Here is a 62,580-nt window from a genome sequence, read left to right as displayed (position 1 = left end):
CCTTATTGCATTTATAATCCAGGTCAAACGGTGGATTTGGAAAAAAAAAAAGCAGAAATACTTTTTAGTTTATTTTTTATTAAATATCCTTACACAAACAAACTGACCAAAAAAGTAGTTACATTTGTGATCGACACACTAAGGTAAACTGAGTACTTTCATTTCATTGCAGTATCCAAAGTAAGTAAATATTTATTTTTGATGTGTTGAATTGTGCATTAACATTGAAAAGATCCCCCAGGAGGTGGTGTTGAAATGGTACTGAAGTAGTTTCCCCCCCCCCCCTCTCTCAGTGCAAGGCGCTGTTGTTTCAGCAGAATGCAGGGATGGGAGGAAAACTTTTTTCAAGGTCTGTGTTGGAGAGAGGTGGATACAGGCCCTTATTAATGGACGGCCTACCGGGCCCAGGCCCGCAGGGACCCCAGAAAACTAGGGTCCCCATAATTGTGACCTTACATATTTCATCTTCCATTTGTTTTATTTACAGGGCCTTAGAATGTATATGTATAATGTGTGCATCACTATAAGACCAGTAAATACTGTTCACAATTTTCATTTTTATTTAATAACACTTGACACCCCCCTCGCTTGAAAATGGTTTGAGTGTTTTTGACACGAGACCTGCCTGTTTTTAGTGGAACGCCAATGAGCTTGAACGGCAATATATATATGAATGTACTACCACTGTGTGCTAGTGTACACTAGGGGTAAAGACGTATTTTAACTGCTGCTGGTATGCTAATATCTAAACCATGAATTTGTATACCAACCGTCACTACTCAAGTGGTGTTGCTAAACAGAAACCAAAAAATGAAAAATATTTAAAGAAGCAACTTTAGTACAAAAAATCCCAACGCTGTGCCCAGGGCCCCATGAGTTGTTAATCCGGCCCAGGGTGGATAATGTGTTTTTGTGTTTTTCTGTATCATTTACAAACTACTTAAAATAAGTTATTTAAAATGACAAAGTCACAGTGAGTTTAGATAGCAGTTTATGTAGTTTGGAATTTTATATTCTTCTCCTCTGGCATTTCTTACATTTCCATAGACAGCCGTTTGTGTTTTATTAAGATTTTCTTAAGGTGTGCATTTTTCACGCTTGAGACATATTTTTTTTGTTTGTTTTAGCTAGTCAAAGACGACGATTTTTTTTCCATTTTGCTATCTTCCAGTTCATTGAATTGTTCTTCATACAAATAGGCTTGTCTGCTTACTATTTTGGGGATTTTTTTTTTTTTTTTTTCTGTGGTTCAGTATTTTCAGAGACATCCATATTTTCTGGTATTTGGTCACTCAGTTTTAGAGCTACTGTAACTCTGTAACTACTGTAAACAAGATGGCTATACTTCCAACATACGGACAGCTGGAACCTTGCTCGACCAATCACGTTGCTTGTTTCACGTTCCATTGCCAACCCTGGATTATAAATCTAAATATTCCAGTCATCTACTTTGTGGCAGAAACTGCAATGGAGCTTTGTGATTGGAGGATGGCTGTTATGTGGTTTATGTTAACTATCGTTATAGTCTGCATTTATTTCGTTTTAGATCAGGGTTTTGGATTATTCCGCTTTTTGGGGGATGCGTTTTCCAGCAACCTACGTATCAATTCACTTACCCATTTATCGTAACGTTCTTGTAACACGGAGCGGGGAGACAGAGCCTCGGAAACAAAGCACAGATTGACACTGCTGACAAGTGCTGCTTTGTGAAACACCTTGTGAAGAGCGCACGTGATGTATACCGGTTTTGCTCGCTCAGCATCGAAAATTAGGATAATAAAGCCGAAATCTCTTAAAATCAATTCAAAGCAAAACGATTTCAAACCCGTATCCGATAGATTACACTTCCAATTGCCAGGCCTTTTATCCTGCTAGATTCTTGACAGCTTTTGGCAGTACTGCACCATGGTAACCAGGCTACGTGATGAAAGCCCCTTTGCTATAATTGAAAAGCCACTGATACAAACGCCACAAGAGCTTGTTGTAGTTTGTTAATAAAATATCTCTATCCCCAAATGAACCCCTTTTTTTTTCTTTTGTTGTTCTGGTTAAAGTGCATGTAAATTCCTAGCAAAACTAGTGGTACCTTTGACATAAAATATTGTAAAATATTGTACCAAAAATGAAATCCTGAAATGTTTCTGAAGATGACTGTACATTATTCAATGCTACCACAGCATTAATACTAGACCTGAGTGAATAAAGTTATGGATGAAACAAATCTGTTTGTAATGACAGCTCAATGTTTTAAAAGGCCGTTATTGAAAAGGTTAGCCTTACATCCATTGGTCTTTAAAAAAAAAAGTGATCTTTATATCCATCCTTTATGAAAATGTGGCCTTTATTTACAGTACTCTTCTTTATATAAAGGTGGTTCTAATGGTATTTCCAATGGATTTAATGCTCCTATAGAAAGGTGCTCTCCATATATCTTATTATATATGATCTTTAAAACAGATTCCAGTGAATCTAAAATGGCTAATTCTAAGGCGTATGCTGAAGCCAATCTACCTTAAACGTATTTATAAATATCTAAATAACTTTGTCTCAGCTATCGTGTTTGCTCACACAAACCCTCATACAAGTTTAACACAGTAAATGCTCATACCATAGTTTAGCATACCTCTCTAGGCTGCCCCATGCTTTCACTGTGCTGAATTACACTTCGCTATGCTTTTGCTGTGATAACCCTTCATAACAGCTCCAATGCATGCTACTCAATTCTCCTAGAAAGGGACAGATTTTTCTGTTTGTTTGACCTTGCTTGTGTTCCCCTCCTGTCCATTGTCATGGTAATGCTGTGCAAACTCAAACTCGTTTTACTGTAGAAATACATCTTTCAACTCTGCCAGCGCCACCTACTCTCTGTCTATAGGAATATAGAGGCCGGTATAGGACTAGCAGAGTTGAAAGGGTACACTGTCTCTCAATATGAGAGCCACAGAACTTTCACACATCCAAGAAAAAATTTAAACCACAGAACACAGAATCTGTTTCATCCTATAAAGTCACAGAACATCTCACAAAATAAGCGTGTTGATAACAGAACTTTATTTAAAAGTAACATGTATTTTTCTCTTTGACAATTATCAAATATGTCGTAGAAAGAAAAAAACAATAAAAATCACATTAAGAACATGAGTAACATGATCATGATTTGTTCTACCAAAAGTTTAATTACAGTATTAAAACCTTACAGCTTTGTGTAGAAAATCTGGAGTGGATTCCATTGTAAAAGTTTTTTTTTGTTTGTTTTTTTTTTTTTTTTTTACAATCCTGTGCAGAAAAAAAGGCATTCAATTACTGTATGTATTGATCTCCATATTGATCTCCTTATGCAATACTGCCACCTATTGGCAGCTTCAAATAGAGCACTGTTACAAGCAGAGAGAAAAAAGTGAACCAACTACAAAGGAAGGGCATTAAACACACAGAAAATACAGAGGTACGGAAATGCACCCTGTTGTAATGTTAGGATTTTCTTTTTTACATCAAGACCACTTCATACTGTAGTCAGTGCACAATTACAACTCATGCCCGGTTTTATAGTTATCTATTATGTTGAATCCCTCTGTAGAAACTCCACAGTGAAGTTCTTTCATTTTTATAATTGCTATTCATAACAGCAAATTTCAAGGCTTTACAACCAGTGTAGCACAAGCAATATTATCACAGCTCCCCTTCTCCTGGTACAGAATACATCTTGCTTGTTTATTCTAATTTGATATTGTTTCTTAAATACAAAATAGGATAGAGTACATGTTCCATTGCTTCCTGGTACCTTTATCCCTTCCTGTGCTGACTGCAACTGCATAGGAAGTGATAAGGTACAAGGAAGTAAAAAAAAAAATCTCACAGCACAACAAAATGGCATGTGATAATGTTAGGAAGAAAATGAATTGTAAAATCATTAAAAATTAAGCATACCTATTCCTAGATCACCTGTACTGTAATAATACTTTCTGATTGAAATGTATATTGTGAAATTTGCTTGAGATCCCCAAAGCTTTTGAAATCAGACCATGGGCATATTGAGCACCTCTGTTGATTATTGAGTCAAAGCTTGTAATTACTGATTGGATGATTCATCACTAATTCACTGCAAAGTATCAGGCAAGAATCCTGCAAACATTATCATCTGATTGACAGGGAAATCTTTGTACATCACCAAAAGTAAAGCAAACACTGGACTTGGGAGGCGACTCCCCTCGTTTATATCAACCTTCAGTCAGTGGCAGCTTATATACTGAAGCCAGGTCACTTGAAACCCGCCCTGAAAGGCAAATCTGAGCGCTAAAACCAAGCAAGTCTACATGCTGTGATAGTGTTATTCTCCAATAAAAAAGCTGTTTGTTTTAATAGCATGAGATGTCTTGATTTAAAGAATGCATTGTCTGTCCTCTCCCTTCTAAATGAGGACCTGTTGGTCGTGCCTGGGTCACTCCAGCTCAGGTAGACCACATACTCAAAACGTTTCGAGATCAATCAGCTGCTGGGAAACGGATGCACTGAGATGGACCGAATGCGACCTCTCGATAGCAATGCTCTGTTCTTACATCTCATTCATGCAGAAGACAAGCTGTGTAACTCCCCATGTCAATGTAAGCTACAACGATCCACGTGGTTAAACGAACAATCTGAAAAACACATTTTATTACTTTCTATGATCAGTTCAGTAGGTGAAATTGTGCCACACTGTGGTCATTTTAATATTACAGGGTGTCACATTATGAAAACGGGTCATTTACCCAAGTCTAGAGTGGTTCTTATTAGGTCTGCCTGACATACCCTTTTCTCCCAGCAAGTGGTGCTGTTGCACTGTAGCATAGTGCATGCACTGTGGAAAGGTGACAGGCTTATCGAGATGAAGATAAATGTGTCAGTGGTTTATTAACAGTTTTAAGCTTTATTTCAGACGAACTGTCAAGATTCCTTTAAAATATGGTTATTGCCTGCACATGTTCTCTTGTTCGCCACTTCATAAATTATTTTGTCGAATGGAATTATGTGCTTTTCAGACTCGTAGCTTCAGAGTTTAATGGATTACCGGCATGTTTATTGGTTCATATTCCACTGGAAAATGTTCCCACTCTACCAATGCTTGCCCCCATAATTTTAAGATTATATACATATACAAACCTGCTCACACAATACTCAGGTCACCACGGACTCACATGGTCTTCTGGTCTTTCCGTATGCGAGTGTCAAACAGAATGAGTTAGTGCTGGGACAAAAATATTTTTTGGACGGATACAAAAATCAGATGTTCATATTCGCTAGAAATGATAAAAATAGCTTGCACTTATTTATCGCCTCACCAGAAGCTGGCAAATAAAAAAGAGCTCCGTGATTTTTTCTCGAGGCAATGCACACTCTATATTATATATATATATATATATATATATATATATATATATATATATGTCGGGGGTAACTCGGAGATAAAATTTCTAAATTTGTCGTATTTCATTTGTTGGTCTAATATGCACGCATACGTATTCGGTAGTCTGTTTTTGCGCATAACGACGAAATCTCGCTCAGTAATAGGGTATTTGGTTAGACTACGGAAAAGTAAAAACGCATCAGTGCGATGAACGAGCCATCATAAGCCATCAGACAAAAACGCGTTGTGCTGCTTTAGAGCGAGTCAGAATCCCATTCCATTCTGGAATGCCTCGCTTAAATAGTCTCTACTTGCTGTTAATGTTGTTTTGTGATTTTTATATAGATTGTATATATTATATATTTTTTGTAGTGACTTTGTTACGTGGAATGTAATAACCGAGAAACAAAACAAAGTATTTTTCCCCTTCGTTTTACAATACTATTTCCACGTTTGTTTTATTTCAAGTGTTTAAAGCTAAATTTCAGTTTTCGTTTACTTGCTGAGCTACAAAAAGACACAAGTAAACCATGTTATTACTTTATGAAAACGTGCCTGTGGCCACTGTTTACTGTGAAGAAGCAGCAATGGCAAGGAATGAAAAAAGTTAATAAAATGCGTTGTCAAATTTATGTACTGCTTATTTGGGGAATAAACAAAACAAGATTTACCTTGTTATTTGGTATCCTTTGTTTTGTAGTTAATTTACTGGGGTAAAGTAAGTCCTACACAACTTATTCTTTACTCCTAGGGTATTTTTTACTTTAACGTGTTGCAGAGTGTAACGTCTTGCTGTAAAATAAAGGCACACACACAGGGGCCACTCCACCCCTGCTACTGCTGCTATGCTGTTTCTACCTGTGTTCAGAGCAATATAATGGCTTTTATTATTTTTTGAAAACGAACGAATATTTAATTAAAATTATGAACATGAAAATATCCGAACATGAAAATCCTGTGTTCGCCCCAGCACCAGAATGAATAGACAAGCATTTATTATTGCTACTGTAAATTAACTACATGATTTAACCCTGTATTGCCCAGGCATTTATGAAACGAGAAAAGCTATTTTATTTATGTAATTAGATTCCATTTCTTGTATAACACCCCCCCCCCCCCCATAATGTACGGCATATGAACAATTCTGGCAATGTGAGGCTGGATTTAAAAAAGAATAATATATGAGGATGGCTAAGTATCGTATCAGAGACTGTACTGTGACATTCATCCCAGTTATTCAAACTGAAGATTCCCAGACACAATGCCATTGTTACCTTACCTTATGTAATATAGGGCACTTAGTGAAGAGTCCTTAGGCAAGTGCAGCCCTTTACACTACTCTTGGTGTTCGTAACTGACCTACAATCTGAACAGTTCTACAGTGAATTTCCCCTGTGGCGGGCCACTGAGATTTGGTGATGGAACTCTAGCTATCAATGCCCTCTACCACCAGAGCTTTTTAAGCAACTTCTTGGAAATAACGAGACCCCTGCAATGAATTGGCATCTCTGCCCATTGAATTGAATGGGAAGGCAAGGGCAGAACAGGAACCATACAGTTCAAAGAGGTACATCTTACCTTTAAAAGAGTCAGTATTGTTAACTCATCAGCTGCTAGGAGGAGATTCATTAAACCACTATTGGCAGATCTCCAAGTACGGGCTGGTTTGCAAGGAAAAAGTAACTCAAATAGACAAGGCCAGTACCATAGCTAGTCTGGTACAGGAGGAGTTGGAAAATCAATTCAATGCTTCTGGTAGCCAATGTAGTGGCCTTAAAAACTGTGAAAAATGACAGGCAGGCAAGTATTGCGTGCATCATATTCAATGAGTCTCCTAGGAGACCTACAAGCAATGAGTTACAGTAATCAACAGCTCAGCAAGGATGCAACATCAGCTCGGGACAGCAATAGCTCCAGTATATTTCTCAGTTAAAACACAGTCAAGACTTTGTCAGAGCCTTTCAGTTGGGGGATGATCTACACTTATGTCTTTAATGTGACCTGCTCTCTTATAAGAACATTTACTCTTCCCTACATTTTAATCTCCCTGTTTGTCAATCTTAAGCTCTCATACAGGTTTAGGCTAGGCATGAAAAAGTGGAAACAAAACAATGTTTTAAAAAAAAAAAAAAAAAAACGAGATGTTTTGACAGGCAAATCTGGCAAGAAACGACTTGGCCTCCATTGCTGATTGTCACACAGGTAGTCTGCTCTGCTTCTCCCTGCGTTCCTACACCAAGCTCTGTCTGCTGGTGTCCCTGCTGTACCCAGGAGAGTTGGAGCATCGGTGGCTGAAATCAATAAAAATGCCCTCCAAGTCGGAGTCTATGGAGTCCAGGGTCTGGTCCACTGTGGTCTCGGGGCTGGAGGAATGCGAGGGATGCAAGGAGGCAGGGTGCTGGTCCCCCCTGGGCTCCTGCTCACAAAAGAGTCCTGGATTGGAGGTCGGAGAAGCTCCTTCCCCTCCCGACAGGTCTTGCTCACCTGATTGGCAGGTTTTGGCCATGGAGGTTTTGGAGCCGGTGTCCATGATGGTGGTGAGGTTGGAGTAGCCCTGCAGCCCAAGGCAGGAGGTCATTTCGGAGACGGAGTGCCTCCTGATGCCCGTGCTGCCGGCGGAGCCGACTTCGCACTCGTACTCCACCACAGGGGTCAGCATGGGGTTGTTGTAGCTCTTGGAGCGCACCACTGGATTCTTCCCGATCACCTCGCCTACCTTAGCACAGCGCCGGAGGTAACGCTTCTCTGTGGATGAAAAGAAAGCTCCTGGTCAGGACTACTAAAGAGAAAACTGGACGAAGCTGTGAAGAGTTGGCAAGAGTTTGGAGAATGATGAGGCTGGCAGGAAGGCACATGGTGGATGTAGTCTGTGTAGTGAATCTCCTCCTAGGGGCTGTTAATAATCCCAACATCAGCATACAACACATACTTGCCTCTCAACTATGGAGCTCTTCAGCTGAATGGCAAGTTGTTCTATGGTTTGCAGTTCGCGTCCAACCATTGCCTTTCCATTGAATTCAATGAGGTGAGATGCCAATCCATGACAAGTGGAAAGTGTTGATAATGACTGGCCTTACAGAACATGACTTACCCAGAACGCAGGTGCAGTGAGTGGCTTGGCCGTCGTCAGAGAAGAGCCCGTGGGTTCCCAGGTACGGAGACACCACCTTCTGGATCAGGGCCTCAAGTTTCAAGTAGTCCTCCGTCCCTCCCTTGGACTCGTGCACCCCCTGCAAGGCAAGAGAACGGCATGACTCTCACAGGGGCTGAATGAAATCCAGGCCGGGGTGTCTAGATGTATCGAGTCACTGTAGGCCCCATGGAACCTATACTTCATAATGTATTTTACAAAGAATACTGTATTTTTTAACAGAATAAATTATATACAATACTGACGCTCATGTGATGCAGCCATCTGAAATGTCTTTATAATATATAGCAAAGAAATTACAGGACATTTAGAAACCAAACATCAATTTAAAATGTATTGGAAGCTACTGTAAAAACTACAGAACTTCGCTCCTTACAGAATACAGAGGTCCTTGAGATTCATTTCAGTTTACTGCCCATTCATCACCCTCTCCTGAGGCAGACATAAGTCTCCCGTGTTTCATGGCTCGTTGACCTGGCCAGCAAATCAATTTGCACAGCACTAGTCCCTGATCATCCCCACTGTTAACTGAAAGCACATCCAGTTCAGAATGGAGACCTTTGCCAAGGTTTTTCCTGTCTTCTTCCCTTGTAAACCAGCCCTCTCTTAACCCTTTCATTGTATCTGTTCTGTGTCATTTCCTTTGTGATTTAGGGTTTCAGATCCCATAAAGACATATGTATGTTTCCAGTTGGCAGATCCTTCACTGCGATGTTTGCAACGGCATATTTCATGAATTACAGGTGTAAAACTGAGCATTCAGCACACGGTAACTGGAGGTAGTTTCACTTTTATCAAACATTCTGCAAATGCAGAGGCCAATTACATAAAACAAATTAAGAATATACAATTATTTTATTTCGGTAACAAAGCTGCTTTAGATTTAGAAAAATGGGCTTACTTTTTTAAACAATATTAGCAAACCACAATGACAGCAGATTTAATTTTATTCACTTAAATTCATTTAAAAAATAATTATTACAAGGTCTTATGTTTGACATTTTGTAAAGCACAACAAGCTGGTTTACCTTCCTTGAATTACTAATTACTTTTTAATATATTTCATTTTGGCATAAAATGAATGTGCATTAATACACAAACTTTTTTTGTAAAAAATGTTGACAAGCCAAAAATAGGGGGATGCGACTGATCCAGAGCTGTGATTTTGAAGGCCATTCTTCTGGGGTGTTCCAATTTAGAGTCAAAGTAATCCCAGACATCTCTGCAGACTTTAACCACCTGCTATATCCTTCCTGCCTCTTCACCACTTCTTTCTTAGATTCTATTGATGTGGTTGTGTAACCTAAGCGAGCAAGGCAGTGTTTATGGTGTGTTTGTTCAGCATAGCTACACCTTACGTTCACTTTTGTTACATAATTGACTACAATTCATTACGGAATCATTACTACAAAAAGATATGATCCAGAATATAATTTTGTTACATGCATGTTGTTTATAAAAGGTAATGAGTTGGATCCTTCAGAATTGTGTATGATATGTGTGCAGTAAATATTAGTACATTATAACTGAACTAAACGTACTTAAAATGTCTTTGTGTATCTAGCGATCTAAGTAAAACAAAAGATCACTGTTTGACCTCTTTTGACTTGACAGGCATACTGTAACAAAACGTTTTGTGACTAACTAAATGATTATTTAGCAAAAAATAAAATAAAAAATACTTTTTTAAACAAATATACTGTTAGCTTTGTAGCAAGTTAATTACTGTTAGTAAAATAGTATGGGAACCATCTCCAAAGAGAGGCTGGTCTTTAGAGTTCAATACCTCTTTTCCATGCGCCACTCAACCCGGGTTCAAAACCCTACTGCCCTCGATCCTACGTTTCCATGGTAATTCAGCCGACCCACATCGGCTGTCAATCCGAGCTGCCACTAATTTTTTTTCTAACCCTTTTCCAAAGCGGGATGGGTGGAAGTACGTCACAACACTGACCAATCAAGTGACAAAAAGATCAAAAAGTTTGGATTACCGGAAGCAAAGCAACAGCTAACATTCGTTGAAAACTCGCATTGCATTTCACTCAGCTCGGGTCGATTAGCAGATTAGGAATGTGGGACAGCCCTGATTAGCTTGGATTGGCGGTCAATCCCTGTTACTGAAGGCTGTTATAAGACTAGCAGGGACAGTGTATCTAATACCCTGACTGTGTTATGCAGTGCATACAGTGGGGCTTCTGTCTTTATTCTTTAATAAAATGAATGATGTGTACTTGATAAGTGGAACCACTTCTTCATTTCTTACTTCAGTCAGTACTGCCATGCTGAGGTTTTACAGTCACAGAGACAAGCAAAGGAAGCTGTGCACAGCGGCTCTAATCTAGTTACCAACAAACGTTTTCATTACACGGCGCCACCAGCGGTCGATGAGAGCTACTGCAGCTGGAACATCAAGGCACTGTGGTTTGACAATACATGCGCTAGCACTGTGGCTGGAATCTATGAGAAAACAGAAGAGCTAGTTTTTGTTATACTATGTTTATACACCAGGGGGCAGTGTATCCCATACAAGAGAGTGTCTCTTTAGTTCTGGTATCTCCTCAATTATAAATGACATCTCTATCACTGCATGGGCATGCCTGCAGTAATCATGCTTGGCCTTTGTGCCCCTGATTTCTGGAGGAGAGGAAGCTCTTGTTGTCAGAAACCTGTACGGAAACGAGGATGTGGCAATGTGGTCAGAGAGAGATAAGTACCATGAGCTGAAACCTGTTACTTTAATGCACAAAGGATAGGTGTGGCTTCCTGAAATTAGACTCTATAGGGTATATAACTGAATATCTGATAATCTAACAAACAGACACATGTATTATGGACCCAGAGGGTGTGAGAACAGGCCAGTGAACCCAGCGTTAGGTCAGCTTCTGTTTCTTTCTCCAGGGTGTTGAAATTCTACACTGTGCCTCTCCTATGCTGCAATAACAGGTTTTTCAAAGCTGGCAGTATGTAGGTCTGAAAGGCTGAGAAGAGGTGTTCAGAGGTTTCAGTGTTTAGAGGTGTTCATTGAAAAGAGTGGCTGATTGTGATGTCACCATTTTGAATTGCAGTTAAAGGGAATTCCGAGAGGTGTAACCATACAGATACTGAGAATAAAGCATGGCACAAACTCAACATGGAACAGCTGATGTCAGTTGATGGCGTACAGCAGGCGTAAATGACACTCTGACTGTATGAAACATCCTCCACCGTCTATAATTAGGAGTAGCTTAATTACTCAGGGAAAACCACCACTGAGATGTCTATCGATGAAGTGTATCACACTACCTAGATGCTGTTTTTTATAACAGTGGCATTCTTCAGACAGTGAAGCAGAAGCAGTTACAGGCAACAAATACTACATCTGAAGTGTCAGCTTCCTCCGATATTTTGCAGGGCTCAGAGAGGAAACGAACGCTAAGGGGAAGGCTAAGACCGCTGGGGATACTCAGCACAGTTTTTAGTTTTCAACTGTTGAATGAACATGCCTGGGATTTTATATAGATGTGTATATATATATATATATATATATATATATATATATATATATATATATATATATATATATATATATATATAAAATCATCACAGGAAAGTTAATTGTGCTACAGTCGAGGCCTGCGTGCTGCAAATAGCAAAGAGGCCATGCAGCTCCATTCCCACGGCTGCAAACACGCCACGTGCAGCAACCTGCTTAGTGTTTGTTTTCTCTAGGTTTTACTTGTAATGCAGGACAAACACGACCGCCAGCAGTGTGTTATGGGACTGAACTAATAGCTTTTTTGCAGCATACAAGAGCATTAGAGAGTAATGCATATCTGGTACTGCCCTTGGTTGGTTTAACTCGTATCTCGTGGAGATAAAGCATTTTGTCTCTTTGGGTGGTTTTAGATCTACTAATGGGTTGGTTTCTTCCGGTGTTCCTCAGGGCTCCATACTGGGACCAATTTTATTTCGCATATATTTGCTTCCAATCGGCCAAATTTTTAGAAATCAAAGTGTAAATTTCCATATTTATGCTGATGATACTCAGATTTACCTGCGAACCACACCTGATATTGACTTGGCTGTTTCTGTGCTCATCAACTGTTTTGCTGACATTAAGCTCTGGATGAAACAGAATTTTCTGCAGCTCAACAGCGACAAGACTGGAGTGATGCTATTAGGTCTCGCTCTAGTGGTCACATAACCCCCATACTGAAATCATTACACTGGTTACTGGTCAAATACCGCATTGACTACAAAGGACTACTGCTGACTTTTAAAGCCAATAGAGGTACCTCTCTCTCTTACATTTCTGAGTTAGTTACCACCTACACTCCAAGTCGTGCTTTGCGGTCCTCCGATGCCGGCTTTATGGTTGTTCCCCTGACTAAACTGTGTACAGTGGGTGACAGGGCTTTTTCCTCCTATGCTCCTAAGCTGTGGAAGACACTTCCTTCTGAGATCTGTGATTCTGAGTGTCTGTCTATTTTTAAATCCTGCCTCAAAACTCATTTATTTAAATTGGCATTCTTATGACTTTTACTGTCATTGCATTTTTAATTCCAACTGTTTTAATATATTTTGTATGTTTTCTTTATTTTTATCATTATTAATTTTTTCTGTTTTCACTTTTGTTAAGTGCTTTGCGATATTTATTTATGAAAGGCGCTATATAAAATAAAGATTCTTCTTCTTCTTCTTCTTCTTCTTCTTCTTCTTCTTCTTCTTCTTCTTCTTCTTCTTCTTCTTCTTATTATTATTATTATTATTATTATTATTATTATTATTATTATTATTATTATTACTGATCACCCCTCACACAGAACGGTTATTCTATTCATTTACCATAGTACCATGGTTTACCACGTTTTTAATATGCTTCCCTTCATACTTCATTGTGCTTTTCAATGCATACCTATGCCTTGCTATGCTTTATTACTCTTTGCTGTGCTTTTACGAGGAGAAAATGTTGTTTTTTCCATCTAATTCCAGTTTTCTTTGTTTTGCCATTGTACATTATATTTTTTTCTCTAATTTTACTTGGCTTTAACTGCCTTAACTTGAACTTGTCTGAAGTTGAGCTCGACATCCTAAGTGCTGTCACCTAACAGGCCTCTTCAATCCGCTCAGTCCTGACCACTCTCTTGTAGCTGTTTCTACTGCTGAGATCTGCAGATCCCCGACATACCCCCAAGCCAGCAGGGGGCCCCACCACCTACAAGGCTGACCTTGTGTCACCAAAATCTCCCAAGATTGGAACCTCAACTGCATACAAAAATACACTCTGGTGTACAGCATGGTGTGGTTTTATGCACTGTACACTGTGATGCTATATAGAGATTTTTCATTTCCATTTAAACAGTCGCCACAAATTACAGCTGCATGCTCCGAGTGGTCATTTCTTAAAACACCTCAGCCACTCCGCATTTCACAGCCCTGGTGATCCTGTTAAATGATGACATAAGCAGATACGGAGTAATATAAAAAGCTTGTAATATTAAAGCAATGAAATATTCAGAAATGTATCCCTCTAAAAATTCCAATATCTATTTAGATGCACACAGCAGGGGGACCGACTAAATTAGGCAGCAGCGAGATTATTTATAGAACGAAAGATGATATTGATAGCAAGTTCTACAGTGAGGTTTTTGTTTTTAACTAGCAGATGTGGTGTGTATGGTGTATTTGTATTTGGACTAGTTTAAGTTGCAATCATATAATACCTGAATTCAAAATCATGTAGCACCCACCAGTATTGAAACAATCAGACTGGACACCGGGTCTAGTGAACAAAGCAACTGTTTTACTAGAAATAAGACTAAATAGAGGAAAAATTGAAAGTGCAACAATTAAACTAAAGTAATACATAAAGGAAGAATGAACTAAACTAAACAGCACAGAAAAGAAAAATATAAACAACGACACCCCACTCCCGCTGGTTGATCAGCGATCCAGAGCAATCTATGGGAGATTCCCTCAAAGGTTACAACTGCATTCCTGACGGTTACTTCAGACAAAGGTTAGTCTTTACAGGAGTATCGTTAGTAACACAAATATTTACTTTCATTAATATTTGATAATCAAAGCATCGTTAAATCAGTCTCATATAGATGTTTTGGTTCGGAAGTCAATTCTCACTCTTGCAAGATAAAGATGCTCATTGCGTCCAGACAACCTCACGAGAATTACCTCATATTATGACAGCTAATTTGGATTTTAGCTTTAAACACAGAATGATAATTGCCTTGTAAAACCCACATCAATTTGTACGAATCACACACAACAAAACAATTACTACATTTGAGTTCACTGACTCAAAGCATGAATTGAAAGCAATAATACTTTTCTTACACTATACCTAAAACAAAAAGGTAATCTTACTTTAAGGTTGGCTTATTCTCGAGTTCATAAGAGGATAAAATATTACATGTTGAATAGTTTTAATTAATTAATTAATTTTTTATTAGCAGTCACCAATTTGTTTTTTGTTATTTTCTCCCCAATTTAGTAGTGTCCAATTATTTTGTTTAGCTCAGCTCACCGCTACCCCCTCCTGCACTCGGGAGGGGCGAAGACGAACACACGCTGTCCTCCGAAGCGTGTGCCATTAGCCGCCTGCTTTTTTACACACTGCAGACTCACCATGCAGCCATCTCAGAGCTACAGCGCCGGAGGACAACGCAGCCCTGGGCAGCTTACAGGCAAGCCCGCAGGCACCCAGCCAGACCACAGGGGTCGCTGGTGCACGATGAGCCGAGGACACCCTGGCAGGGCTAACCCTCCCTCCCCGTGGGCAGTACTCGACCAATTGTGTGCCGCCCCCTGGGAGCTCCCGTCCTCAGACGGCAAAGGAATAGTCTGGACTCAAACCTGCAATATCCAGACTATACAGCACACCCAGCACTCCACGCGGAGCGCCGCTACTGGATGCACCACTCGGGAGCCCCCTACATATTTAATACTTAACAGACTTTCGCTCTTTTTCAGCTGGTCCGTATGTCATCCAAAACAGGCGCTCAAAGACTCTCCACTCATGTTCAGGTTCCGGGGTCTGTCTTCCTCGTGTTGTGTCTCCACACCAGGGGACGAAAGAAATGTTTTTGCAAAAACAAGAGTCATTAACTATTTAGGTATTCCACTGAAACAGAAATTCCTCCACCAATATGTGCACTCTTCATTCGGTTATGTCTGGGATATTCCATCGTAAACTCTGGCACTGCTAGCTTAATAGAAGACTGAATATATTTCAATCTCTGTTGATTTCAAATGTTCATCCAACTCTTTCTCCGGTGATCAATCGCGGTTAAGTTAGAGATTTGATTACAAGTACTTTCAGGATTCTAGACATCTTATGCGGTGGACTGCCACACCAAGGCAAACACCGGGGTCGTTATTCTGTATCAGAGTTTCTGAAAACGGTGTCTCTGTTCCAGCCGATCAACTTCAGATTGTCAAAGTTCAGAGCCTTGTGTGTCAGGAGCCCCTAGTCCTCTCTTCACCCAGGTGATTGGATAGTTTGTTTATTTAGGGTGGTGCCCAAGTCCATGTGAAGTGTTTTCCCATTGGCTGTTCTTGTTCCGAGATGGCCCAGCGTTCTCAATTGTGTTTTTCCCGTTGGCTTATGAGGTTGATTTGTTTTCTGTCCGAGGTGTCAAAACATTCAAAACCATTTGGTTTGTACCCTGTTGGAATACACCCCTGGAATTATTCAGCGATGGTGGCAGTATTTGTCCAGTATTTAGTTTACGACTCTTTTTAAAAGCATTCTTTGTCAGTGGAGGAGTTTGTGACAAGAAACCAAGCAGGCACAGAGAATGGTTTAGGTCCCCCCTTCCCTGTACATTCCACTTCTATTAATTTCATAAACAGAATGATATTATGACCCAACCTGACACTACACGGAATTAGAATGCTCTCGGTGACAGTGAGCATGCTCAGCAGCAGACTGCATGACCTGAATCCTCCCTTATACAATATTCCAGGACTCCCTTCATCCAAACAGGCATTCTCGACTGGACTAAGCTATACTTATAATTGTAATGACCCAGCCGAGAAAAAAAAAAAGCACTGTCAGCATATTATTTTTTGAATTACCACAACACTAAAAGTTGACTTCCTGGGCTCCAGGTAACACCACGGCAAACTTAAGGCCGGTATACATTGGCTTTCCACCTTACCAATCAGAGAGTCTTTGAAAGTCACATAACTGGTAACACCAGGTTACTTCACATGAGGGTGAAATGAGAGCTAAAATGTTCATTAAAATATCTATATACAATTACTTTCACAGATAAATGACTTATTTCATGACAATCATGTTTTTACTGGCCTATAAAGACCCATTAATGCCAATTAAAAAGTGATATCTAATGGTTATTTTATTATATTAGTAAAATGAGATGCACCATACTAACTTTTGAAATGAGATCTGTTTATATAAAATAGCATTATTGTGTTGACGCATGGCCACGTACATCACTCAGTAAGCATGAAGTCACCAAAACCTGTATCTTAACCTCCTATAGACATTTTGTACTGCATTTGGCTATAGTCCAATAAACTTTTGATTGTATTCAAATATTATTACACGATTAGGAGGACCCCCTGTATGTGCATGAACTCTTTTTTAACTTCCAGTAATACTAAAAATAAATAGCAAAAAAACCCAAAAAAACGTTTCCATTGTGTTTGCAGAGCTGGACAAGAGGCAGTAACCCCTAATGAAGAAGCAGATGTTTTACGCACTCATATTTCAACATGGTCATACTGCTCGTTAATTAAAAGGAGATGACAAAACAGATACTGTTTGAAAAATAAAGGTGTGTTTTATCACAAGATCAGATAGAGGCGAGATAGCCTGTGTCCAGCCTTGCTGTGTGTCTCAGCAGCAGGTATTGCTGAAGCACTGTAGCAAACTCTGTTCCGTACATGTGCCCCTTTAAGTGACTGGTGGCCCTGTAGGAGCAGATAATGGACATGCACCTGGAGAGCAAGCAACTGGAGAGCAAGCACGTGGAGAGCAAGCACCTGGAGAGCATGCACCTGGACAGCATGCACCTAAAGAGCATGCACCTGGAGAGCATGCACCTGGAGAGCAAGCACCTGGAGAGCATGCACCTGGAGAGCAGGCACCTGGAGATCATGCATGTGGAGAGCATGCATCTGGAGAGCATGCACGTGGAGAGCAAGCACCTGGAGAGCAAGCACCTGGAGAGCAAGGCTTCTGATGCATCGTATTTATTTAGTCCCATTTCTGCATTTTTTTTATTTATTTATTTTAGAAATTATGGAGCTAAAAAATGTTCAGAGTTTTAATTCTTTTTTACACCATCTGAAAAGTGAGCTGACCTGTTTATTCCGGTATTGCCATAGGCACTGTTCTGGAGTGGAGGTGTCTTCAGAACTGCTCAAATCAAATAATGGCACTGATGGTAACCGCGGTGAGCGCTGTACTACTAAATGGCGAGTGCCCCTCTAAAGCCCACCCAGGTAACACAGGCCTACCTGTAATATCAGCAGCATCTGGATGATGGAGGGAGGGACTCTGGCCCGCGGGCGGGAAATGGCATCCTCCAGTTTAATGTTGAGCGTGATGATATTCCTGAAGTGCAGGAGAGCCAGCTGTCTGACTGAGGGCTCCTTCCCCTGCGGAGAAAAGGGGTGACGGATCAAGGGCTGCTTCACAAAGGGTTAACACACTGGGCTACACTCCCAAAACTACTGCATTTACTCCAATCCATCATGAGCACACTTTATTCAGAATGGAGAAACACACACAATCACATTACCAAACTACCTACTCTATAAACAACTAAGACTTCATTCAGGGGTATTACGTTGTTTCTTAGTCGTTTTAAACGTTTAATTGGTGTTTTTCTCCCATTCAGAAATAGCGCTAATGACAATGATTTGGAGTAAATACCTTTGAGAATGTAGCCCACTCTCTTTTGTCAGTGTAAAAAGTAGGTTAACACGCCCAGTTCCTGTGAAACTGTGTAATATCGACACATCCTGGTGCATAATGGACAGCAATACTGTGCGCTAGCATATTACTGATACTACCAGCTACTGTTTAATACAAATTACTTTTATTTTACCCTGATCTCTTTTTCTAGAGAGGAATACATTTTATACAAGGCAAGTTTATACCATTACAATTATTGTAATCCCCTCTGAATACTGGCTTTAAAATAAAGGCCCTTCATATTGTCTGGGTTTATGTTAAAATATAAAAAAGCCGAACCTGTACAGGATAGAAGATGGCCTGAAGCATCGGCAGGACATCACTGAAAAAGAAGTCCCATGTGTCGGCCAAGGAGTCCAGCAACTTCTGACCTACAGCACAGGAGTTAGAGAGGATCACATGCAGACAGACTCTGACACTCGCAATAACCACACATTCAGATTTCAAATCCACGTTTGGACAAGCAGTTCTCTAGATAAAGTAGGACAGCAACTGCGAAAAGTATATAGCGATGGAAATAAGACTGACTGTATAGCAGCTAGACCCATTCCTGGTTTTACTATGAGTTTAATAAGACACATTGCTTTTTTTTTTAAGATCAGCAGAGAGCTTAAAAAAATACAATTGTATATGTGAACTTGGGTGAAAAGCGTGGTAAAATTAATTGGCGACTACTGAATTTATATTAAAAAAAAATCTATCAATAAAATGTGAGCACTACTGTGCTAATACTGTGTATTTAAAACTGTAGCATGTATTTCAAGCTTTTACACACACTAGCAATGACTCCAAACATCACTACAGCATCGTAATATGTATTAAATAATTATTCAACAGCAAACACTTTCTATATTTATATAAGAAATAAACTTTTAAACTTGAAGAAAATGTGAGTAATTGAACTATTTCACAATCTGAACCCAGCTTGGAGCAGTAAGGGACTATCTAACGATTACATAACACACAGAGCGTTCAGTAAAACTATACCATATTGTACATTCTGTGTGTGTTACGAGTCTGTTTTTACAATCACTGTACAGAGTAAATGGAAGGCACTTCACAGCTGTCTTATCCCAAAGGGGTTTAAAAGGATGTAAGTCATGTTTGCTTCCACCTACCTTCATAGAATCGGATTTTGTCCCTTAATATGACCATTCCTTTTGTAAGTAACTGGTTCTGCAAAAATAACACAAACGGTTAAAGGAACTTTTACTCCAGTTAAAATCATATTCTTATACAGTACAAAGCAATACATGCTAACCTCACAGAGGGGAAAAGAATATTTTAAATATATAAATATAGCAAGGATTTAACTGCTCTTTCCACAATTTTCTGCCATACACTTTCATGTGTATGCTCTTATCACAACGTCACAAGTTTTAGATACTTGTAAATCGTCAGTTAGTTTTGCTGGAAGAACCTACCAAAACCCTGCCTACTGTGAACATATACACACACACACACACACACACACACACACACACACACACACACACACACACACACACACACACACACACACACACACACACACACACACACACACACACACACACACACACACACACACACACACACACACACACACACACACACACACAGTGGCTTGCAAAAGTATTCAGACCCCTGACCAATTCTCTCATATTACCGAATTACAAATGGTACATTGAAATTTCGTTCTGTTCGATATTTTATTTTAAAACACTTTAAACTCAAAATCAATTATTTTAAGGTGACATTTGTTTTATGTTGGAAAATATTTTTAAGAAAAATAAAAAACTGAAATATCTTGCTTGCATAAGTATTCAACCCCCACACATTAATATTTGGTAGAGCCACCTTTCGCTGCAATAACAGCTTTAAGTCTTTTGGGGTAAGTATGTACCAGCTTTGCACACAGTGTCGGAGTGATTTTGGCCCATTCTTCTTGGCAGATTTGCTCCAGGTTGTTCAGGTTGGTTGGACGACGCTTGTGGACCGCAATTTTCAAATAGTGCCACAGATTCTCAATGGGATTGAGATCAAGACTTTGACTGGGCCACTGTAGGACATTCACCTTTTTGTTCTTGAGCCACTCCAATGTTGCTTTGGCCTTGTGCTTGGGATCATTGTCCTGCTGAAAGGTGAATTTCCTCCCAAGCTTCAGTTTTTTAGCAGACTGAAGCAGATTCTCTTGCAGTATTTTCTTGTATTTTGCTCCATCCATTCTTCCTTCAATTGTAACAAGATGCCCAGTCCCTGCTGATGAGAAGCATCCCCACAGCATGATGCTGCCACCACCATACTTCACTGTAGGGATGGTGTGCCTTGAGGCATGGGCAGTGTTAGGTTTGCGCCACACATAGCGCTTTGAGTTTTGGCCAAAAAGCTCTATCTTGGTCTCATCTGACCACAAAACCTTTTCCCACATCGCAGCTGGGTCACTCTCATGCTTTCTGGCAAACTCTAGATGTGCTTTCAGATGGTACTTTTTGAGTAACGGCTTCTTTCTTGCTACCCTCCCATACAGGCCAGTGTTATGCAGAGCTCTTGATATGGTTGACTGGTGCACCATTACTCCACTCCCAGCCACTGAACTCTGTAGCTCCTTCAAAGTGATTGTTGGCCTCTCTGTGGCTTCTCTCACAAGTCTCCTTCTTGTTTGAGTGCTGAGTTTTGAGGGACGGCCTTTTCTTGGCAGTGCCTGGGTGGTGTGATGCAGCTTCCACTTCCTAATTATTGATCCAACTGTGCTCAATGGGACATCCAAACACTTGGATATTATTTTGTACCCTTTCCCTAATCTATGCATTTGTATTGCTTTATCTCTAACTTCTGTAGAATGCTCTTTTGGTCTTCATTTTCCTTCAGATTCACAGCCTTACCAATGATCCTTCAACAGTGGGGTTTTTATCCAGAAAATGTGACAGCAACTTTAATGGTTCACAGGTGGAGGCCAATGGTAAGGTAATTGTGTCCTCGTTAGGGCAATTTCTTTCATCGGTGCAAACTGGGAGCTTCCACAGCACAGGGGTTGAATACTTATGCAAGCAAGATATTTCAGATTTTTATCTGTCTTAAAAATATTTCCCAACATAAAACCAATGTCACCTTACAATAATTGATTCCGAGTTTCAGTGTTTAAAATTAAAATACCAAACAGAACGAAATTTCAATGTACCATTTGCAATTCAGTAATATGAGAGAATTGGTCAGGGGTCTGAATACTTTTGCAAGCCACTAATATATATATATATATATATATATATATATATATATATATATATATATATATATATATATATATATATATATATTTCCCCATCCTCTTTGTAAGAGACATTCATCAGCTGAACCACTCTCATAATGAAACAGCTAGTTGCGAGATCACTAGCTGCAGCGTCATAGGCAAAGTTTGGAACAATGAAAAAATGATTCTGAAAAACAGACCTTGTGTGGGAGATGGCGTCATCATTAACACTGTCTGTGTGTGCTGCTGATTAAGAGTTAACCACACATGTTTTATTGTGTTGGTAGTACATTGTAATTGTTTTTTATACATTGCAATTGTCTTTTTTATTGTTTTCCGGGACCCCCTTGTAAATGAGGCCTCTGTCTCAATGGGTAAATCTCTTGGTTAAATAAATAATTTTTTTTTTGTTTGTTTGTTTGTTTTAATTAATTGTTAAACTTGTTTGTATCCAATTGCCCAATTCACAAAGCTCTTCTAACTATCTCTCCTAAACAAAGCATGTCTCCTTGTTTTTATACATGTGGCCACTCCCATCAATTAGCATGAATTACCTATTTGGGGAATGGCCACACCTGTGATTGCTAGAAGAGACAGATTTAACCCCACCCCTGCCAATCTTACATTCATTCATTCACACACACACACACACACACACACACACACTATTTATAGCAGCAGAGCATGTGCCCTATCACATGATGTATCACCAGATCCCTCTGTTAATACGAGGTTAGAGCTGTCACTAGCATGTCTAAGTGTGAAATACAAACAGAAGGACAAGACTGGATGGTTTCTCAATATATCTGCTAATTCTGATTCTCACAGTAACTTCTGGTAGAGCAGGGCTTCCCAAGTCTGGTCCTGGGGACCCCCTGTGTCTTCTGGTTTTCATTCCAACTGAGCACTCAGTTACTTAAATAAACCCTTTAATTGAACTAATAATTTGCTTAATTGAATTGTTTTCAGCTCTTAAACAGTTGCAGAGTTCAAGTTACTTATAAAATATTATAGCTAACTTGAAATACCAGGTTTGAGAAGCCCTGTGATAGAGAATTTCCTACAGATATAAATAGCAATGTAAGTGTGAAATGTCTAAGCCTAGACACACACACACACTCACAGCCAGCCCTTTATATTGCTGCTCTCTCAATAACTAAAAAATGCTGTAACTAAGTTTCCTCACAACTGGATACATGTAAAACTGTAGTGTGACAGGCAGCTGGTATAGCCCCTTCAGTCTCTGCATGTAGAAGTGTACCATGTTAAGTTTCCTAGCTATGTAGCTATTTTATAATGCATATTGTGTTTTTTTCAACGTTTTGGCCTGGCAACCTCTCGAATTCCATAGAGTTCACACACTGTTTTAAAATGTCTTATAATTTAAAAAAAAATGGTAAGCGAAGGTGAGCGAAGGTACCTCTCCACTACATCGCATCCCGGGCTGTTAGGGGTTAATAACGCATAGAAAAAACAGAAATGTGATTTAGATTGCTTTTGAAAAATAAAAACAGCATTCCTTAAAATATGACTTTTTCAGAGTATATTTTTCAGGGGCTCCAAAATACTGTAACAAGTCAGTCACTTTTAACGGAAGTATTTTTGAGTCAACATAGGTCCTTTACAAAACCCCATGTAACCTGTGCATTGTTACGACCACAGCACATGATTAGAGACTCACTCTTATAGCTTAGCCTTGTAACCTGACTTACAAATATAATCGTTTTTATTGATTGTAGTGGCTTATTTTTATCATTCTTATTAATTTCCTGTTTTCTTCAATAGTTTTATTTAGATTTTGCTATTGCTATTATTATTATTATTATTATTATTATTATTATTATTATATTATATTATTATTATTATTACTTCGCCATTTTTACTACATCTTGATACTGCAGACCTCTTTCTGTTTTAATCAACATGTATTTTGAGATACTGTGGTGTGAAAGGCGCTATATAAATAAAATAAATTAAAATTGAAAGCTAAAATCATGCCTGACCCATTGTAATTATGAACTCTGCACATCAATAGCTCAGCTATTGTGATCAGATCACCATAGCGCTGTGTTTGGTGCAGGCAGCATTATGACACAGGGGCTGGGTGCATGTCACGCACACGCTTTTATACCTTGTGTGTTGCTAAAGACCAACTTACTTGGAGGTATTCCGAGAAAAATGATCCCAATTCCGTTTTCAACAGCCGCCTGTAAAACAAAAAGGAAATGCACCCATAAATACATTAAATACGATAACAAAAAAACAGACTAGGGGCCGCAATGTCTGAACCCGTCTCTTGCTTCATGTAGTGCCTGTTACAGTGGAGCAATGTAAAAGTAACTCCATCCCTGGCATTAAATTGGCAGCTCCAAAAAAACTTCTGAATGAGACAAGCTTAACATTGAAACAGGAGTATGAGGGAATCTCTATTCGGTGAGGACTATAGTAGAAGTGTCAAACACAAGGCATGGAGGAGAGTCAGGACCTGCTGTCAGTGTTTCAGTTTAAGGTGGTGTGGCTTGAGGTTTTCAGCTCTATCTGTGTGATCTGGTTTCAGTGAACATAGTGTGGGCGTAGTTTGCATTGCTGAGCTGTCTCACTCAGTTGAACAGTCTAACACACAAGTTCCATCAATTGCCTGCATACAGTTGGACAAGTATTCTAAATTTCTAACAAACATGATCATATTTGTTCGTTTATAGAGTGTTGTGATTTTTTTTACTCATGAAGACATCTGTAATAAAATACAGTCAATCCCTTAAAATAATCCCATACATCTTAACCATTAAAAACATGCATTAGACACATAATGTACATCTAAAATGTGCAGTTTCAAGAGAAACACATGTTTTGGCACACATGCTTTTCACCTTAAAACATAACAATTACTTTAATATTTGAACATTTCGACAATAATATTTAAAAAACATTTACTGTATTTAAAATTTGTATTAAATAAACCTTATGGTTAATTCAACAGAAAACTGCCCCATTAACATGTGCCCTGTGCTTTTCTATTTAAAGTGCTGCACCCAGTCAGCGATGCTTATCCTCAAGCAAGATAAATACAAAAAATATTAAGACAATAAACTTGCCACAGTTTGGCACAACTGTCAGTCATTGCTTGACAGAGGCCCTGGATGGAATTGCAGGCAGTGTTAAGGTTTCTCTCTCTCTCTCTCTCTCTCTCTCTCTCTCTCTCTCTCTCTCTCTCTCTCTCTCTCTCTCTCTCTCTCTCTCTCTCTCTCTCTCTCTCTCTCTCTCTCTCTCTCTCTCTCCCCTCAATAGTTGTCACTTCCCTCTAGGAACTCATCACATCTTTTTAAATTTCCTTTAAAAGGAGGGTTTGGAAACGTTAAGCCAGCGCTATTAAATGAGGTCATCATTTGATTTTGGTTGACGGATTTTGTATGACTGTTAATAAGAGGTTGTGCTGTTTAATCCAGTTTTAAGAGATCACAGGGCCACCAGTAGACCATTAGAATGAAATCCACCTACATCACATCAAAGAACAGGATCAAAGGGGGTGTTGATACCAGTATAAAGAACAGGATCAAAGGGGTGAGGATACCAGTATAAAGAACAGGATCAAAGGGGGTGTTGATACCAGAATAAAGAACAGGATCAAAGGGGTGAGGATACCAGTATAAAGAACAGGATCAAAGGGGGTGTTGATACCAGTATAAAGAACAGGATCAAAGGGGTGAGGATACCAGCATAAAGAACAGGATTGAAGGGGTGTTGATACCAGTATAAAGAACAGGATTGAAGGGGTGAGGATACCAGTATAAAGAACAGGATCGAAGGGGTGTTGATACCAGTATAAAGAACAGGATTGAAGGGGTGTTGATACCAGTATAAAGAACAGGATCGAATGGGTGAGGATACCAGTATAAAGAACAAGATTGAAGGGGTGAGGATACAAGTATAAAGCAGGGGGCTGGAATATAGGACTGTTATCTTTTATTATTTTAGTTTATTTTTTTTAATTTATTTTAAAGGAAGGCTATCTCAATGCTGCAGTTTTGGTAAAGCTTGATTCATCTCCCCTTGAATGTTTCACTTTGTCTCAGTGTTTCATTCTCTTTTACTCTATCCTGAAGGCACTGCTCCACAGACTGTGCTGCCGTCACACAGCCCAGAAAAGAATTGTATTTAGAAACAGCCGTCCTGCAAACAGTGGCACGCGAGAAGGTGTGGGTTGTACTCTCAGCAACCAGAGAGGCAGTGTGTTCAACAGTATAACAAAAACAACAACTGCACTAACTGTATTTTGTTAAATTCGTTTACACTGCCAACAGTTTTATTTCATGTGTTGTTTATTTGGATTATTTTGCAACACACGGTAACTTACTCGCGTACTTTAGACTACGTTAAAGTAAGTATGTATATTGTAATGTTAATCTACATGATTGGTATGGAAAGACATTACTAGCACACTTACGTTTTATTTAACCCAAAACAAAATAGGCCAACGTTTCTTAAATGTGCGAGTAATGTTTTTCTCATCCTGATTTTGTACTTTGCACTTTACGCATTTTGGAGTGTGTATGCTTTTATTGGAAGCCACATTATTATTATTATTATTATTATTATTATTATTATTATTTATTATTATTATTATTATTATTAATGGATCACAGAGTTATCACTGACATAAACCCAACAGGATGTTGTTTTCTTTCCAATTTAATTCCTGAGAAGAATAGTCGACGCAGTTCTTATTATTGAGGTCTACCTGCAGCTCGCTGTGTGTTTATTGTTTTCTGTAAAACACCGATAACCTGTCAGTTAAGAAAAGGCTTAATGCAAATGCAAAGCTCGTTTTAACGTTTTAGCATTGCCAGAAACCCGCGCTTAAAACTGTATCGTCTGTATATTTTCTACATTTTCTTTAACTACACTAATTAATAATCGATACCCGGGTAGTAAAACGAGACTCGGGTTGGGTCGGGTAATTTAAAATCCGATGGGTACCCAGGTTTTCAGGAACTATAAATAGTACTTGAAGAGTCTGACACTTTGACACATACAACTGAAGCCAGTGCACTGCTCTCTTCCACTGTTAGCAGTGCCATCTGCATGGTGCAAGGTGTCTCAGAATGCCCGATATTTCTTATTCTTCTCTAAAAATGGACTCTATTTTAAAAGCAATAGCCCTGTAAGTAAATGCAGTGATGAGCACAGCCTGAGGAACTACATGTTACAGGGTTTTATCATCTCACAACCCATTTGCCCCCCCTATAAAACCGAATGATTCCTTAAATGACTGGTAACTGCAATAGTATTGTCAGTGCATGTCTTTACAGCCCTGTTAAATTAACGAACAAGCTGCTTGCTTTTAAACTTAATGTGCTCGGCAGAGCTGAAGCAGATATAATCCGTTTTTTTATGCTTCATGAAACTAAAAATCATGCTCTGTAGTGTGACAAGTTATAGTAAGTAGCCATGGCCTTGCCTCCTGCATCTAATAACACTGCCTATATAATGCGCGATCATCACGTTTGGATTGTGATGAAGTAAATGACACTCCCATTGCTCATGCATTATTTTGGTGGTTTACCATTTTCCGGCCTCAAACTGGCTTTGCGCTGGTCTGCTGGGCACGGAGCACCCTTTCTCTTTCTAGTCAAATCATGTGACAATGTGACCTTTGAACTCTGTCAGCCCCACCTACTCTTTAGAGTAGTTGGGACTTGCAGAGTTCAAAGGTCACACTGTCACTTGATTTGAATGAAACAAGGAAGGCAGTTGAGTCCCGGCACTTATGATTCTCCAGAGAAGCTCACAGCCAGGAAAAAGCAGATTTAGAGAACAACGGTAATAACTGAGTATGGGAGCCACAGAACTTGGAACCCTCAGGGGAAATGTAAAAAGGCAATTCAAATTAAATCTGGCTACTTACTCCTGAATCACCCGCTGGGTCACTGAGATAACAGAAATGTAATATATTTTTAACAAAGAGGTCCTGCTACACTAGTACACTGATATTGATATGGTACTACAAATGGTTCACAGGTGTGTGAAATAGGAAAAAAATAAATCACCATTACCAAAGTGGTATTTTTAGTACTGCTGCCAATGAAGCTGCCCTTGTGCTACCATTGGGTCTTAGTACAGATCCAATACATGGTCAGAATTTGGAAAGGTCAAACTACAATGAGAATAAGAGACAACACACTCCATTGGAGTGGCACAGTTTAGAACTAATTTTACATTCTATTTTTTTTGTTTGTTCTTCTTCTACAAATGCTGGACCTGTGTTTTAACTACTGGTAGCGAAAGCGAATGCCCAGCCAACAACTGCTTAGCATTTTGTCTGAATCTTTAGTTTGGCCTTTGTGCCCTGTCAATTTGTTCCGGTTTGCTTATTGTTATTTTCTCCCCCTGTGAGACTAACAAATATGCACCCGAGTGCTTAAACAACAGCTTCCTTGCCTCTGAGTCTCTTTCCTGCCGATAATGTCTTGGGCCACAGCGCTATCCTGCCACAAACCCCCAAGTCAATTGTTATCTATATGAATCAAGTGTTTGCGCTGCTGACAGGACAAAGGAAGGAGATGGTTTAGACATAGTTGAAACATCTATATTTAGCAAAGTGGAACAAAGTAAAGCAAAGTGGAACAAACAAGCAACTGAACACCCTATCTGAGTTCAGCCTGGGTTCCTGTTCAGGTAAATTAAGCCCAGCCACATGCTTTAAAAGAGCCAGCTCCTTTGTTCTGGGGAGGCAGTGCAGTTGTGCACTCGTCTCTGCACCTTGATAGCACAGCTTGGGTGCTAGTTTTGATTTGCGTTTTCTTTTTTGCCTGTTTGAATCTTTAGTGTATAAAAGTGCTGAACTGCAGTCTTCTGTCCCTGCTATTCCTGCCCCTGGGCAGCCTTGGCCCCAACGTTTAAAAGTGTCCTTACCATGAAGAAGCATGTCAAAGGCTACTAGGGTGCTTGCTTTCCTAAATGGTTAAACTTTAGGATTAAACACATGTGAACATTTACTTTAAGCAATAGCGCTGAAAGGGTTATAAAACACCCTGCAAAGATTACAAGAGTGCATTACGGTAGCTTTACTGAGTCCCACGTTGTCTGTATCTTAGCGTATATATTTGTAAACATATTGCCGACACTTTTTAATCACTCATCACAGCTCATAAATCAACTGGGAATACATTTATCAGCATTTACTCTGGAGCATTTGCCAGAAGCAAAAAACAACGTCTTCTAAGGATCGCAGAGCATCCAGATGATGCTCCATCCTGCAACAACGCTGGTTTTCTGTTCTCACAACATGCCACTCATTTAAATCGTCAGCATTGTTGCAGGAGGAAGCATGATAAACTGGGTACGCTGTGATGTGCAGAAAAAAAAATCTCTTTCGACTGGTGAACGCTCCCGATGAATAAACACTGGATATTAAATCAATAACCGGACACTATACAGTTACCACTGTAGAAACACTAAAGCCAGTTATCATTGTAGAAACACTAAGGCCAGTACTTCACATGCATATTTCTGGTAATGCTTAATGTTTGGATAAAGTTTAAACTCTAATCTATTGATACCTCTAAACTGTAGTAAACCATACTATAATGAAAATAAGCATAGTAAACCACATACAGCTGTGGTCAAAAGTTTGCATCATCTAGAATTTTAGGATTGAGACATAAGAAAATAAAAAAATTATATATATATATATATATATGAGCAGATATTTACATATTTTATTTAACATCATGTAATGAAAAAAACTACAAAGTGATATTGCAAAAGTCTGCCAGAAGCCATAATAGTAGTACAGTACAGTATTTCATGGTAGATTTTAAAATATCGCATTTTTCTATTTTTATCAGTATATGGAAAACTATAAAGCGGTATGCAATTCAATATGTTAACATAACATTATCCAGCAGGGTTCATTCAACTTGATGATGCAACATGAGTTAATTCTACAAGCAACACCATAGCCAGAACACACTGATCCGAAGCGCTACATCATTTCTATTGTATTGCAATGTTACAAAGGGGGGTACCTGCAGGTCTGATGCTGATGTCAGTATTATTAACTTTTCAGACTCTAGGAGGAGATTCATTACCTTTAGGAAGCTGTTTTTGGGTGGTACAATGTATTGTTTATATGGGAGATTTGGCTGCTTTTATATTTAACTACTTAATTTGCCAAAAACATAAATACCTAAAGCTATAGCATTCTTAAGTATATACTATCTAAATCAATGGATAATGAACCACTAACTTAAAATAATCAAAATGGGCTTTCAAAAGTATTTAACAAACCTTTCAAAAAACAGGCCCGTTTTGTGAATCGGGTCTATGAGAAGAAGGTACAGCAGTATCTGGTAACTACAATCTTTATAAATACCAATTGCTATGCCAATTAAAACACCAAATAATGTGAAATTCAGACAGTCAGCCGTTTTTGGGGTTAAACATGTTTTTGGCACCTTGTAATTTCTGGTTTACATATAAGAAGTTTAACAAATTCACAGAGCCTCACACCTACTGTCATACAAGGACAACCTACCGTTGTCCTTAAAACCTGCTGTTCACACCTACCTATTGTTATCACTGCGTATGCAAACTGTGTTGATTTTAATCTATGCCAGCTAACTTTAACAAGGTTACTTTTTTATTATTCCAAATGCAAACTGTATTAGATTTCATACAGGGGGTGTATAAAACATTTATTTTTTAAATGCATTTGTTCTTTGGTGAAGACATGTGGTGTTCTCTCAGTTCTCTCACATTTTGTATAAGTCTGCCTTAACATGCTGAGTTCAGGAGCTGCTCTTCAGTTCTTGATGACTGTCACAGACTTATGTACCACAGTCTAGATCGGCCAAAGAAAGAGCTTGCGCCATCTAGTGCTCTGCCACTTTTGATCAAATTTCCTTTTATTTTGGTGGCATTACACCAGCTGTGCACTAGATGGAGCTGTCACTTACTAATATAAATATACATTGGATGATCTAGCCTACAACTACAACTGAACACAAGCTCCTGAATTCAGGATTCAACAGACTTATCAACAGTTTAAAAAACACAATTTTTGAGTTATTGAAAATAGCCACTAGGAATGACTTCAAAACATAATTAAAAAAAGTCAGGGGAGGGTAACTAATTCAGAAGAAGTCATTTGTAGCTACTCACGCTTTACCTGCTATTACCAACCAGTAAACCCCAGCGCAGATTACCAATGAAATATAAAATGACAAGCACTATACAAATACCAGAAAGCCACCTGCATCTCTGGCTGTGTGTCGCACACTCACCTCACACCCTCGTTGAGGGTGTACAGTTCACTCTCTGGTAGCCCCTTCCTCTGGAACACAGAAATCACTCCATTGTGGATACTGAAAAAGAGGAGTTTATTATTAAAACGTTCAGAAATCCGAGATAGTGTTTTGTGTATAACACCTTGCTGTGGTCTAGATCCGTGGTAGTGTGGTCCAGTGGGCTTGTAACCAGAAGGTCACTGGTTCAAATCCCACCACTGCCACTGACTGAGTAAGTCACTTAACCTCTTTGTGCTCCATAGTGCGGATGAGATGTGAATTCACTGTCCTACTGTAAGTGACTCTGCATATAATGGACAGTTCACAGCCTACCTCTTAAGTGCTTTGTGATGGTGTTCCACTATGAAAGGCGCTATATAAAAATAAAGCTATTTTTATATATATATATATATATATATATATATATATATATATATATATATAAATTTTTACTCAACTTTGGCCCTCAAGATCCAATATGTTCACATACTTGTGGCAAGGCAGGGCCCTGCTTGTAAGTAGTGTTTGGTTTGTTTGGTGTTGGTGGTGGTTGGCAGGGATCGGGTTAATTCTTATCCCTGCCAAATACATGTGACATGGTATTTAAGGAGGGGAACATACTTAATTTGGGAGCTTGGTGTTTGGGTGAGTGTATCCAGCAGGTTAAACTGTGTTATTCTGTGGTAGTCACAATGTCCACCCTGACAGCACTGTTGGTATGTATTACTGGCTTTTTTTTTTTAAACCTTTTATTTTGGCCCTTGTGCCAGTTACTTTGTCCCTGTGCTTTTGTTGGTTGTGTTTGTGACTTGTTTTGTTTGACCTTTTTACTTTGAGCAGTGGTTTTTATTTTGTTTAATAAAGGCACGCTCCAGTGCTTAAACCACAGCTACTGTTTCCGAGTCTCAGTACCCCTCAGCCATTCTGCCACAATATTGTTTCAATATATTCTGTGGTTGTTTACTGTTTCATTGCTCTACTTCCTTTGTTCGAGGGGCGGGACGATTTAGAGCAGTGTTAGACTGGGGTGTGGACACCGTCCTCCCATATTTTTGTTGAAACAGAATTGAAACTCCATCTTCATTGTTATTTATCTTGAGTAGTAGAAATTACTATTATAAATCACTGAAGAAATTACTCCAGTGCAGTAGAAATATATTTGTGTTGCAAAAACACATTTAAACAAAATCTTTGGAAATTATACAAATTCATCTTTAAACCTTTTGAAATCTAAACAAAGTAGAGAGCCATTAATGTATGTAAAGGACAGTTTTAAATGTAATCAAATAGAGTTTAACTCTAGTAATGAACTGGAATGTATTGGGACAAACATAACACAATGATGTCGTTTATTATTATTGAGCTGTATAGACCACCTTCATCAAGTAATACTTTCTATGATAATTTACATAAGATGCTTAAGTGTGATCCCAGAAAAGTGATTATTCTTATGGGTGATTTCAACATTAACTGGATAGAAAAAATAAAATAAAAAGAAGTTAAAAGAAATTATGGAACAATTTGATTTGTGTCAGTTGATAAAAGGGCCTACTAGGATTCCAAATCCTACAAAAAAACAAATTGATCTAATATTTAGCAATACACCTGAGCGAAGTATAAAATCATATAATCTTGTAGCCACGCTCTCAGATCATAATATAACTTTGACTGGAAGAAAATTTACGAAAGGGAGATTTAATAATCTAGTGCAGAAGCAGCCAAAAAACTAGAATACCAGAAAAGGATTTGATTAGTTTAGAGACTGCACTTAAACAAACAGATTGGAGTGAATCTATAGCATGGGATCATTTGGAAATTTGTTGTGATAATTTCACGACAAATACAGTCTCAAATTGAAAAATGCTAATTTAAAACTAAATCAAGCAATAAAAATGATTTACCATGGTTTAATGATTCTTTATGGGAAATTACTGAAAAAAAGGGATCGAGCTCTGAAGACATTGTTAAAAACTAGAAGAGGTAGTGATATATATCTATGTGTGAATTAAGTGAATTAAGAAAAGCCAAAGCTAACTATTTTATATATAATATAAAGCCCTATAACTCATTTAATTAATGTATCTATGAAACATGGGAAATTCCCTAGTGCCTGAAAGTCTGCAGTAGTTATTTCAGTGTTCAAGTCTGGTGATAGTGAAAAGGTCAGTAACTACAGAGCCATTAGTTTACTCCCAGTTATTTAAAAAATTGCTGAGAAAATTGTGACCAGCTGACAGCCCATCTAGACACTGGATGTACTTCTTTACACCCAATGCAGTTTGGATTTAGAGCAAAGCACTCCACAGAAACGGCAAATTGTTATTTTTATTTTAGACGGTATACAAGCTCAGCTTGATAAAGGTGGAGTTGTTGGAGCTGTATTTCTGGACTTGAAGAAAGCTTTTGACACAGTTTATCATAATATCCTGCTGTCGAAGTTATCTAAATGTAATCTCTCTAACAAGGCCTTGAAATGGATGGAATCTTTTATTTTATGGCAAAGACGGGGTGTTGGAGTCAGCGATAATCAATCTACTTTTAGGAACTGCACACTGGAAGTCCCTCAGGGATCTGTTCTAGGACCATTATTATTTAGCTGTTATATTAAAGATCTTCCTGAAGTTTGTCCTGGAGTTAACACTCAAATGTTTGCTGGTACATGTAAGCGCCAAAAGTGGTCAAGAAGCTACTAGAAAATTGACTACTGTTCTGGAAGTGTCCTGATTATTCGTGCTTCAGTTTAAATGTGAGTAAAACCGTGGGATTGTGTTTCTCTAAAGTGAAATACAATACAGAATGAGTTTGATATTTTTTGTAAAATGGAAAAAGATTAGTATAGTTTCAGGATTTAAATATTTAGATGCCATAATGGACTTGTAACTTTCTTTTAGGAAACATCTACAAAAGGTTGTTAACTGTGAAATTCAATTTGGCAAACTTTAGGTTATTAGATAAACGTATCTGTTGCTGCTGCTAAACTGAATTTATCTCATTTGCACTGTCGTGTAACCGGTTGGTAACAAGCTGGGATGACTGCAATTAAGCCTCTGAATTAAAAAAAAATCTAGATAAAAAGCCGACAAGATATCATTATAGTTATATACTCAAGAAATATAACATGTTACGTTTTGATAATTCATAAATTACTCGTATGTATGTTTCGTTTACAAGTGTTTGAAGGATTTAGCTCCCCCACCATTAAAGAAGTTTTTAAAACCCTGCTCAGATGCTAATGATAGAATTACTAGAGTACCCATAAGAGGCGATTGCATATCTCCAAGACGACGTACTAAGTTTGCACAGACAGTTCTCTCAATTAAGGGTACCGTGTTTTGGAATTTACTGCCGGATAAAAGGTTCTTATAACTATAGCAGTTTTACAACTAAATTAAAGATTTGGGTAAAACAAAGACAAGTCTGTGATCATGAACTGTAGCTATGTATTTTTATTTTAATACAATGGCGATGTTTATAGCTTGGAATACAGTATGCTTTGTAATGATAATTATTAGTTATAATATCTCAAATATATCTAAGATAAAAACATTAATATTATAAGGTTTGGGTGGGTATTTATTAAGGGAATGAATTTTAGGTGTATTTATTAAGCTGAAAACAGTACTGGTATTTGGTAGCTGCTATATTTATAATTATAATACAGTATATGGGATTTACATGAGCTAATCTATTAATTTTGTTGTACTGTAATGTACTGTTTGTATGTGTTTGTTGTATATTATTATTATTATTGTTATTATTATTTATTATCTATTTATTTATTTATTTTTTTGGTTTTTTATGAACCCAGAGACTCCTGATGTAAATTAGCTTATCGCTAAGTGTGAGTATAACACATCTTGTGACTTGTCCTGAATGTTAAAAATTGTACACTGTCCCTATTAAATAAATTTGAAAAAAAAAAAAAAACCTAACAGTTGTGGTGGTAATTCAATTTGCCCAATTTTTTTACTCATTTTAGTCAAATCGAATTAAATCATCCTTGTGCATTAAGGTTATTTTTTCTACCTTAGAAGACAATGGGGTCCATTTCAGTGACCTAAACAGTGTTGGATATTAATATTGCTGGCATAAAATGTCTAACCCCATTTTCACTATATTTGTACTGCAGACAGTAATATTAAATTAAGATAAAAAAGTCCACATTAATTAGGAGACTATTACACATTTCAAGCATCTGCAAATGCCAAAAGGCTGAAATTGCGATCCATCCTTTTAATCACCAATCCAGCTTAGTTCTTCTATCACAGAACACTTTCAAAGCTCTTTAGCAGCAATTCCCCTGGATTTCATCAACCTCTTATACTTGTTTCAATGAGCCACTCAACCCGAGTTCAAAACCCTGCTGCTCCTAATACTGAGTTTCTGTGCTAATTCAGCCGACCCGTCCTGGCTGCCAATCTGAGCTGCCCCAGATTTTTTCTGACTCTTTCCCAAAGCGGAAGTACGTCACAACACTGACCGATCAAGTAAACATTGAATCCACATCCTGGGTGAGCAGGTTTCTCCATGCTTTAATATTCATGATCCTTAGGCTCCGAAGAATTGTTGGGATTATCGGAAGCAAAGCACTAGCGCCCATCCTTTCGGGTTTGCAAACAAATCAATGTGACCTTAGCCGCAAATCTTGCTGGAAAAGAGTCTTATCACTCAACTCTCTCAATGGGGGTTCAGGAGGAATGCGGAGAACCCAAATCAGCTCAGGATTGGCACATAATGAAAAAGCCAATACCTGCACAGACTGATTTTACATTTGATTAATCAGCTAGAACTAAACGGTTGCAGTGAAACGCTGACACACTCCTGCTAACTGTTGTTTTGAAACAGGATTTTACAACTCCCAAAACGAATCCCTGATCCCTTTAGTGAATTGGGTATTAAGCCACAATCCCAGTTCCTCACACGGTGAAACATTTCAAGTTTGTTTTCTGCATCACGCTCTCAAAGCACCTTTTCCCACAGTAGTACAGAGCTGTTGGGTTGCAGCTCCTTTATATAGTGCCTATTAAGCATGTTTATGTTTATACACACACACACACACACACACACACACACACACACACACACATCCATTGCAATTTTGCATACTGAAAGCTACAGGCTGTTCCTCTTCACAGCCCTATTGTAGTGGATGGAGGCTAACTAAGGGGGAGTATTAAAGAATCCTGACCTGTTCCAAGTGGCGTTGGCCCCGGCCCGTCTGTGCTGCGTTCCCCGTTCATCCAAGGCTGCCTTCTCGCTCTTGCTCAGGTCGCTGAGGCTGGTAGAAGTCATTAACTTCAACCTGTAGAGAGTCCTCATAGTGAGAAAGACAGGAAAGCACTCAGGCACTTGTCACAGACAATTTCTGTGTCAGCCAGCTGTACTGTTACAGAAACAAGAAGCTGAAAGAAGGTCCGTGCTCTGCTCTGAACAACACATGGCAGTCTGAGACATTTCACATCAGCAGCAGGGTTAATGTGTCACCAGCTGTTAAAACAGACTGCACACATTCAGTCAGCTCCAGATGCAGAATCAAGAAGAAGCTATTCTCAGAATGAACCACACACACGCACACATTCACATAGTCACACACACTCACAAACAGACATGCAGACACTCACACACTCACGCACACAAACGCACGCGCACACACACAAACGCACACACTCTCACACACACAGACATTTGTGTAGTTACTGTAATGTGACTCCAAAGTTCTGTAGTGACTGGAATGTCGGTTCTGTAACATACACATGCACACGCAAACGTACACGCACACATACGCCTACCCAGTGCCTAAAAAAAAAAAACTCCACAGAAACCACAGACCTTTTTTTTTCTGTCCTCCTCTCATCTAACTGTCCTACCAGAGGACCGTCCTCAAAATCAGATAAAAGCAACTCTTTGTTATTTCTGAACCTTGTAGTTCAGGAGAAGCATTTTTTAAATATTAAATAAATATATCATAGTACAAAAGCAAAAAAAAAAAAAGCCAAGTGAAGCTACATATTCTTTAAAAGAAGGAAAAACACCTTTTGTAGCAAGTCACAATAAGATAAAGAAGCTTGAAACCACAACTCTCCACTTTTCACTTCTCATCTGAAGAAGCTGATGAATATATTAATAAAAAGCTATCAACAGACTTGATCAATCTCTTGTACGTGGACCAGCAAAGCTACTCACTCACAACATTAGATACATTTTATTCCAAAAAAATCCCAGAAAACTACAGATTAAAAAACAATCTTTAGAAGAAACACATATGCCTGGACACCTGCAGTTGATCATAAACAGCTCGGATATACAAAGCCCACACAGGACATCATACTAGTTTGCATTTCTGTTATTTATTTATTAACTTGCTTTATATTTATACAAGAACAATTTGATACTGTAGATTTATCATCATCTGTGTTTAAAATATAACCATCTCTTGGTGCAAATTACACACAAAACAAGTTTATAAACACGACGTATGCTGTTTACATTATGTTTAATGACCAGAAGGTTCCCTTTTCCCATCAACTGTCTCACTGTCCTGACATCTTTCCCCAAAACTTAGGGTAGTTAAAGACAACATAAAATCACAGCCAGTTCAAAAAAGCTCCAAAATATTACAGTGTAATATTACATATTTCCTCAAGTGAGGACAGTGGCACATAATGGGTAAAGATTTTTCATATAGGTTACTATACTAAATGTAAAATGTTTGCAAAATGAGAAATTAAGAGTGAAAAATCACAATGCATAGGTAGTTAAACTCGACCATGAACTGGAAAAGGAAGGTCCAGTGGCTGAGAAGCAGCCAGAGGTTGTGAAAACAGTAAGTGGTAAAAGCACTACATTCAAATCAGAAGCATTGTACAGTTTAAAACTATTTTAATATGTGACTTGGATCTGAGCTTTTGGTCACTCTAACTTTGAGATATGGTGGTTTTTCATCAATGAGAAAGCTTTGGGTTTGCAGAATTTAATATTAACCCATGCATTTCCCCTCTGAGGTTACATTTAAAATAATGGCCACAAATTCCTTTGAATTCCAGTGAATTAGCAGCTATTACTGTGGCTTTCCACTTGAATTTATTCTGAGTTTGTGGCCATTTTTTTAAATTATCTGGCTACAAAAATCATTGCAAAATAAAACCATGGTTATCCAGATGTTCCTCCCATGCAATGCTGTGCAACTGTTATAAACTGTTTATTATTATTATTATTATTATTATTATTATTATTATTATTATTATTATTATTATTATTAATTTCTTAGCAGATGCCTTTACCCAGAGCGACTCATAGTTGTATACAAAAAATGCATATCAAGAATCACAGTACAATTAAGAGCAAGATCCAAAATACAATGACTTCAGTCCTAATAAGAGCAAATACAAAACACAGTATGATTTAGTATTGGGGCAATTCAAGAGCAGATCCTAGTGTTGATAGTTACTTCAGGGTTAGATACGAGTGCAAATGAAATACAAGATACTACAGGATTAAATACAGTAAACTAGGGAGCAGATAAGTGCAAGTTAAAGAGCATTAAAGGCAGAGTGCGATACTGTGATTTCATTATTCTTTTTGACATGTGTGGGCCTGAATGTATAACTTTATGATGACTGCATGCTATGATTTGTTGAATAAAATAAAATACAAAAAAAACAACATTTGTATATAGCAACAAAAATAGGAATAGACTCAAGATGTAAGGCCAAATTCACAAATCTTTAGGACTTAGTGAACAGAGCCTTCTGGTTTTTAGATTAATGACTCAGCACAGTTTGGATAAATAGTTTTGTAAATGAATGAACTCCTGCGCTCGGTAAAGGAACTTCAGCAAGGCCTGAGTGCAATTACAATGCGTTATTCACTACGCCTACGTGAACTTAGGTGTATGTGAGAATTTGCAGCATGCCGAGAAATCTTTCACGCCACCAATTGTAAACCAAGTTGATTTGATCATGTTATTTCTTGCTGCCTTCTCCTGCCGGGATCCCCTTAAAATGAGACGTATATCTGCAGGATTCTCTGTGCAATGATCATAAAAACATCTGAAGAGGGTGGTTTATCTGGGTGAAACTGTGTGAGTCTGCTGTTTAAAGGTCATGTCTTCTGTCTGGCTCAGAAGAGTCTGTGTGAAATGAATAATGTTTTATTCACAGATGACTGGTCTGTGATCTCAGCCAACATCAGCAATTAAGTCATTTAAACTGGGAACACACAAGATTCCTAACGTGTATCTGAGAAGATCTCTGACCACGGCAAAGTGGCACAGAATCACGGTTATCTCAACTAATTTCTTCTTCTTCTTCTTCTTCTTGTTTAGTGTATTATTTCTGTTTCAATCGTCACATCCTGGGGGCACAGAAGTTCAAACCACACCTGTGTCCTCAATAGAGCGCTCAAACACATCTTCTCTCTAAAGTGCAGCTGGTACACCAGAGTGTAACCATTAACCTGTTCCCCCCTGCAATACTGCACTCTGTTGGGGTTCCTACTCATGGGAGCATTGTGCTGCTGGTTTCAAACTCATTCAGGAGTCTTTGTTTTGCTACAGGAAGTGATACAGCAACCACTGGGGCTGGATAAATAGGTGAAAATAAAGTCTGGAAAATGAAGTTGTACAGTTAGCATGGGAAGCTCTTTGCTAATGCTGAGCTAATGTTTTACTCTTTAGCAGCTGCAATAATTGTCATTGTGAAGCCTCAACACTGCAGTGTGACGGAACTGTAATTGCAGCCATTTTTTTAAGTCGGATTTCACAGTCGACCATGGAATCAGCAGATGCGGTATTCATGTTGCATGGCAGAGCCTGCTCTACCGCTTTTGGAAGCACAAGGGTTAAAAGCAACTGGCTGAAAACTCACTCTGAAACCCACACACTTCACGTGGCACCCATTGCAGACATTTTTTAATGCATGCTAACACAAAAAGTGCTTACTTTGCACAAGACAAATAAATTGTGCAGGGTTTAGGATTATACTTTTACACAATGGGTTTCTTCAAAATACAAATATTTCAGTGATTATCGGAGCTTTACATTTGTTTCTAGATTCAGAGGTTGGATGTGGATGAATACTGTATGCCAAATAATGTTAACACTAGGGCCGTGCTGATGTTCCTATTTTTGGAGTAGCTGCCTTTAAGAAGCATTTTACGGCAGCTATTAAATAAATCAAAACACACCTCTTTATTACAGTGTTCATTTCAAAACAAGAAAAGTTGTCCTTCCCTCTCCTCTACAATTGAGTACCAATCAATGGCAATTCACTTCAGCACTGAGTGTTTTAAAAGCAGATTGGAAATAAAACAGGTGGAAATGTACGTTTTGTTTAAAGTTAGTTCTGTTGAGTTGGTAATTGGTTGGTAATTCACACTGGCGCTCCTACCTAGGTCCCAACCTGAGTCACAATCCCGCGTAGTATGAATCCACATACCTGGGCCGTACCTGGCTTGACCCGGGTTCGCAGCGACCCACCTTAGGATGTGGGTCAACACGCTATGACCCGGGTTGCATGACGGCCATTCGTAATCCGATTAAATAACAAACAGCCAGGCCCGAGTGCAGGTTTCACGCCCGCAAGGAACGTTTCTGTTTATTCTGTTTAGCCATATTCTTGTTGCTTGAGACGCACCATGAGCCAGATTGCAGCAGGGATGAAGAAACATTTGCTCTAATCAACATTTTGGCTGACGATTCAATCCAGAGAAGCGTCTGTAACAAGCTGCTTCCAGGAAATTGTGTACGTGTGGCTTCTGGCACCCAGGTAGTCCCTGCATTTTCAAAAATCAGTGTGAAATCGCACAGCCAACCCGCATGACACCAGATCGCGAGCTGGGTAGAACATGCCAGTGTGAAAGGGGCTTAGGTTTCAGACCAGTGCATGGCACACCAGGGGAGACTTGGGGTTTGATACAGCAAAGCTGCCTCCAACTAGGTATCCCGGTCTCCTGGAACCAGGTTTAAAGTTACTATTCCTGAAAAAAGTGGCTTTGTGTTCCCGCAGCTTTACGAAATTGTATTTCAATTGAGAATTACCGTTCTGTATCAAAGCTGACAGCAGCTCTGGCTCTGATGTTAGTTTTAATATTTCCGTGCTTTACCACTCCAATTAAAAGTTTACGATACATTAACATACAATGAAAGCCAGGTGGGTATATCACCCTGAAAACAGCCAGTGACTCTGTACAACATTCCGCTTTGTTTTCAAAAAGCAAGAAACTGGAATCCGGACTTCACTTTAATCTCCTTAATGTGGGAATGGCGTGACTGACTGCAGCTGTCTTGATTTAGGGCAGGGCTAGCATGGGTGCAAGCTCCTAACCATGGAAAATGGGAATGTCTATTATGAGGTTTCTCCTCTCAAAACAGGAATGAATTAAAGAACGGAACATTTTAGACAATGATTAACCTGAGCTAAGACCGGGAACCAGCCAAGATTGAACTTAAATCAAATCTTATATGCACATTTTATTTTGCAGGTTATACAATGACTGTCTGCAGGTTTTAATATCAATTTGCAGGTCTGACCTGTGACATTTACTTGTGAATAATGCTGTATGTAAACAGAATTAAATTATATATGGAAAAGACTGTCAATAAATATTGAATATGGAATAAATTGGCCAACACAGTATCTAGTATACTTACTACTACATAATCATGCATAGCATCCATAAGATACCTACTTGAATGCTTATTAGCTATTTTATATTAGTGCCAGAGGCATTTCTGAAAGAAGCCTGAGTTTGCTGCTAAGATTCTGTGAGTAGACATGACAGTGTTTTATTTGTACAGCATATTTAAATCAGTCGTGGTGAGAACAGTCTAGAAGGCTCTTAATTCTGCATGCCCTGCGCTCTCTGTAAAGACTGGCGAGATCTAGAAATACAACATTGCTCCCTTTGTGATGAATCCCCCTCATCCCTCCAGCATGGTGGCTGCTGGCCAGACTTAGCTAATACTTTCTTTATTGCCATGCTGGCAAAATGCCCTTTAATACTTGGAACGAAACCAAGCCTGATAAACTCACTGCTACGTTATTTAACAGCAGCCCCATCACTGTAAAGAGATTTGTTGCAATAATAATTCATTCATTCATTTCATTCTGCATGCAGTCTGCAGTACTTTGACGCTACCCGCTCAAATTCAAAGGGTTACAATCCTAACAAAGCTATGGCTAGCAGCAATGAACCTGCTGTCTCTGAAACTAACTGGTTATATTCCAGTTAGCCTGGAGCTTGCAATTGTATAAAACACAACTCGCAGGACTACTGCTTGCCATGGATACAACATGGAACAGGAAGAATCTGGTCCAATGCTGTGATGGGGTGCATATAACCACTCCCATCTGCAACAAGTTACTCTCCTGAGGGAGCTAGTTAGGGAAAGGCAATGACCCGGTGTCAGGCTACATTTGAGAAATACATTGTGAAGGGGGTTGCACATCAGAGCCTAATATACAGTACCAGTCAAAAGTTTGAGTACGCCTGCTTGAAACCAGGTTTTTCATGATTATCTATGCTTTTAACTGTATAAACATGTCTATAAACACTTAATATTTCATTATATGACACGTAGAGTTATATAAACTGATAATGGTTCAATTAAATAGAAGAGGGTTGGAACAAAGACCAGGAGTGGAAGGCACAACTTTGTCTTCTTGACTTAGAAGTTGATTTGACCAACCTATACTCTGCCGGGATAAGCCTCTGAATGATTTTTAGAGCACTTTACAGCACCCCTTATAAAAGTTCCCCACAGTAAAAGCATAGCATAATGTAAAGCTTGGTAAAGCACAGGCAAACATTGTAAATTATAGCGAGGTATGGTAAAGCACATTAAAAACCATGGACAACTGTGGTAATCTATGGTAAATGCATAGTATAACCACTGGAAAACCATGGTAAAACTGCAAAAATATTGTGCATAATTACTGTGGTAAACTTTTATAAAGGACAGAATCGCATCTATCCTCAGTGCTGTAAAATGCTCTAATAAAATCCATCTGTGCCTCATCCCCCACATGGAACAGCTTGGTCCAGTCAACCCCTTTGCTTCCTGCTGTTCTACTAAACTTTTAATTAACCCGCAACAGACCAACTAAGATGCAACACTTAATTCCCTGAATAATCCATTTCTCTCCTGGCTATTGCCCTTGCAGTCTTTATACAGTAAGCTACAATTAACATCTTCATTGAGCTGCATAGGGATGCAAAAGCAGTACCTATGATGAATCATTAATCAAAGTAGTCTATTTAACTTCCATGTCCTCGTATTGTCTTTTCTTTACCAGCTCTTGACTTCTCATTAGATGTAATAAGGTAGTGCAGCACCTAATAAAAGACAGTAATTCAATTAGCACAATGCAGAGGGACACACAATACGATTTCATCAAGCCTCTTGTGCATTTGGTGGAGTTGAGAATTTCTCAAGATTAACTAGGACAGCCCGGATATAGTGCTGGAAAAAAGAAGCCAAATTAACAGGCTCAAGGACTAGCCAGGCACAGAAATATGCTTATATAGCCACGTATTATTAAAAACCCCAAGAGAGGAAATAATTATGAATTCAGAATTCAGTATACAGAATGGGTGTAGACCTGATAAAACTGTGTTGACAAATGGAGGGTTTGGAATTACACTTAAAAAGGTTTGCCATGGTTAAACAGCAGTCAGTTTTCCCTTGCTTTTCTTATATACTATATTATATTACCATAGTTTATCATGCTTTACCACACCCTGCTGGGCTTCACATTCTTTCATGATGCTTTACTACACGTTGCTTTGCTTTTAAAACTGTGATTTTTTTATAAGGGCAAACAAGACCTGTTCTGAGGTACAATGGATAGTATTCATGTCTGCACCATTGGGTTTGTCAGTCTAAGATATTATTTTCATCCATTATATTGAATAATGTAAGTATAATGTAAGTATTGTTATGGCACAGCACCGCTGTCCCCTGCTAACGACAGAGCCATTGTCTTTCTTTCACTAGCACCAAAAACTGCCTAACAAAAAACATTAAGAAAAAAAAGACCTTTTCAGTTTGTGTTCTGTTTCTCCTGCGATAAGCAGAGCTTGGAGAAGTTGTGTATAACCACCTGCTTCTGCCAGTATTAGCAACAGCACGGCTATTAACCAGTGCTCAGATTCTTCCAAAACTCATCTCACTGTGTGTTTCTGCTCTTTGTCATTTCTCTGACTTGGGAATTAAAACAGCAGCAATGGCGCCCTCTGCTGTCTGATAATAAACAAATAGGATTTTGGAACGTCACAACAAACAAAAAGGTGTAAAGAATCACCTACATCTTCTGCATATTGGACCCTCAGCTTGTCTCTTTTCTAAATTTCTTTTTTAAAAATGCTGTTGTAACCTCCAGTTAGGGGTAGAATGACTACTAAATCTGATCATGTGTTCAGTTCTATTTGTGAACATACAGTTTCATGACATTTTGCTGTTTGTTCACTATATTTTAAAACTGCTTGTTTAATATATATATATATATATATATATATATATATATATATATATATATATATATATATATATATATATATATATTATACACACATACTTACACACACACACTACCATCCAAAAGTCTTAGACATGTTGCATTTTTCTACTCTGATGCATTATGAGTATCAACAGTTTACTCAGGTGTCATTGTCCATCAAATCAACTTGAAATCAGGACTTAAAGGATGTGTTGCAATAAGAATACCTCTGTTAAGAAAGGGGAACAAGACTAAAAGGCTAAAATATGCACAAGAACACAGAAATTGGACTGTGGAACAATGGGAAAGGGTGCTTTGGACTGTTGATGGGTGGACAACGACACCTGTACCTTCTGCCAGTTCTGTTGTCAATTCAACACTTGTCTTCTTTATATTCCTTAAGGATATTATCTTCAAGTATTGCTCATCCTTGTTATCCAGCTTTTTGGGTCTTCCAGTCCTGGGCCTGTCAATTACAGAGGATGTTTCTGTGTGCTTATTGATTATACCGTGTAACATTTTTTTTTGTTGTTGTTCCTGGGTAGTAAGTGTTATTTCCTAATTGCTTATGCCTCAAAAGTATAGAAAATGGATATTATTCCCCACAAACTTTGCTTTTGTGACCAGGGCAGTGATATTTCAAAATATCACAATTTCCAACGAGAAAACTGGCAAATGCGTGTCTTTTCGTTCACATAAAGTCAGAAAAAAACAACATATGAATCCAAATTAACATGTATTTATACTAAAGTAATACAAAAATGACTACAAAAGATTTAGAAGTGAGTAGTTTTTCGAGATTTACGATTATGCTGTATTTAGTGCTTCTGTGTACAACAATGGAAGGGGGTGGGGGGGTACAGGATGGTTGCTGCGATACACAGGTGCAGGAAAACACATTTCAGTGTCAACTGAGTGTCAAAGCACAGAAGCACACTAAATTCAATGAACTACTGGAAAAGACTCACAACTAGCCAATATATCATGCAACAAACCATGCGTGCACACTTTAGGGTCGACCCCAAATTCCGCATTCCCTCCTGTCCAATTACGTTGCTGACACGACTTCTTGTTACAATGCTATCGTGTAGGGTAAAGCAGGTTCGTTTTATATGGCCTTTAATTGCACGAGGTGTTGCTCTTATCTTATATTCGATGTCATCATGTTGCAACAAATAAACCGACGGAACGCCGGTCAAAGTAATGCTTTAATTAAAAAAAAAAAGCAGGTAAGTTTGAGAGCGCTTCGGCGTGACACGAAGGCTGGCTGAAAAAGCAGACGTGTAGAAAATAACAGGGTACTCCAGAGACACCGTCTGCCCCTGTGTACTCAATATCAACAAAGCACTTACAACGGTCGGAATCAGTTTCTGTATAATCCAAGGCAGTTTTAAAAAAATATATTCTATATTTTGTTTATATCATACGTCCGCACAATTAATAGTACATATGTTTGTGCATCCTTATCTGTGCAATTTGAGCAGAACTCCCCGGTTGGACATAACAAATATTAGAAGGCCGTTTTGAGCTTATTGTGTAAAAAAAGTAGCACTGTCTCTTTAAATTATCAGACGTCTCCGTGTAAATTCAGCCCCAAGTAGAACAAAAGACGTTGTCTGCCTGTGTCTGTGTGGTGCAGTTCAGTACATTTTTGTTAAACAATCAAAGAAAACGTACACAATTAAGCAAAGGTTAACCCGAACGGTCACTCCAATTAATATTATCTCGAGCATAAACAGAATGTCAAACACGTTCCAATCTCAGCAGTAAAATAGCACAGAGGAGAGTGACCTACCGTTTCTTCTTTCTTACAGCGTCTGCGAAAGGCGACAGGACTGGATGTCAGCGGCAGTCATGAGGTACAAACAATTGGAAAAGGACACCGAACATAATACACTGCTTAAAAACGCACGATCGGCCAATGGGTTATTATTATGGAATCGGAAAGTCATAACGACCCAGTCTTGATCATGTCCAGACCGAACCGAGTCGTTTCCAATATCTGCGTTGAAGGATCTTTTATTCCGATTTCTTTTCTTTCTTTTTTTTCTTTTTAATTCTTGTTTTGTTTCGCCTTGTCAGTCAGTGCCAGCCACTGTCTCAGTGTGCGTGTGTGTCTGCTGGAAGGTACTGTACCAAACCAGAAACGCACTGTGCAGCCTTTTACTACCGCTGGAGATCTGCCAGACCCCGAGTTCAGGCTACATCCGCCTCTACAAAAACATGCATGGCTACTTTTGTTTCATTTACCAGAAAATGGGACAGGCGCTGAATAGCTAAAGAGCATTGTTTAGATTCAATAATTTGGCCCTGGAAACTTTTTTTTTGTTTTAACTCAACAAGCATTGACATAGCAAAGAACAGTTTGTGTTTGTCAGTCGTTTGGCTGTTTGAGAATGACCAGAAAACAGTTTTTTTTCCCCTAAATAATTTCAGTGAACTCAGGGTTTTTACAGTAGATACTGGAAAAGACTCTTGGAGTCCATCCTATTAATGTTTCCGTAGTTTAGCTGTATTTGAAATGCTAATCAACATTAACCATTTACTTTGTAGTCATTTGTTTTCTGTAACTATTTAATATATGAAAAACTTAAATTTAATCAAAGGGTTATGTTATATTAAGAGGGAAATCTTGATTTTAAAAGTGGGGCTTTAAAAAATTAGTGCACTAATGTCCTCAATTATGTTAATTATGAGATTTTATTGAAACAATACATGGAAGTTAGGGGTAGAAATTGACAAAAAAAGACTCCAGTGAGTCAGCTCTTTTAAGGTCCTTGTGTATAAATCAATATTTTGTGATGTTTTCAATGTGAAAGCACCTGCCAACCGACCTCTGATGTCTTGCCCATCATGACTGAAACCGATTTTCAACAGGTTTTTATATTACAGAAAGCATGCTCGGCATTCTTTTGCATAATTAACCCATCACGCAGGGACAGGCTAACCCATTTGTACAAAAGTGTGGGTTACATGGTGTAAGTGTTTCCAATATTTTGTCCCACCTCGACTGGCCTGGGAACTGCAAAGCAATTCAGAGGCAGGGCTGCAGTGAGGTGGTTCAGTTTTATGACTTTTATGGCAGAAGTATGTTCCATAGCACCAGTTTGCTTGAAAAGGCTTTAAGCTTGTCTGAACAATGGGTTAAACAAAATAAATGCCCAAGCTGTATGAAATGTGAAATACTTAACTATTTTCTAAGTGTTGCGTTTGAAATGTGTACTGTAAGCACCTAACTGTTGAAATGATTGCTGAGTAATAAAATGGTGTTGCTTTTCTGTTGAATTTTTCTGTGGTTTTGTTGGTGAATCAACCATTGTCTGTGGATTCATAGCACAAACTGTGGATGTGTTAATCAACAATACAGCTGCACCACACTACCCTTCTCTTAAAACCACACATCCACATTTTAATTAGAATGAACTAATTGTGTTTCATAATGTCAAATGAAACCTGCTGAATATACGCTAACATATTGAATTACATACTGCTTTGTAGTTTTCCATATACTTAACAAAAAACTGAGAAAAATTTACATTTTGAAATCTAACATGAAATACTGTACTACTATTATGGCTTCCGGTAGACTTTTGCAATACCGTTTTGTAGTTTCTTTGATTACATGATGTTAAATAAAAGATCTAAATTATATTCATACCGTTTTCTTTTTTAATGTCTCACTCTTAAAATTCTATGTGATGCAAAACCTTTCGGCCATAGCTGTTATCCGCTAGCCACAGAGGTAAATTGAAAATTAGAGCTATCACTATGATGAAACTGTTGATAATTATAACATAAACTAACATTATTAAACAGAATAGTGTAGTCAGAATTAGCAATCAAATGTTTAACCACAATCAGATAAGCGGTTCTCCAGATCGATGGAAAAATGTAACACGGCCACCCGCCTCCACTATATCCCCTTCTCAGGGGATTTCATCCCTGGCGCATGACAAAGAGGACAGAGGCTACACATAGAAAAGGATGGCACGGTATTCTCTATGCCCTGTTCACGATGCCATACCCACTGTGTTATCTTCCTACTACTGTAAGTCTCCAATCACATTTAGCTGAGAAGACTTGTGGCAAGACAGCTGGGTTGCTGGGAAATAGGAGGTAGGTGGTTAATGTCTTGGGGGGGGGAGGGGGGGGCTTGCTAAAAAGATTCCTTCATGACACAGAAGCTTAAGAACTGGAAGTGAATAGGAAATCCACTAGTTGAGTTAGATTATTGTGGTTGTGATACAATCATGCAGCTTTTTGAAGAGACTGCAGGAGTTCAATAAACGCAGCTAGAGGTAATAATCAGCTATTGATCAATTAAACATTGATCTATCAGTTCCCTATTGCCTTGGTTTCCTATATGGATCCCCATGTCTTGCATTCTTTTAGGATTACAAGCCACTTGAGGGCTATGGTAAGCATTCAGAACTGTTTTTAAAAATCTTTGAGATTGTGACGAGAGGTTTTTGTTTTTTTCTCCTTTCTTGAGCAATTATCCAGTGGCTTAGCACTGCGCCCTCTAAAAGGGAGGCCCCACTTCAGGATCCTTCCCCCTAACCCGGTCAGCGATTGTGCTGTAGCTCACCCTGTTTCCACACACAGTGGTAAGGTCATGCACTTGGCTCCCACTCCCTGGCTTGCCACACAGTCACGAATCCTCACACTGGTACACAGCGAGCAGAACAAAGCACAGCACAAACAAAAGATCAAACCAAGCACAAAGGGCCCCTTTTTAAAGACAGGTGGCAGGGGTTAATTGATAATCAATTATTCAATCAACACCTGGCCACCTGCTGCACACTGGGTTTCAATTAGGCAGGGGGGGAAGTTTAAGCCATATGTAGCACATGCTTTGTTTTTTTTTGTTCTAAAATTGTAATACATTTTATTTTTAAAACCAAAGTAAAACATGCATTTACAGAGGCAGGCCTCACTCTGCCGCAGGCCCCCAGTATATTTCAATATGATGATAATAAGCTGGTGTGATATTAACCAGAGTGATATTCAGCAGCTTTGACGGTAGATATGTATTACCGGCACGTGCTTCAGTTGTATTCGAAAGCTTTGTGAAGAGCAAACACTTTTTTTGTTTTTGTTTGAAGCAGCTCAATAATAAAATGTTCTCAATGCATTGATTATTACCCATCTGATATTCCATTAGGGAATTGGTTTGCCTGTCTGCTTGTGAATCTGTGCCTGTGTCTCCAGGACGTGTGACGTTACTCTCGCATTCAGCTTCCCTTCAGGACACTAAACGCAGACCAGAGTGCCCCTCATACAAGCTTGATTCCTACAGTAAAAACAAAGCACAGTGCAGTAAAGCACAGTGAAAGCATAGGGCAGCATTATAAAATACAGCGAGGTATGGTAAAGCATATTAATAATCAGGGCAAACCAGAGTAAACTATGATAAATATAAAGTATAGCCGTGGGCAGAGTATGGAAAAACTGCAAAAATACCATGGTAAACATTTGTAAGGGCTGAGTTGGCTGGCCCTACAATCTGTAGACTTTGCTATGCTAAGGATTCCTAATTTGTATCCAGTCTGTGTATATCACACAGCCAGCCTGTCTATATCACTTAGCCATGTTTAGAAAGATGGTTGTAACAGCTGGGGGTTCAGGGTTAAAGAACTTTAAATACCAACACACCACATTCTCAATTCAAAACGCTGTAGAACTGTGACGAGAGGTTTCCTGACTGAGGACCCCAGTGGTGTAGTGGTAAATAAAAAAATTAGTAAATGCCTGTTTGGTGGAGTTGAACAGATAAACATGAACAGATACATTGTCATCAGCCAACCAGAGCTCCACCATACTGTTATTTCCACTCTCAGTTGCTGTTCATGTTAAAAGTCAAACCTGACGGTGCACTTCACTGAACGGTTCTGTGAGAGTTCATTAGCAGACTAGGATCACGGCTGCTAACACCGCCCTGCAGGTTCAGTGTGCCTAACAACAGAACATTAACAAAACATAAACAACCAATCACAGAACACTCACATGCGCACGCACACACACACACACACACACACACACACACACACACACACACACACACACACACACACACACATACAGAACACACAGTCCAGTTGCAACGCCCCCCCTGCTCACGCCTGCTTGTAGCAACACAACACAGACTCTCACTGTTAAAATATCTTGTCTTTAACCCAGGATTTGCATGTCACAGGAGCGTAGAAGTGGGTAAACTCTTTATCCCTCTGTATACGCTTGGCTTCACGTCTATTGGGAATCAAGGCAAGAAGGACAAAGCTGGCGTCAAGGTACTTAGTGTTACATTGAACAAACATGTAAATAAACTGAACCTTGCTTAGACAGGGGTAAGGAATCTGGGGGAGAATATATCCCTATGCACTGCGGGACCCTGAAGCCATATTGCCTGCCCCCGGGGGTTCTTGTCCCCCAGTTTGGGAGCCACTGCTGTTAAAGATGATTTTATCTAAATATGTGTTTACCTAGGTCCATATTTTCAAAACGTTTTCTCCCGTCCTAAATTAACTCCATTGTTTTTAAAAGAGGTAAAACGAGCAGGGAAGCAGCACGACTGCCTCTTTAAAAATATGCTTCGGATTTTAATGAACAATCCATTTCAGAAGTTCAGTACACTAAATATGATTCATTTACTAACAATATTGAATGACTGGGTGGAGCCTTTGTTCTCTGTTTTACCCAAAACATGATATCATGGAGAGGTGACTGCCAAGACTAATACAATATTTAATGTTGTGTTGTCCTTGGCAGTCCTTAGAAGGGAAATTGTCATACCGACAACAGACTCCCCATCCCCAGCTATACTGTTTTCCTAGAAAAAGGAAAACATTTCAGAGGACCATTTACTTGTGAGATGTCTTGCTCATTGATGTTTAGCATATGTTTTAAAAACGATTATCTATTCAGAGATACCAGGGTGTTTAGTAAGTAAGGGGTCTGAGTGAGGAAACAATCCCCACCCCAAGACTTGTTGTAAATCATTTGTTGTTTCCAGACTTTTAAATAGTACTGTATTTCAAGTTCTGAAATACAATTTTTGAAATAAAAAATTCCAAAGAATGGAAAGAATAGAAAGACTCTTAGCTGGCTACAGGAAACGTTTGGAAGCAGTTATCTGCCAAAGGAGGTGTTACCAAGTACTAAGTGACAGGGTACCCAAACTTTTGTAGCGCCATGTTCACTTTTGTTTATTATTTTGAATCTGTAATAAATGCAAATAAATAGTAATCCTGTATTAAAATTTGCAGAAAGGTGTCATTTTTAACTTTGTACCATACAGAGGTCAGGTCAGCTTCTGTTCACTGAAAGATTCATTGTAACATACATTTTTTCCAAGGGTGCCCAAACTTTTGCATACAACTGTAGGTAACAAGCTCAGGTGAGTCTTATTAAACTCATAGTAAAACCAGGAATGGATCAATCTGCTATGCAATGGGAGTCTCATTATTTCCATCCCTGAAGTAGAATCTAGAATCAGAATCTAGATGTGTATGGAGTCCTCATGCTTACATTTTAACACATGCCCATGGTAGCACACTGTACACAGCACGACAGCTGACAACAGACTAGATATTTTTTTAATCAGCCGCCTCGTTGTGTTTTCTTGTGAGATACTAATGATTTGTAAAAGAAAATGACGCTGTTGCTATTTAAGATTTGTAAGAAAATGACCTGGAAATAACACTGCCAGCATATCAGGCATAGCAGTGCAGATCTTTATTTTGAGAGCCTGTGTAAGCTCCATCAAGGCCTTACCAGGTACTTTTGCCTGCTGGATCCGTGGCTATACAGAGCAGTCCATGTACAGACACGCTGACCTGTGCTCGTGCAAAAAAAAAAAAAAAATTATTTATAAAGTTTATTTATTTATTTATTTATTTTAAACACTGTAAGTAATCTGTTATTTCTACCGACTTGTCAGAAAAAGGTCACAGCAATCTTATTTTCATGGTTGCTCTAATTTTGCATTCAGTCATGGAAGGTTGTGTATGTCCCAAATTGCTTGTTTTTAAATCTTTTTTTTTTTTTCCCCTAAAAGTAGTGGAAACTTAGTAAATTTACATTTGAGATGAAGTGCAGTTTTTGTCCCAGGTGTTGTGCTGCCACTGTGCACAGCAGGAAACTTCCCGCACATTTTTCAGTTGCCAAAAGATGTCCACCTTCAGCTGAACCCTGGATCCATTTTGTCATAGGGTTAGAGGAGTTGTTAGGCAGAGGAAATTGCAATTGCTCAAATACATTAAGTTGAGCCTGGCTCTTTTGCATTGTGGTTCAGACTCTGGTTTCTGGTGTGCGGGGTCGCTGGGTCATACCCAGCCTCCGTCCTGTTACTTTGGCTCCTATTCTATAAAGAGAATAAACCTTGGATACACAGATGTGTAGTTTGACCTCACTTTGCCCCAGTAGAGCTGCACTGTTCCTGCTCTAGTTAAAGGATAACCTAAGTAGATTTATTTTGTGTCGTTGCTGTCATGTGCACCCCTCTTTACCTAAGGCTACAATTCCTTCGTGGGTTTTTAGTGTTGTATAAATGTCAATGTCACCTTCAACCCAAGACAGCATTACAGCCTTAAATGTACAGTAGACTGTTATAATTAGTTAGTATAATTAGTAAACAGTTTTTTGATTGGTTTCATGCTAAATTTGCATATGGCCCATTTTTTTCTTCCTTCTCATAAATCAAAATAATGTGAAATGTGGACATCATTCTGGTCTGGTGATCTTGCCGTTAGGATTGTAGCTATGTGACGTAGTGTCCCGGACAAGGCTGGTCTGCGCCCTTGAAATAGTAGACCCAGACATGGAAACAAAACAGCATCCAAGCTTCTGCTATCACGGTGCATCGCAAGTATTCCCTGCTAGTCTCAACACTGCTGTTCTGATTCATTCTCTCTCTCTCTCTCTCTCTCTCTCTCGCTCTCTCTCCACTCCGAACTCCACGCTACGACACACTCACCCAACAAACATTTCTTTGTCCTTTTTATGTAATGTGACCAGTGGTCAATTGACAGTCAATCAATCACCACCTGACCACACTCCATACATTTCCATTAAACAAGTAAACAAACTGCCAATTACCTTATTTACACTGTGGTTGTGGAATTGGTGCCCATCTTGGCACCAATCAGTGAAGCGGTTAGAGTTATTAACTGCACACGGCATGCAGTCTTATACCTACAGCTTATGACTTATATATGAAAAGAGTCAACCAGGTAAATAGTCAAGCAACAATACCCATTTATTACAGCTCAAACAATAGCTCTTCAAGTGGTAGTCTCTTTGTGTTTCAGTGTCTTTGTAGTTCTGGAGTATTCTAACATGCTGCCTTATTGATAACCTCAGCCTAGTGTGGTAGAATCCCTGTAACCAACCAGGCGCATGCATGACATTTCTAACGTATTGCTCACCTGAATTACATGCATCCCATTGCATTTACAAACACGTGCACCACAGAAACAACAGCATTCTGTTTAGATGAAGAACCTATTAAACATAATAACACGGCCCTACAGTGGTGGTGCAACAACTGTAAACTACAAAGCTGTGAACTGCTGTGGCTCATACAGTGTACATGTGTGATACTAATTAAAGTGATAGAAAGGTTTTCTGGGTTATTTTATTTTTGGTTTCAATAATGATGTTTTAGACTGGATTGAGTGTTGAGTGTAAGTTTTAGTTGCATTGTTTCTTTCTAGTTACCCTCTATACCAGGGCTTCCCAACCCCAGTCTGTGTCTTCTAGGTTTCATTCCAACTGAGCGCTCAGTTACTTAACTAAACCAAGCATTTGCTTAATTAGACCTTTTTACTTCTTTTCAGCTCTTAAACAGTTGCAGATTCAGATCCAGTTAGCTATTACATTTTATAAGTAACTTGAAATCTGCAACTTTTTAGCTCAGCTGGAATGAAAACCAAAAGACACATGGGGTTCCCAGGACCAGGTTGGAAACCACTGCTCTATACCCTTTATACTGCAGGCACTGCCAGAATGATCCGGCTCCACAGCAGGTATGCATAGTGAGGTGAAACAGTACAATATAAAATAGAGGTAATGGGTGCCTGCCTAAGGCTAGAGTTCAGAAGCAACCTGCCAAGCAACAGAGTCTAATAATTCCAGAACACGCTTCAAAGCCTGGAATGATATGGTCTAAGCAAAGATGTAAACATGCAGACAGGCAGGATTCTATTGCAGTGCTAATGAAATATTCCTCACCCTTGCAAACTTGTGCATAATTTGCAGTATAAAGCCAAAGGTGGGTAGAGGACTCAACACACCAAACATTAGTGCAGAAACAATAAGATGATTAACACATTAACAAAAACAAAAAAGTATGTATTAAATAAGCTACAACACCTAACTGGTTTATATCTATCCAGTGTGCCCCAGGTACTGAGACCCAAACAGAAAATCATGGCCTGACCAAAAATCTTATTTTCAACACAAACTTCAAGACTTGTCATCATATTGTATCAGTAAATACATAAACAAAGGCACAGGGATAATAAGAACAAGGAGATAGGGGTTTTACTGGGGACCAGCAGCTCCCCTTGCAATTAGAGAGGACCGGAGAGGAAAGGAAAGCACTGCACTTGAGATAAATGGAGCAGCTCTTATATCACAGCTGGGAGAAACCCAGTTGTCAAAACAACTAAAAGTTCTGTATATCAGCGATCGTATCTCCAGTCAGAACTATCACTTTGTATCTCAAGTGCAGTGTTTGCCTGTCCTCTCCTCTCCTCTTTGATTGCACAGGGAGCTGCTGGTCCCCACTAAAACTCCTATTTCTTTGCCTTTATTAAATCCTGTGCCTTTGTTTATGATGACAAGGCTTGAAATTTGTGTTGAGCTGCCAGCATGGTTCAGGTAACTATTAGTTGTGATTAGGGTTACAGTGTAATGTATTACTTTTTAAATTGTAGTTGTGATTATAGTATCTGGTTTTAATGCTGGGCGTGACTAGACGTATTGTAACATTGAGGCTGGGCTGTTGATTGCAGCATTCTTTGCTTAGAAGCCAGTTTGAACCCCCCTTCCTGAAATGAATTATTAAACTAGGTAGGAAAATAAAAAATATCAGCCATGTGGCAAAATCTCAATCCATCACCCTCCCCACCTGAAATATAATCCAGGAGATCCACCACTAGCACAAACCCACCGGAAGAAAACCATTGCTAAGCCACTGCTATTAACTATCATCAAAAAAACATTCACCCCCCAAAAAAAATCCTGGCTACACCACTAATAGAGGCCCTTGAGGTTAATGTGCTGTTAAGATAACATTCCTAAGCTAAATAAGGCTAACTGATTGACTGCTTTGATTATCTACGTTGATTCGCACAGGTGAAAGCAACTGCTCTTATCTAGTGTGACAGGGTACACCCTGCCTGTATTTTTTTATTATTTTGTATTATTTTTAATTAAAATGTATGGTTTAGTGTGTAAAAACAGGATGTTTTATTGTTAGTTATTTTAATTTCCCCATCCATGCTAAACTCGTGTAGAATGTAACTGTCTTCACATTGATTCATTTATTACTAATGAGATGGTGCCACCGTGCCATTTTGTTTTGAAGTGTTTTGTTTTGTTCACTCTTTTTATTTAATTAATAAATGTGCGCATCACCACTTTCATACCCCAGTACTGTGTGTGTGTCTCTTCCTTGTCTGACCCCACAAGCCGTGACACTTGGCTATATAAGTTCCAGTACCACTGTAATAGGGCAAGGAGCCCTGTACATGTATTTGTTTATTTATTTTCAGAGTGGGGTCTCCCCCTCCGCCCCTGTGTCTCATTTGTGTTATTTTGTACTTGTGTTTTAAGATGTATTTATTTGTAAATGTATTGACGGCTTATCCGTATGTTTTGTTTTTGTATTTGTATTGCAGTGTGGATTGGAAGCCCTATCCACATTAATAAACGTAGATTGTGGCAGAGGGGTGTGGCAAAGTACCTGCCCCTGTGTGTATTTTGTGTTGATGTTGTGTGTTAATGTTGGTGTATAGTCATTGGTACACGAGATATAAATGGGTCTGTGTAACACAAGTGTTTAAAATGTATATTTGTATTTAGGCACGAGGATTGTACAGCACTTCATGTGCAAGTAAAATGTAATAATATGCAAACACGGGGAATTGCACTTTATTAATTCACGTGCAGTTGTACCGCGACTCCAACTGAATGATTAATTAGCAATTGAGTCTCGGTACAGCTGTTTAAAAGTAGCATGTTTTCACCCACTCGGGGTTGTGTGTTTGGTGAGTGGAGAACGGGATTGGAGTCAGAAGTAATAATAATAATAATAATAATAATAATAATAATAATAATAATAATAGTTAAAATATCAGCTCACCGTGTTTGTCTGTATAGTCCATTTTGTTTGTCTGTTTATTTTGGCCTCACGTGCCGTGTGCTGTTTGTGTTACAACATTTTTATTTACTGTTTGTTCATTCATTAAATGCTGAGTGCAAGCAAGCGCTCAGCTTCCCCACAACTCCACCTCTCTGTTGTTTATTTCCTGGTTCCTGTTTTCTGGTCTGACTTCACCCGCTACAGCCATCTTTGTGACAAGGGGTAATAGAACAATTACTAACTAGTAAACCCCTCGGCCACGATATATAAGCCTGCAGTTCTCCTTACTCGAGGTGGGTGTTCGGAAGTGGAGAACGAGAGCGGCGGAGACAAGAAAGAAAACAAAACTAACATAAATCTAGGAACAGTGAAGGCAATGTGCCCAGCCTGACCTGAAATATTTATTTTCTTATTGTGTTCGTGACTTGCTTTTGTTTATCTTTTTTATTTGGCTGTGTGAGCAAGTGTTTTTGTTAACTCTTTTATTTTATTTTTGTGTTTAAAATAAACGGCGACGCAGCATCTTTTTGCCCTGCAGTACTGACTGTTTGTTTTTGATCCTGCTTCTGGCCTGATGTCACCACTTGGCTACCCTGTCACACTTACCTATACTCTGCATGTTCTGCCACTGTGTACAGTCTAGACTGCTCCCTGACTCTGCTACCTTGGGTATGGGAGAGGCGCATGCCAGTGGATATTAAATCAATTGCAACTCATTTGACATCTCTAAAAAGAATAAGTTTAGTTTGCCTTCTCCATTTTGGTACGATAGCTAAACTACACTGAACAAAAATTTAAACACAACTTGCAAGAATTTCAAACATTTTACTGAGTTACAGTTCATATAAGGAAATCAGTCAATTGAAATAAATTCATTAGGTCTTAATCTATGGATTTCACATGACTGGGAATACAGATCTGCATCTGTTGGTCACAGATACCTTAAAAAAAAGATAGGGGCGTGGATCAGGAAACCAGTCAGTATCTGGTGTGACCACCATTTGCCTCATGCAGCGCGACACATCTCCTTCACATCGAGTTGATCAGGCTGTTGATTATGGCCTGTGCAATGTTGTCCCACTCCTCTTCAATGGCTGTGCGAAGTTGTTGGATATTGGCAGGAACTGGAACACGCTGTCGTACACGTCGATCCAGAGCATCCCAAACATGCTCAATGGGTGACATGTCTGGTGAGTATGCAGGCCATGGAAGAACTGGGACATTTTCAGCTTCCAGGAATTGTGTACAGATCCTTACGACATGGGGCCATGCATAATCATTCTGAAACATGAGGTGATGGCGGTGGATGAATGGCACGACAATTGGCCTCAGGATCTCGTCACGGTATCTCTGTGCATTCAAATTGCCATCGATAAAATGCAGTTGTGTTCATTGCCCGTAGCTTATGCCTGCCCTTACCATAACCCCACCGCCACCATGGGGCACTCTGTTCACAACGTTGACATCAGCAAACCGCTCGCCCACACGACGGCATACATTCATCCATGAGGAGCACACTTCTCCAGCGTACCAGTGGCCATCGAAGGTGAGCATTTGCCCACTGAAGTCGGTTACGATGCCGAACTGCAGTCAGGTCAAGAACCTGGTGAGGACGACAAGCACACAGATCAGCTTCCCTGAGACGATTTCTGACAGTTTGTGCAGAAATTCTTCAATTGTGCAAACCTACAGTTTCATCAGATGTCCGAGTGGCTGGTCTCAGACGATCCCGCAGTGAAGAAGCCAGATGTGGAGGTCCTGGGCTGGCGTGGTTACACGTGGTCTGCTGTTGTGAGGCCGACTTGACATACTGCCAAATTCTCTAAAACGATGTTGGAGGCGGCTTATGGTAGAGAAATGAACATTCAATTCTCTGGCAACAGCTCTGGTTGACATTCCTGCAGTCAGCATGCCAATTGCATGTCCCTCAAAACTTGAGACATCTGTGGCATTGTGTTGTGTGACAAAACTGCACATTTTAGAGTGGCCTTTTACTGTCACCAGCACATGGTGTACCTGTGTAATGATCATGCTGTTTAATTAGCTTCTTGATATGCCACACCTGTCAGGTGGATGGATTATCTTGGCAAAGGAGAAATGCTCACTAACAGGGATGTAAACAAAATTTGTGAAAATAAGCTTTTTGTGCGTAATGAAAATTTCTGGGATCTTTTATTTCAGCTCATGAAACATGGGACCAACATTTAACATGTTGCGTTTATATTTTTGTTCAGTGTACAAGGCAGCTCTTCTAGTGAGTACCGTGCCTTTCTTCTTTCTAGCTGTTGTAAGTTACTGTACTGCTGCTTTTGCTAGAATGTAATTTGAATGCAATATTATGCTGCAATGTGACTGTGTTTCCATAAAGAGTTCAATACGTCTTGTATTCAGGCTGTTCTTTTTTTCTTCTTTGTTTTGTTCTTGTGTGACTTGAATTTAATGGTGGCTTATTTCCGGCCATGGTCTATTTTTGAGTTTGTGAAAAGGTTGGGAAAACCAACGTTCTCATGGTATTGTCTAGTTGAAAATAAAACAAAGAAACAAACTTCTTATTCATGGAAATCGAACAATTAATTTAAAGAAAGCCAAGGAACAGGATCTACATTTTAATAAAAAGTGTAAATCAAGGCCAAATCTGAATTTCTATAGGGAGGCGACATGAAAAATGACCACTAGGGCCATGCAGCTGTAATCTGTGTCCCCCTTAGGAAAAAATTATTTCACATAGAGATTTTTTCCAAGGTCATATATAAAACTACCACCAAGAACACCAAACAGGCAAGAACTCCAATGTTAAGAAAACATATATGGTATGAATAGCTCTTGAAAGCTCACCACACGTCATCCTGAAATTCACTGCTAAGAGTGATACTGTACACCTGCAAAACATGACTGAAACATGAATGGGTTGTAGCGTCTGTCTTGTCTCTGGAGACTGGCTGCCCTGAAAAGTAACACCTCACCTGGTACAGCTGATACAGGTTCTTTTTACACTTTGTATTCCCCACACTGGAGCAAAGAGGCTAAGCTACATCCCTCGCTGGGTCTCTCCCAGCTACCTGTGCTGTATGTAAGAAACTGTAGATTCACTAGGAGTATCTACTGAACGCAGGGTCAGTAAAAAATGCATCATGTCATTTCAGTTTCAATTGTAATGCTACATATTGTAAGTTGTACTGTGTAGCATAAAGAAACAACCCCAAACTAACTGGAAAAAAATGCTTGGCCAAGAGAAAAAAAGGTCTGTCTTTAAGAAGTGGTAGTTTTCTCCTTGCAGGCCTCTGCTCTGTGCTTTGCTGGGTCAAAGAGACTGACAGGCACTCTAATTGAGAGTAACTCTGCTGAATGTTGCTGGAATGTCTTGAGTTGAAATGTTTCCTACAAGTTTTCTTGTTTGTAATAGATTTGAATGTGTTTTATACTCAATCGCAGTACAAACCACATTAAGCTTGATGAATCTGCAACCACGTCTTATGCACTTGTTGTATGTTGTATATAGATCCATTCACATGACATAACTAATAGAGGTTTATGTCCATCAAATCCCTATGTTTCACCATCACTCTATGTGCTTTACAATGCTTCACTATGCTTTACTATACCTCTCTGTGCTTTGCAATGCTTTCCTCTGCTTTACCAAACCGCTCTGTGCTTTTGTCAGACCTGCAAAGTATTAACACTATGTTATTTATATCACTGTTTCTTTTGTTTTGTTCACTTTATAAAGAGCTACAGCAGAAACAATTGGATGGAATGAGAAGATTTGCAGGCCATTTAATTAGAGACAGAGCTGGTGTGTATCACACACTATATAAACTACTCTTGTTTCGTTAGAAGGAGCCAGTAATGAGCCAGCTGGGAAGCAAAGTTCAGATGTGCCAGCCCTGGAACACGTCTCCCTGTGTGGGAGAGATGTCAGTGCTGATGAGCGAACTGTCCTGAGGAGAGATTCGTGTTGACTGGAGCTGACCAAAAGTAAAATGTTATATTATATAAAAAGCACTTGTGGGAGCGGGCTGCTTTGTGTGATAACAGACATATTGTGTAGAACTCTGACTGGAAGAATGCTTTTTAAATCGTTTCTCTATTCTAGAGCAACCTTGCTTTTGCAGTGATATGCTGATGCTGCAGCTGCACTGGGTTTAACTACAGAACACAGGCTGAGAATCGTAGTCTTTTACAGTAAAGTAGTAGGCTGTCAGAGCATCTTGCTGAAAATCTTATAATGGGCTGAGATTATTTATTTATTTATTTTAGGTACATTTGAAAACTGGATTGTGATGTTTTAATGAGGTTATTTTCTGTGTCAACTGATGATTTTATGTGGTTTTTTTTATTAGAGTTTTCTTTTTAAATGCATTTACTGCTTGAATGTGTGTTTCTCTCTCTGGTTTCTGCCACCGTTTTTCCAGTGCCCCGGTATATTTTCTGTTAAACAATTTTAGATTGGTGTCACGTATTTTATATAATATTACTTATTCTTTTGGCCCATGACACTTTACAGTGCTCACCTATGCTTTACCATTCCTCTCTGTTCTTTACAGTGCTCGCCTATGCTTTACTATTCCTCTCTGTTCTTTACAGTGCTCACCTATGCTTTACCATTCCTCTCTGTTCTTTACAGTGCTCGCCTATGCTTTACCATTCCTCCCTGTTCTTTACAGTGCTTGCCTATGCTTTACCATTCCTCTCTGTTCTTTACAGTGCTCGCCTATGCTTTACTATTCCTCTCTGTTCTTTACAGTGCTCGCCTATGCTTTACTATTCCTCTCTGTTCTTTACAGTGCTCGCCTATGCTTTACCATTCCTCTCTGTTCTTTACAGTGCTTGCCTATGTTGTACCATCCCTCTGTTCTTTACAATGCTTGCCTATGCTTTACCATTCCTCTTTGTTCTTTACAGTGCTTGCCTGTGCTGTACCATCCCTCTCTGTTCTTTACAGTGCTCGCCTGTGCTGTACCATCCCTCTGTTCTTTACAATGCTTGCCTATGCTGTACCTACCCTCTCTGTTCTTTACAGTGCTTGTCTATGCTTTACCATGCTGTCACTTTGCTTTATTACACTAGTACAAAGTGCATCCCGGGATTCTACCCCCGGCCGACAGTAACAAGAAAACCTTTAAATCTTAAAGGTATACATCCTTCGGTCATGTGTCACAGAATTTTGGGCTATCTGAAGTTACCTTAGATAAGAAATTCAAGATTAGGGTTAACTGGGGACTGTGGAGCCACGTTTATTCCAGTGCTTTTCATTGGATGAATTGACAACCTACAGCTGTGGCCAAAAGTTTTGCATCACCTAGAATTTTAGGATTGGGACAAAATGAAAGGATTAACATATATGAGAAAATTGATTCAAATAGTTACTATTTTAACATTGGCGTGCTGCGGCTATATATATTAACAACATAATATATATATATATATATATATATATATATATATATATATATATATATATATATATATATATATATATATATGAACATAGTTTAGATCTTTTATTTAACATCCTGTAATCAAAGAAACTATAAAATAATATGGAAGCCATAATAATAGAACAGTATTTAATGTTATTTGAAATGTCACATTTTTCAACTTTTTTGTTAAGTATCTGGAAAACTACAAAATTCAATATGTAATTAAATATTCAGCAGGTTTCAACTTTATGAAGCAAAATGAGTTAATTCTATAGGGTGATGAAGTTTTGGCCATTTGTACATT

General features: G+C 38.9%; 1 protein-coding gene across 4 annotated transcripts; it reads right to left on the bottom strand.

Moving 5' to 3' along the window:
* Positions 1–5,609: 5,609 nt before the first annotated feature.
* Positions 5,610–46,871, bottom strand: LOC121319512 (proline-rich protein 5-like). 4 transcript variants are annotated; one of them, XM_041257011.1, is made up of 9 exons: positions 46,285–46,871; positions 36,182–36,307; positions 30,991–31,071; positions 23,865–23,913; positions 19,596–19,653; positions 18,757–18,848; positions 18,018–18,158; positions 8,475–8,613; positions 5,610–8,128 (listed from the first exon to the last, which is right to left on the bottom strand). In XM_041257011.1, the coding sequence occupies exons 2-9, from the start codon at positions 36,283–36,285 to the stop codon at positions 7,614–7,616; spliced, it is 1,179 nt and encodes a 392-aa protein (XP_041112945.1). In that variant the 5' UTR covers positions 36,286–36,307; positions 46,285–46,871; the 3' UTR covers positions 5,610–7,613. The 4 variants fall into 4 exon arrangements, with proteins under 4 accessions (XP_041112945.1, XP_041112944.1, XP_041112946.1 ...); XM_041257010.1 differs by having other exon boundaries at positions 36,182–36,295; positions 46,285–46,869; XM_041257012.1 differs by lacking the exon at positions 46,285–46,871 and adding an exon at positions 44,840–44,881 and having other exon boundaries at positions 36,182–36,295.
* Between the last annotated feature and the right edge of the window lie 15,709 nt (positions 46,872–62,580).

The sequence above is a fragment of the Polyodon spathula genome, chromosome 8 (genome assembly GCF_017654505.1).
Source record: "Polyodon spathula isolate WHYD16114869_AA chromosome 8, ASM1765450v1, whole genome shotgun sequence".
Lineage (NCBI taxonomy): Eukaryota > Metazoa > Chordata > Actinopteri > Acipenseriformes > Polyodontidae > Polyodon > Polyodon spathula.
Note: the sequence above shows the minus strand (reverse complement) of the source record. Positions and strands in the feature narration are given on the sequence as shown.

Bases quoted from the DNA above. Each gene is read 5' to 3' on its own strand.
- LOC121319512 (XM_041257009.1), bottom strand. From the start codon at position 36,312: ATGAGGACTCTCTACAGGTTGAAGTTAATGACTTCTACCAGCCTCAGC. The intron at 23,914-30,990 runs GTGAGTGTGCGA...TTTGTTTTACAG, and splicing joins ACCCTCAACGAGGGTGTGAG to GCGGCTGTTGAAAACGGAAT. The intron at 19,654-23,864 runs GTAAGTTGGTCT...TTATTTTTGCAG, and splicing joins TTTTCTCGGAATACCTCCAA to AACCAGTTACTTACAAAAGG.